We start from the raw sequence: 72,089 nt of genomic DNA on the forward strand, positions 1-72,089 counted from the left end.
CTCTATAAAATGTGCCTGGAATTAACCTTAATCAGCGTTTTAAGAATGTAAAATGTATGCCAGATATACTATGTAAACAAAATCAGAATAATATTCCTAAATGGATAGCATTATGACATCATGGATAAGACATTTCCCGCCTTTTTCTCAAAATAAGTCTGAAAACTGTCAAAAGTCATACAGATTATTCGCATTTGTCGAGCAAAATGAAAATGATGTATATTGAGTATTATTTTAAGATGAAAAACATGCTTGAATATGAATTTGCTCGACGCATGCGCTTTATGTTTTCTGAAAGGAAAACCGCCTGAATTTGTTATATTTTCATTGAAAATGGCATTTCTGAATTGTTATGCCAACTTCAAGCTCTCGTCATATGACACAAATCATTTTGCTAATCAAACTGAGCGAATTTTTGGTTTGCTAATCTATTCCTTATTTGAATGCCAGGGTTTGAGCACCAAGTGAAATCATCGATATTTTGGGCCAGATGACTTTAGAAACTGTACCTACTTCTTTAATATCAAAAATGCAGAATTCATATGTTTCTTTTGAAAAGATTTTATTCTGTTTTGAAATATTTAAGTTCAAACACAATGAATCGATTTGATCTCGAGTCGGACAGTAAAATTTCGCTATTTGATACAAAGTCGGACACTGTCTAACTTTAAATCAACATTAAAAATAACATTGAAATGTTTGGAGAATAGATAAGGTCCATATGTAATGTGCAAATAAATCTTACTTTGCATGTAAAAATAAATGCTATCTTTACATGTAAAAATAACAGGAAATGAACGTGTCAGGTTGGTACAACTCGATTCATTACACCTGATTTTAAACAATTCATGACTGGATATCTTTTTTACAATCAAATACTGTACCTTCCTGTGTTACGATTTTAATGAGTTCACAAAAATTATATACAAAATATTTGTCGTAAAATACCGGTGTGATCCGAGCAACAAATAGTAAATAATTTCGAGCTCTTTCGGCAATCTAATTAAAATCAGATCCTAAAATAAGCTCACAATCGCTGCAATTATCTTAAGCAGAGTATACGGCGCGGATCCAAGAAGTTTGGTTTTAATTAGATTGGTTCTTTCGGGCAACACCATATACCAGAGGAGAAACAGTCGGAATAAATCTGCATACGAAAAGGAAAGAGATGGGCGTCTGACTCACGGTCACTTTTCCCTATAAATGATTTGATGATCTTAAAAATCAATTGAATTCGAAGATATCTTTATTCTATTTATTACAACGACAATTGACTATATAAGAAGTCAATGGCACATTTTACAGAGAGCAGCGGTTCAATTAATTAAAGAGATCATTAATTCAATTGTGGATACATTTGTATATATTGAAATGAACATTTCTCTAATTAGATAGTTGCTCTCTCTAATTCTAAAAGAATTATTGCACGCATCAAACGAAGTAATTACATCATTAATCCAACGGAAGAGAGCAATTAATTAAAATATTACACGCATTTATTGAATTGATGTGCGCGTTGATTTATTGCTCTCTTCAAGTGAATTGTAGCACGTATCAATTGAATTGTTGACATCATCTTGTTCATTTGAAGCGAGCAACAATTCAATACGCAATTTCTGAGTTGGCCCCATAGTTCTTTCCCTTTGTGGAACTCTTACGCACAGTGAGACGCAAAACATACTATCGTTCACATGCGGTGGATACAAATGTTAATTGTCGCTGCTTTCATATATTGCCTAAAGGTCGATTATCAGACGTCATGCAACGACCCAAACTGCAGGGACACACAATATTAGAGGACGGAGCTCTCCCTATAGGTAACACGTACATACATGTTTAAAAGGAAAATATAGAATTAACTAATGAAAAATTAAACCATACCTATGGAACTTGGTCCCAATGGCGTCGATTCGAATACGTACTAGCGCGTGGACATTTCTCCATTTTGAATCTCGTGTACCCTACCCCGGTAGTTCACGTCGTTCTGTCTTCTGAGATGTTACATAAAATCCGTAAAGCATGTAAATCTTCTTTTTTTTTTCTAAATCATATAAAATCACTCCTCGGTTAACGCAAATTGTGCCATGTCTCCTATGTTTGTGTATTTGCTAAACACTGACGCTGAATATGACGTCACAATGCACTGTTTACATAAGTTGCATAGAGTTTCCTGCGTTCAATGAATAGGCGGATCAAACATGTCTAAAGTTAGAATACTTTGACTGAGCTCTGTCCTCACACGTTAGGTGCTAATATTTCGGGATATTTTCAGTCCTATTGTGGATCTAGATACTAATTCCAATATTGTTTGCTTCGCCCTCAAACACAGTCACGCCGTAAGACATATTATTCTTGATATTGTCAGTTTGATGTATACCAACGACTGATATAAACAAAATTTACACTTTCATTACTTTTATCCGTATTTACATAGCTAGTCTATAGTATATGTATACATCTTGCATCTTGTACCCACCCAAGCGTTCAACAAAACACTGAACGTACCTCTATCACAGAAGAGTTGATATCTCGGAAGTTGCGTATTATAGCGCGCATCAATTCAGTAGAATAATTATTTGCTACATGTATCACCAAGTCAAATAATGAACACAATACTTCAAAAATGGAGATATCATTAATTACATGAGTGAAAAAATCTCGAGAGGGACGTTAAAACAAGATACATTCAATCTATATATGCTGATACATTTTCATCATAATCATTACGAAAGCCCAGAAGGCTCATTCGACATTCAAAATACGAATTTCGAAATTCAGTATCGGCTTTCGTATAATTATTCATTCAAAATATTAAATTCAAGCGACAATACATTATAAATAACATTGGTTAGAAAAGAGTTTACTGTTTAATGTGAAGTTTTGATTAATAATAAATATGCACAATAATGCTTTGTCACTTAAACCGTATCGTGACAATGATAAACCTTTGGAGAGTACACAACTAGACATTGTTCTATTTCTCACATCTGATGGTTTCTATATCCTTGATGCTTTCTATTGATCTACATGAAAGATGAAGATAACGAACAGTGATCAATCTCGAAACTCCTATAAGCTTTACAAAATATAGAGTTGAGCAAACGCGGATCCCTGCATACACCAGAGGTGGGATCAGGAGCCTAGGAGGAGTAAGCATCCCCTGTCGACCGGTCACACCCGCCGTGAGCACTATAATATCTTGATTAGGTAAACAGAGTTACCCGTAGTCAAAATCAGTGTGCCAAGAACTGCCTAATAATCGGTATGAAACAAGTCAGACAGCATTTGACCCAATGATAGGTTGTATTGGCAAACTACATGTAGATTGTTATAACGACCATAGAATTTGCGAAATGCTGACTTTAAACAAGACTGTTGGAAACCCCTCCACGATCAACTTGTTTGTCAGTAGCCTGCCTCGATTTAAAAACTGATCATACGTAGAACAATCTCTTGCGTATTGAATCAGTTGAGAGATATAAACACCATATACAGGCGATGATGTATAGAAAGTTGAGTAGTCTACGTTTCTGAGAAACATTTGTACTGATTGGGATAATTTATTCTAAAGTCGTATTGTGTTCGGAGAAATTATATTTATATAATTATATTAAAAGAGTATAATTGTATTCTTGTCTGCATTTCTGACTTTTCACAAATTGGTTAGCTGAGTATTGTAAGTGGTTAGCTGAGTATTGTAAGTGGTTAGTTGAGTATTGTAAGTGGTTAGCTGAGTATTGTAAGTGGTTAGTTGAGTATTGTAAGTGACTAGCTGATTATTGTAAGTGGTTAGCTGATTATTGTAAGTGACTAGCTGATTATTGTAAGTGGTTAGCTGAGTATTGTAAGTGATTAGCTGAGTATTGTAAGTGGTTAGCTGAGTATTGTAAGTGGTTAGTTGAGTATTGTAAGTGGTTAGCTGAGTATTGTAAGTGGTTAGTTGAGTATTGTAAGTGGTTAGCTGAGTATTGTAAGTGGTTAGTTGAGTATTGTAAGTGGTTAGCTGAATATTGTAAGTGGTTAGCTGATTATTGTAAGTGGTTAGCTGAGTATTGTAAGCTGAGTATTGTAAGTGACTAGCTGAGTATTGTAAGTGTAAGCTTTTATGGATACATTTTGTGAGATAACTAGGAGGCCTATTGTGATAAATTTGGTGTAATTGTATTAGTTGGTGTTTATTTTTGACGCTTAGTAATTGTTTCCCCTCGTGTTGGCACGTTGGCAGACCCTCACTGCTACGCTCCTGAGCGATAAGCATATAGGTCTAACCTGTACTTCACCTACAGCTGGTAACGTCTCAATATGAGTGAAAAACTCTCGACGGAAATTAAAACAACCAACCAACCGAACAAACAACCCATCAAGTATCATAATGAAAGGTGAAGATGAACAGTGATCAATCTCATAACTCCTATAAGCAATACAAAATAGATAGTTGGGCAAACAAGGACCCCTGGACACACCAGAGGTGGGATCAGGTGCCTAGGAGGAGTAAGCATCCCCTGTATATTATTATAATATAATGAAAATCAGCTTGGGACCATTTTGTTGCCACCACGCCGTATATCTATCCTTGCTGCTTCCAAATTTGTGCTTTCATATTTTCTCAGACATGTTATTAGACATATTGTAGAGTTTCCCATAGCAATTACAATTTGTGGTCGAGCAAATGAAAATTGAATGTATGCAAACACTTTAACCACAAACAAAGCTACCGCGACAAATATGTATTCTAGTCAAATCATACTGTCAAATCACTTTGATTTGACACAGAGTTCCCTTTCTTCATGTAATTTATGACAAAAAGTAAAAGACGGATTGATAGAGTTTACATCAGACTCTGCTGGGTATCAAAGTTCACGTGAAATTCACGATCAGAGTTTAAAAGTTCACGATTATACATGTATCGTGAAAAAAAAAAACTAACAAGAAATAAAGTTTCATGTAAAAATCCCGTGTGTGACGCCCATTTCACGTGAAATTCATGTTAAAGATCTTTCTTGACATTCACGTGAGACAAATTTGCCTTTAATTGTCATAATGATCTACTTTGTCAATACAACCTGTCATTGGGTCAAATGCTGTCTAACGTGTTTTATATCAATTGTTAGGCCAGATTAGCACACTGATTTTGACTACGGATTAATCCGTTTACCTGATCAAGATAGAGGGCTCACGGCGGGTGTGACTGGTCGACGTGGGATGCTTACTCCTCCTAGGCACCTGATCCCACCTCTGGTGTGTCCAGGGGTCCGTGTTTGCCCAACTTTCTATTTTGTATTGCTTATAGGAGTTTTGAGAATAATCAGATTGATCACTGTTCGTTATCTTCACTTTTCACACGTATGTAGATGTTCTTCCAGGTGTCAGTTAATTAGGGTACGTATTTTGAATAACAGGTTTGTTGGAAGAAGGCTGACATTTATCAGTTGGAAAGGGTGTATTCCGCTAATTATCGCCCATATTGTCGAAAACATGAGATACAATTCAGTGGCGGATCTGTCATACTGTAATTATTGTATTTACTGTCACCCGGTGATTTAAAAAATGACCCTGAACGTAACTATTTCACTCCTTCCTCCTGTGGACGGAAAAGCTACATACTTGGGTCGCAGCACCCACCCCTTCAATTTTCTGAATCCGCCCCTCCAATAAGACTTTACTATTCAGAATCTAGTATGTAAACCTCCTTGAATAAAATTCAAACAATCATTAACTTTAGTGCTGAATGGTAAGCTAGCGTATAGAGTTGTAAGATACAGTTTATCCACAAAAATATGTTAAAATTCAAAGTGAAAGTGTATGTTGTTAATTTTTTTTTTTTTTTGGTGAAGCTAAAGTCATATATTCTAACTTGTCCGAATTATTACAAACATCCATCCTTTAATTAGTAATCATTAATTAGAATTGATCTAAGATAATCAAAATCATTATAGAATATCTATGTCTAAAACAAGCCATTTCTCTAAATCCGTTGAAACCTGTAAATTGTAGAATGTACACGTTGCAAGTACATTAAATGTATGTAACAGATGTATATATTGCATACAGGTGTGTATTTACTCTGTCCACATCCCGCGCCAAAATACACACAGCAATTAATTATCGGTATCGATTTTTGTTGTAATACAAATTGTTTTATCAAAAGCATTTCAAGTAATAGGAAATTGAACTTTGTCTTTAATTCTCTCAACGCGAAACAAGGGTTGTTTGGTTGTATGCAGTTTGAATGGAATTTACAGACGTTCACCAGTAAGGATTGGATGATTGATTGAATATTATTTAACGTCCCTTTTGAGAATCTTTCACTCATATGGAGACGTCAACATTACCGGTGAAAGGCTGCGAAATTTGGGCCTTTGCTCGGCACTTACGGCCTTTGAGCAGGGAGGGATCTTTATCGTGCCATACCTGCTGTGACACAGCACCTTGGTTTTTGCAGTCTCATCCAAAGGACCGACCCATTTAGTCGCCTCTTACAACAAGCAAGGGGTACTGAAGACCTAATCGAATCTGGATCCCCATGAGACTTGAAAGAAGGGCTTTATTCATTATTTTAAGATGATTCTCTTCACACTGACATGAGTTTCATGGAGCGCTCCATTGAATATGCCTGTGTGAAAAATTGAGTAAGGTTCTCACGAGGGAATACCACGTGCTATTCACTAGGACCCGGAACTATAAAAAAACAAAACAACAACCAGATCTCCAACACAACATGAGAATACACGAGTATACTGGTTGACTGATCCATGGTCGAAATCAGTCAACCAAATAACCCACTGGTGCACGATTACATGTATCATGTGTTGGTAATCTGTTTAATATGTATCCCCTCCCAAGAAGGGGGGGGGGGGGGGGGCATATTGTTTTAGTGTGAACTCTTCATATTAACATTTTTGGGCTTGGTCTTTGATATTTGGTATGTTGGTATACCATGATAAGACAGAGTGTTGCGTGTCATTTTTATGACCTCTGAACTTGTCCTTTTATGTAAAGGTAAAATAATAGAATTTCGGAGCATTTTTTTATTGTCCGGATCATAACTTATAGGCCTTTAATATTTGATTTGTGAGTATACCATGATAAGAAAACTTGTGTCATGCGTCATTTTTGCTGACATTTAACCTTGAACTTTTATGTAAGGGTCAAATAATAGAATGGGAGGGGGGGGGGGCTTTTTGGGCCTTTGATATTTTGTATGTTGTTATACTGTGATAAGACAGTGTGCAGCGTGCCGATTTTGATGACTTTTGACCTTTTAAATAAAGTTCAAATAATAAGAATTTTTGTGTGTATTTTTGTTGTTCGGACCATAACGTTTTTGTCCTTTGACATAGGCCTTTAACAATTGTTATGTTGATAAGTTTAATTTACTATCATATGTTCACAACACTATTCCTTGTTTGAAGTTCATATACATTAATTATTCTTTATTGCTGAAGACATACGTCTTATGGCATACATGTTTACAAAAATAATAAACAAGTTAACAATTGTATAGTATGGCATGGCATGACATTATATGGTATGTTACACAATACTGATGTGAATTTATAGACAGAGAATGCTACATAAGTAAATCATTACGTAAATTAAAGGCACAGTAAAGATATTTCCCCAAATTACACAACTCTTTGAAATTTTTTACACTTAATAATTGTATAAGTTTATACATATTTAGGCGAATGTTATGTACCGTAAGTCTTGATTTTCCACTTTAAAGGTGATCTCTAAAAAAAAATTAAAACCTATGGAAAGGGAAACATCAGTTTTACATGTAGTGTGCTAATTCAATTCTTCCTAGTTTCTTTTAGTTCCAGTTTTATTTATCCTTAAAAACTAAGACATATTTTTAGAGTACTGGTATTATCAACGATGTACAACATGTTCAGTTCTTTTTATATTTGTTAATACCCATAACAATCACACTACAATTATTTATAGGTACTGTATAGTATTTAGTTATATATAGGTACTATAATATTTAGTTATATATAGGTACTGTAGTATTTAGTTGTATATAGGTACTATAGTATTTAGTTGTATATAGGTACTATAATATTTAGTTATATATAGGTATTATAGTATTTAGTTATATATATATAGGTACTGTAGTATTTAGTTATATATAGGTACTATAGTATTTAGTTATATATAGGTACTATAATATTTAGTTATATATAGGTACTGTAGTATTTAGTTATATATAGGTACTATAATATTTAGTTGTATATAGGTACTATAGTATTTAGTTATATATATAGGTACTATAGTATTTAGTTATATATAGGTATTATAGTATTTAGTTATATATATATATAGGTACTGTAGTATTTAGTTATATATAGGTACTATAGTATTTAGTTATATATAGGTACTATAATATTTAGTTATATATAGGTACTGTAGTATTTAGTTATATATAGGTACTATAGTATTTAGTTGTATATAGGTACTATAGTATTTAGTTATATATAGGTACTGTAGTATTTAGTTATATATAGGTACTATAGTATTTAGTTGTATATAGGTACTATAGTATTTAGTTATATATAGGTACTATAGTATTTAGTTATATATAGGTACTATAGTATTTAGTTATATATATGTACTGTAGTATTTAGTTATATATAGGTACTGTAGTATTTAGTTGTATATAGGTACTATAGTATTTAGTTATATATAGGTACTGTAGTATTTAGTTGCATATAGGTACTATAGTATTTAGTTGTATATAGGTACTATAGTATTTAGTTATATATAGGTACTATAGTATTTAGTTGTATATAGGTACTGTAGTATTTAGTTATATATAGGTACTATAATATTTAGTTATATATAGGTACTATAGTATTTAGTTATATATAGGTACTATAGTATTTAGTTATATATAGGTACTATAGTATTTAGTTATATATAGGTACTGTAGTATTTAGTTGTATATAGGTACTATAGTATTTAGTGATTGTGTAATTTGCGTAGCTTATGAATCTAGCTTTTCTTGTGATAGATAACTCTAATGTAGTCTAGGTTCGCTTTGTCTAGAAAAAAAAAGAAATACAAATTGTTCAGAATTTTTGAATGATCAAGAAAATAAATGGATTTGAATAAAAGTGTGTGAATAATTAATCGTGATTGATCACGAAGAATAGCAAGTATGTAATGTGTTAATGCTTTTTTAAAAAGAAAATGAATTATGGATGTTTCTGTCTACGTTTTAGTCCCCTGGGACAGAAAGCCATATACATGTACCTGATGGCGACGCTGTTGTCAGTATCTGTAGGCAGCTGATTAAATTTGTTTAGAATATTTATTTCCAATAAAATATTAGCAACTTGTGTGTATATTCAATATACTGTATGTACAGTCATTCGATATTCTTATGTGTTTCACTAGATGTATGATTTAAAGGTTTTGCAACGAAATAGTTTTGTTTTTTTAGGTTTTAAATTTCAAGAAGCTACGAGTATTTACACTACACGAATCAAACTTTCATAAATTATGTAATAAACAAATGTTATGTACAGAAAATCAATAGATGTACACAGACACTAATGATGCAATAATTAATAGATGTACACAGATACTAATGATGAAATAATTAATAGATGTACACAGATACTAATGATGCAAGAATCAATAGATGTGCGATGCAATAATCACTATAGATGTACACAGATACTAATGATGTAATAATCACTGTAGATGTACACAGATACTAATGATGTAATAATCACTGTAGATGTACACAGATACTAATGATGTAATAATTAATAAATGTACACATATACTAATGATGCAAGAATCAATAGATGTACACAGACACTAATGATGCAATAATTAATAGATGTACACAGATACTAATGATGTAATAATTAATAGATGTACACAGACACTAATGATGCAATAATCAATAGATGTGCACAGATAATAATGATGCAATAATCAATAGATGTACACAGATACTAATGATGTAATAATCAATAGATGTACACAGATACTAATATGACGAGACTGAATCTGACCTACATTTTTATAACAGGATTATCACAAGTACATGTGTCTAGTGCGTTTTAGGATTGCGAATTCTCCCTTTTTGATCAATTTTAACAAAAGGAATGTCATTTATTGCATTTTTAGGACTCCTCTCCTTTGGGTGGGTGGATGGGGGATTACAAATTTGGGTTGCAACCCATCCTTGAACATTTTCTGGATCTGCCGTTGAGTACTGACTAACAGTATTTTCTGCATATATTTAAAGCATCTTAAGATGTTCACCTTCATTCATGACTCGGGCCGGATGATACTTCTGATTTGTATAATTGTTTTCTGAATGAGTGCTTCAATAACTGACCATTTTGGCCCCACCCTGAAACCAAAATTCCTACCCTGGGATCATCAAATTTAGACTGAGTTTTGGTAAAGGACTACCTGTTTTTCTAAATATCTACTAGTATTTAGCTTTACTTTAGTATCAATAGCACTAAATAATATGTTATCTAAATGTTTTACACATAGATACTATATATCAAGGGTCAGAATCTTTCCCCGGGGATCACGAGATTTACATTATTGGTAGAAGCCTTCCGGCTCTACATGTATCATTATGCCTTTGTTTTTTGTTGTTGTTTTTTTGTTTTTTTGTTGTTGTTTTTTTTTTTTTTTACACATGTGCGGTTGTAGAGAAGAAGATTTTTGAAACTTTGTCAATTTTTGGCAGTTTATGCCCCATCCCTAAGGCCCATGGGGGTGCAGAAGTCCTGAATTTACAATTTATGTCCTCCTTGTCCCAAAGATGCTTCATACCAAATTTAAAATCATCAATTAACAACACTACCTCAATCTACATTTTCGATAGCTATGTCTTTAGTGTTTTAAATTACGAATGCTACATGTACCACAAAAGATATGATCCAAACCATCAGGGTAAACTTGTGCAATAACAACAGCATGATTACAATGGATCCATTCTATACTGATGTTCAATTTGATGGAGAACGGCTATGCAATTTCAGTTTAGTAACAGAATCTGAAGTTCGCATGATCATCTCATCGGCTTCATCAAAATCATGTGAAATTGATCCAATCCCTACAACACGTCTGAAACCCATTTTAGAATCGGTGCTACCTATTTTTGCAGAAATAGTGAATAAATCTTTGAGTGAATGTATATTTCCATCTTCCTTCAAAGAAGCCATTGTACGTCCGTTATTAAAGAAAGCAGGATTGGAGCCAGACTCGTTACGGAACTACAGACCTGTCTCAAACCTCTCATTTCTTTCCAAAATTTTGAAAAGAGTGGTATCAGCTCGCATAGGGTACCATATAGATTCAAACAACCTAAATGACGTGGCTCAGTCTGCATATCGTCCTTGTCACTCAACAGGAACAGCTCTTCTAAGGGTACACCACGATATTGTGACAGCATTGGATAAAGGTTCTTGTGTTGCCTTGGTGATGCTAGATCTTTCAGCAGCTTTTAATGTTATAGACCATCAAATTCTCATTAAGCGACTGGAGGTATCATTTGGTATTACTGGTGCAGCACTTACATGGATCAAATCTTACTTAACTGGTCGTAGTCAGAAAGTGGTTGTAGGAACTGCAAAGTTTAAGGACTTTCTGCTTCCATATGGAGTGCCCCAAGGGTCAGTTCTGGGACCAAGACTTTATGCAATGTTTGCAAAACCGATTGGTGAAATCTGTCGCAGACATCACATCATGTATCATTACTATGCTGACGATACCCAGGCATACTTAGTTTTTAGACCTACAGATACATGGAATGCTATCTCATCGCGGCTACAGGAATGCTTAGCAGATATAAAATCTTGGATGAACGTCAACCTGCTGAAATTAAACGAAGAAAAAACTGAATTTATAGTGTTTACTTCGAAACATTCAAACGTTTCACCATCTTTTCAACTGTCTTTTGGAAATACCATTATTTCCAACTCGGACTGTGTTCGAAACCTTGGTGTTTTCTTCGACATTGTACTTTCTTTTAAAAATCATATTAGTTCCATCTCTCGTTCTTGTTATTATCATCTACGGAATATTGCACGGATTCGTTCTTTCATCAATGATGACCGCCTGCAAGACACTTGTATGTTCTCTTGTGTTATCACGCTTAGACTATGGAATGCACTATTTAAAGGGCTACCCCCAAACAGATCTGAGTAGGCTACAGACAATCCAAAACTCAGCAGCTCGACTTGTTGCCCGGGTCAGGAAGCATGACCATATATCACCGGTGCTTGTGTCCTTGCACTGGCTTCCAGTTGATTCCCGTGTTGAATACAAGAGTTTACTACACACATACAAGGCACTAAACGGATTGGCACCGGCCTATATCAGCGACCTCATCACCGTGTACGAACCAAAACGATCTCTGCGTTCATGCAATTCACGATTGCTAGAAAAACCCCGCGTTCGTACAAAGACCTATGGAGATCGAAGGTTTGATGTAACAGCTGCCACACTATGGAGCAGTTCGTTCGTGTGGCACTGTCAAAAGTTTTAAGACAAACCTCAAAACATATCTTTTTAGGAAATCTTATAACCATATTTTGTAATATATTCCTTTTTAAAGTAAAGGCTGGTTTGTCGCATGAACTCGTAATGTTTAAATTGTTTTATTTTATTTGGATATTATGTTTTATGCTCTGATTAATCTTATCGTGTTTTACATTGTTAAAGCGCTTAGAGTAATTACAAATTATATAATGCGCTATATAAATGCCGCACATTATTATTATTATTATTAAAAGACCGGACACTAAAAAGGTCCATCTACAAAATTTTACATGTGCTAGGAGTTCGTAAAACTACAAATATAAGTTAGCTGTATTTTGAGACAAGGCAAGGAGTTCATAAAACTACAAATATAAGTTTGCTGTATTTTGAGACAAGGCTAGGAGTTCGTAAAACTACAAATATAAGTTAGCTCCAGCTGTATTTTGTGACAAGGCTGTAGGAGTTCGTAAAAATACAAGTGTAAGTTAGCTGTAGTTTGAGACAGGGCGACCATCGTTGTATTTTGTTCGCATTTTTCAAATGTTTAAATTCAAATTTTGGTTTAGATTTTTTTTATGTAGTTCGGAAATTACATATCAAGAGCAGTGTATGATTGTTTGTATTGTACAGTATTTGTGAAACCACTATGTAAAACTAGGTAAAGGCTTGGACATATATGGAACGAGCAAATATAAATGCTTATATCGTATGACAAAGACTAACTATATTTTTTAAGCAAACTCCAAAGTCAAGAGAACTGTTACATTTACAAACACTTAGCTGGTCATATTTACAGTAACCTTTGAAAGAATTGATACCAAAACTATAAAAAGTGCATTTCTAAAACAAGGTTGTCTTCTCATACATATAATTTGTTCATTGAAATAGATACATATAATGTAGACACAAAATATATCCCGTGAGACCGGACCCCCCCCCCCCCCCCCCCCCCCCCCCGAGAGAGAGAGAGAGAGAGAGAGAGAGAGAGAGAGAGAGTTGTGTTTGTGTAGGCCAGAGGTCAATTTCAAGGTCAACAAAACTGGTATCGTTGGAAAGGTTTTCTTAAAACACGCACACGCTTACTATATATATATATATATATATATATATATAAACAATACCTCTTACGATTTGAAAGATATTGCTTATATTGAAATTTTCTAAAAGTAGGTGAAAGGTTAATGTTAATGTCAAAGATTTTGGTACCAATGACAAGGTCTTGCCACAAGGAATACGCATGCCAAATATGAAAACTGTCGATCTTATTTTGTAAAAGATATAACCAAGGTTAAAGTGTTTTTTGAAAATTTCCAAAAACTAGGTCAATGATCAATGTCAAGGTCAGAAGGTAAAAAAAATTGGCATCATTGGGAAGGTCTTCTCACAAAATTACACATACTTGATATAAAAAACCCAGTACCTCTTATGGTTTGAAAGATATGGCTTATATTCCAATTTTCTAAAAGTAGGTCAAAGATCAGTGTTAAGGTCAAACTTTAAGGTTTTGGTGTGTACCTCTTATGATGTAAAAGGTATGACAAAGGTTACCAGAGAGAGAGAGAGAGAGAGAGAAGAGAGAGAGAGAGAGAGAGAGAGAGAGAGAGAGAGAGAGAGAGACAGACAGACAGACAGACAGACAGACTATCACTGAACTACTGTAATAATGAAACTGAAGATAAAGATCATTTTTATGCTTGTATTTTGAAATTCGATCAAAACCACTGAAAGGTATTATTGGTGTAAACCTTTCTATACAAGCATATCAACAATTTACTTGTATTGTCCTTCTCCGAAAATGCATATTATAATGATATAGGGTTATTGAATAATGTATAATATGTTCCAGAACGAACTATGTAGTGAAAGAAGCCGAAGAAGTTTAAAGTAGCCTAAATGTTTGAAAGACATGGAAATTTTCAGCATGAGGTTTTGTATGTGCTTTCACGGGTTTTTATTCAAGTTTCGTGTCTTGTTGGGGCGCTTATACGGTTTTCTCTTTACAGAAGTGAACAGGCTTCTGCTAGCTACATCCACATGGATGTAATGATAAGACAATTCAGAGAATATTTATTTTAAGAAGCTAAATTGATTTATAAAATGTTGAGGTGACATGGTAATGCAAATTAAGAAAATACGTATAAATATTGATTATTACACAGAATACACTGGGTGATGAGGCTCACTTTCTGTTGTTACAATGATGTCATTACAATTAAACTGACAGGAAAGTAAAACAATTTCTTTGAATAAAATGAGGAGAATGTAGCGATATAACCCCAAGTCTTTTCTATGTTTACTGGATATATATGTATCTTAATGGACAGCGGAAATTCTATTCGGGGGTGTGGTTCTTTTCTTTCAAGCAGAGAAAAGTGTTTTACATTATACCATGACTATTAGACGATGAATAGGAATTTTAACATCTTATCTGCTCCCTCAAACCTCCAAAACATTGAAATAAAATTATGTTATGCTCGACATCGGGGATGTTTGACAAAAACTGGAGTCAGAAAATGACGAAGTTATGCCAGGAATCAAAGGCCTGATAAAACTTTAAGAAGTTGTTCAAACAACCTCTGTATCCCTTTGTCCACATAAAAGCGTGTGAAAAGTGTGTTCAATCTATTTGCAGGTAGCAGAGTGAAAAAACGACGAATGTTAGTCTAATGTTGCTATAAACATAACGAATGTAGATGAAATTCACTCGCTAATTGTCGCCCGGTTAGGCATCCATTTTCTTGTTCAAGAAGGATTGGTGTTCTCCTTTATGACACTGGAAGTTTTACGACATCTGTTGTTGAACGAAATTGTACACCTCATTAATGTCTGTATAAAGGCGGGAAATGTACATCTCACTAATGCCTGAGTAAACGCGGGAAATTTGCACCTCACTAATGCCTGTAGAGACGCGGGAATTGTATACCTCACTAATGCCTGTGTAAACGCGGGAAATGTACACCTCACTAATGCCTGTATAAAGGCGGGAAATGTACATCTCACTAATGCCTGTATAAACGCGGGAAATGTGCACCTCACTAATGCCTGTATAAACGCGTGAAATTAATGTACACCTCACTAATGCCTGTATAAAGGCGGGAAATGTACACCTCATTAATGTCTGTATTAACGCGGGAATTGTACACCTCACTAATGCCTGTAGAAACGCAGGGAATGTGCACCTCACTAATGCCTGTAAAGGCGGGAAATGTACACCTCATTAATGTCTGTATAAACGCGGGAAATGTGCACCTCACTAATGCCTGTATAAAGGCGGGAATTGTACACCTCATTAATGTCTGTATAAAGGCGGGAAATGTGCACCTCACTAATGCCTGTTTAAACGCGGGAAATGTGCACCTCACTAATGCCGGTATAAAGGCGGGAAATGTGCACCTCACTAATGCCTGTATAAATGCGGGAAATGTGCACCTCACTAATGCCTGTAGAAACGCAGGGAATGTGCACTTCACTAATGCCTGTTTAAACGCGTGAAATTAATGTACACCTCACGCCTGTATAAACGCGGGAATTATACACCTCACTAATGCCTGTATAAACGCGTGAATTGTACACCTCACTAATGTCTGTATAAACGCGTGAGTTGTACACCTCATTAATGCTTGTATAAACGCGGGAAATGTGCACCTCACTGATGCTTGTATTATAAGTCTGCATGCACATCAGTACCTCGTGGAAAACAAACATTAACAACTCTATTACTTTGCGAATCCTTTAATTCCGACTCATTGTTTGTATAGATATATACTTATTGACAAAATAAACCGATTGTCCCTAGACCTAGCTTGAAGAGATGATAGTGTTATAGAATTAGGTGGTTCACTTTTCCTGATTTAATGAGTACACGCGAGATTTCCTGTGCTCAGTATTGTCTGATGAGAAAACAATAAATCCGCTGACAGTAATCTACTTGACATTGCAGTGATTACTAGTTATTAATTCCCCTGGGAGGTGTAGATATTATGGAGGATCACAAGCTTGACATTGCAGTGATTACTAGTTATTAATTCCCCTGGGAGGTGTAGATATTATGGAGGATCACAAGCTTGACATTGCAGTAATTACTAGTTATTAATTCCCCTGGGAGGTGTAGATATTATGGAGGATCACAAGCTTGACATTGCAGTAATTACTAGTTATTAATTCCCCTGGGAGGTATAGATATGGAGGATCACAAGCTTGCCTTTCTCTTAGCCAAATTATCACCTAGGCATGTAATGTACACGTGTGTAGAAACATCATTGACAATGTACAAAATCTAAAAAAACAACCCCCCCCCCCCCAAAAAAAACCCACCACATTGATGCAGCATTGCAGACCTTTTAACTCCATTCTGGATTTCATGAACAATGTATGACATTCAACAACAGTCCAATGGGTTACATCGCTTACCTGAGCTCTGCTGTTGTTGGGCTGTTGTGATCTTTACAAAGAATGCTGTTGTTGAGATGAAATTCAAAGATGTTTCCCTATATTCCGGACAGTATGTCAACGCCTTTGCAAAGAATAGTAATGAGAAGCTGAATTAGGTACTCATGCAAACCTTTGATCCCCTACTGCGGCCCTACCTTACTTCAGAGAGCCACAATTGTAGCAAACTTGAATATATACTACCTCGGGATGCTTGTATACATCAATATGACAAATCATGGCTCTCTTGTTCTTGAGAAGATTCTATTATATTTTTCTTTACAGTGTATATCTACATGTAAAACTTGTCACCCTATTGCGGCCCACCCTACCTCTGCCAGCATGATTTGAACAAACCTGCTTCTACTCTGTCTGAAAGCTTTCAACGTTTCTGCCCTGTGGTTCTTGAGAGTATTTTTAATGACCCTATCCTATGTTTCCATTTTCTTGATGATATCCCCCTTGGAGGGGTATAGACTTTCATTTGAGCAAACGTAAATCCCTTTCATTTTTGGGTGAGACCGGAAAAACCGAGGCCCCGTGTCACAGTAGGTGTGGCACGATAAAGATCCCTCCCTGCGTAAAGGCCGTAAGCGCCGAGCACAGCCCTAATCATAATATACAAACAACCAACCAACCTTCACTTAAGCACTCAAAAATTCCAAAAATCCGGAAGGCAAACTAGCGCGTTGGTTTGAAACTCTAAGCAATTTTCAATTTGCAACACCTTTTGATATTGTTTATGAAATGCCTACTGATTTCAAAAGAATACCCCCAGAACACATGGGTATGGGAATTACAGGAAAAGTTAGAAGAGGTACACACTACTGTCAGAAAAATGTCCAAATATAATATCCAAAGACAGAAGTGGTATCATGATAGGAAATTAAACTGGCAGTCATTTAGATCTGGTGATCGGGTTTAAGTTTATTTTCCAAAACGTTGAATTGGTACGTCTCCCAAGTTTTCTTCGTACTGGCAAGGCCCTTTTGAAATCATTGAGAAGTGTTCCAGTGTTACATATAAAGTAAATAGCGGACCTAGAGGAGCAAATCATATCATTCATACTGACCGTATACGACCTTTATTTCGACAAATACTGACTTTTGAACCCGTGGATTTTCCTACCGTCAATGATGTTCCTGACAATAGTGCTGATTCTGAAGTTGAGAGTGACAATGAATGTCTGACGGATATTAAACGACATAAAAAGCAACCAGCCTATTTAGCTGATTATGTTTTAGATTAATCAATTTTATTTTGTAGATCATGCCAAAAACAAAGGTCACTCCACAAAAGTCATTTTTAAAGTGCCCTATGTGTCCTTACCAAGGAGAAACATCATGACATTGTAGAAAGACAATCTATCAAAGATTTTCTGGCAGGAGATACCTGTCCATTTGATTATAATAAAAATACTTTTAACCATTGAATTTTGGTTTGCCTTTGCGAGGACGCAATTTTTTTTCGAAGTCGTGAGTAATGTGATGAAACTATTGTAGAGTAGATTGAAACATAATTTATGATAGACCAATCAGATGGTGTAATTCTTATCCAATCAGCATTGTATAGCCATCCAATCATAAACTTAGTATGAGTGGCCAATCACTGTTGATCAACCTAAGGCCAAAGGGTATAAATAGAACCGTCCTGTCATCTTCAGTTAGTCTGTTGGTACTCGAATTCGATTGAGGTTTTTTGACTGGTAATATTGAGTTGGTATCCAGGACAAGCTTGGGGTTGTGTCGGAAAGCAACAGAATTGTTAGCTAGGCCACTCAGCTCCTACGCTTGGTCCTTTGTGACTTTAGAATTGTGTCTTGGTGACTTGTATCAGGGATAGTGTCTCGGTGACTTTCCCAGGTGATAGGACAGTAGAGAGCTTAGATTAGGTGGCTGCAGACTGTGTCGGGAAACAACAGAATTGTTTGTTATACCACTCAGTCCGTAGCTACTTAAGTTATATTTGTGAGTTCTCGTATTAATTAGTCTGATTATTTTTTTTACTATTAGCTCATGGTTTGTTTAATGATCATCCAAGTAGGACCAAGGAAAATATTATTCCGGGTTTTAGTCAATTAGCCTATCCTGGTTTATTTATTAACGTTAATGTTATTGTTCCTATTCATCTGCAACGAAGATAGGTACGTGACAGTAAGTGTATTATGATTGAACTTAATTTCTTAGGAAGGAAACCTAAGCGAACTCACAAGACATTGCCAGGGCCCGCCTGATATCAACGGGAACCGTACATAAGGTTTTAACGAAAGAACTCAATCTGAGGAAAGTTTCAGCCAGGTGGGTACCTCATTTGCTAGCTGAAGAACAAAAGAAAACAAGAATAAAAATGGCAAAAAAAAAACAACAACCAACTCCTTAAATCGTTTAAGAGCGCATTCGGCAATTCCACATTTGCTAATTCCGCATTTGGTAATTCCGCATTTGGTAATTTCGCATATCAACCAGCGGTTCCCTTTCGTCGGTTGATTCATAGAACCAATACTTGGATGCCATTAAAAAGCTAACATGATGATCGAGAACAAAATGAAGCAAGACACACTATATGTATATATAAAGAGATTATCGCCTGATTATACCTTTATGACATGTCTTTCACAAAAAAGCGCGAATATCGGTAGCAGTTAGTAATCGATACATCTTGTAAAAACATGTCAAAACGTATTATGTTTTTATTTGATTAAATCATATTCAAGATCGAATCACGCCGCGATTAGCATATAAAAGTGATTTGATTACTACATTTGTAGGTACATATAAAATAATCGTTTGCTTGATAGTGTAGTGGCGAATCCAGAGGGAGTTCCGGGATTGAAAACCACCCCCACCCTGTTCGTCAGAAAATTTTGCTAAAAAGGTAAAAATAACGCATTTTGAGAGTGGACCTCACCCCCTTTGAAATCCAAAATTAATGGTTGAACCCCTCCCTTTTGAACATTCATGGATCTGCCCCCGTAGTGTTCCTCATGAAATATGATGTGCTCTATATCTTGTTTTACAAATTCGACACCAAGGCAAATTACATTGTTTACATAAAATTTATGAGATTGATGTACAACCCACAGAATAAGAGAAATTCAGCGCTAACCAATCAGTTTATTGTTGTGCAATATTCGTAGTGCTCTTCGATTTCTCATCAATTGCATTGCTTACGCGGAATAGTGATAACAGTGGAGTGCAGATTTATTTTATTTAATCTCAAAATGAACAATGCCAGAATGATGGTCTCCGATGTTTTATGATGTATATAGTGTATGAAATACATCAAATTCACTCCCTCACCCAAGTCACATGACACATTATATACATTCATAACGATACTAAAAAGAAACCGTTTTTTAAAGGAAAACCACGTAATATTAACTAAGAAACGATGTGTGCTTAATTACCAGTAAATTAATAAAACCATCACAATGACTGTAGAAACGACCGTAAGCACTGTAACGGTACAAAACAAACCACGGTCCAGTTTCTCGGCGAATTCTCGTCCAAGGGGTTGGCGTTTTCGGCGCCTTCTCCAGTCTTCCAGCTTGTATCGAAGTTTGCGACAACAATCATTAACCTCCGAGTCGGACTGACCCGCCGAGTCCTCCACCTCCATGTAATCCTGTAAAAGCTTTTCTGAAGAGGGTCTGGTGTTATCCTTTATGATACCGGAAGTTTTACGACACCTGTTGTTGTTGATACTTTTTGACCGCTGAACGTTATAAACGCGGGAGTTGTGCACCTCGCTGATCAGTTTGGGTATTGCCTGTATGTCAGCGTGGTGGTGAAAGTGCAGGACTAAGACTGTTGATGCTACGGATAGTCCACTCATAGACAACAAGATGGTCAGGTACACAGCTACAATGAAAAAGAAAACAACTAATTTTAATTCCTAGTTGGTAATTATCGTAATATGCATTATGCTGCAAACACACTAATTTATCGAAAGTTGATGAACACGCATGGTTACCCAGAATGGACACGCTGTTGGAGGTCTTTGGCATCACCTCGTTGACCACACTCATAAAGACGGTAAACGACAGCAACACTGTCACCGCCAAGGTCATCTTCTCTCCCGTGTTTGTCGGGAGCATAAAAACTAAAACATTCAGCAAAGACAGCATAGAGATGGGAAGCATTGTGGAGATTATGTAATACACGGGGCGCCGCCTCAGTTCAATGATGGCCTCAGCCCCAGGGAGGATTTCCCCTACATTGTAGCTTCCGTCCTCCGGAGAAAACGCTTTAACTAAAGTCCCGACTAAGTCCCATTCACCATTGGGGTAGTAATTGGTCGTGTCGATGGAGTCGCTGGCTACGGATACTTGCAGAGACCGATTGGTGTGCATCCACGACATGAGACGTATCGAACAATGTTGACTGTCGAATGGATATTTCGCGATGTTGACTTCACAGATTGTCTGAGTTATTAGCCCCGGCTCCCATATCAGATAACCATTATGGTCTAGATTTAACAACATCTTGTCAATGCCAAGTTCTCTGTAACCAAACGCCCTGAAAATATCAAAATAAATCATTCAAACGTTCACTGAAAATAACGTGTTAAGTGATGACCTAGCGTCATGGAATCAAACAGAAAGTAACGTGTCTAGTGGTGACTTAGCGTCATGGAATCAAACAGAAAGTAAACGTGTCTAGTGGTGACCTAGCGTCATGGAATCAAACAGAAAATAGCGTGTCTAGTGGTGACTTAGCGTCATGGAATCAAACAGAAAGTAACGTGTCTAGTGGTGACTTAGCGTCATGGAATCAAACAGAAAATAACGTGTCTAGTGGTGACTTAGCGTCATGGAATCAAACAGAAAATAACGTGTCTAGTGGTGACCTAGCGTCATGGAATCAAACAGAAAGTAAACGTGTCTAGTGATGACTTAGCGTCATGGAATCAAACAGAAAGTAAACGTGTCTAGTGGTGACCTAGCGTCATGGAATCAAACAGAAAATAACGTGTCTAGTGATGACTTAGCGTCATGGAATCAAACAGAAAATAACGTGAATAGTGGTGACCTAGCATCATGGAATCAAACAGAAAGTAAACGTGTCTAGTGGTGACTTAACATCATGGAATCAAACAGAAAGTAAACGTGTCTAGTGATGACTTAGTGTCATGGAATCAAACAGAAAGTAACGTGTCTAGTGATGACTTAGTGTCATGGAATCAAACAGAAAGTAAACGTGTCTAGTGATGACTTAGTGTCATGGAATCAAACAGAAAGTAAACGTGTCTAGTGATGACTTGGCGTCATGGAATCAAACAGAAAGTAAACGTGTCTAGTGATGACTTAACATCATGGAATCAAACAGAAAGTAAACGTGTCTAGTGATGACTTGGCGTCATGGAATCAAACAGAAAGTAAACGTGTCTAGTGATGACTTAGTGTCATGGAATCAAACAGAAAGTAAACGTGTCTAGTGGTGACTTAACATCATGGAATCAAACAGAAAGTAACGTGACTAGTGGTGACCTAGCATCATGGAATCAAACAGAAAGTAAACGTGTCTAGTGATGACTTAGTGTCATGGAATCAAACAGAAAGTAAACGTGTCTAGTGATGAATTAGTGTCATGGAATCAAACAGAAAGTAAACGTGTCTAGTGATGACTTAGTGTCATGGAATCAAACAGAAAGTAAACGTGTCTAGTGATGACTTGGCGTCATGGAATCAAACAGAAAGTAACGTGTCTAGTGATGACTTAGTGTCATGGAATCAAACAGAAAATAACGTGTCTAGTGGTGACTTAGTGTCATGGAATCAAACAGAAAGTAAACGTGTCTAGTGGTGACTTAGTGTCATGGAATCAAACAGAAAGTAAACGTGTCTAGTGGTGACTTAGCGTCATGGAATCAAACAGAAAGTAACGTGACTAGTGGTGACTTGTGTAGGAAGAATCTAGCGAGCACTGAGTCGTCCCCGGGGGCATATGTTATCACCTACGTACTCAGTCCTATGTACTCAAAGTGGGATTGTAATTTGGAATATGGACTTTAGGGACACTTTTCAGTGGGTTTTTTTAAATGTATATGTGTATATTCAGGGCTCAACATTAACTTCTTTTCCTACTTGTCCATTCGGACAAGGGACAAAGATATTTACTTGTCCGAACTTCAACTTCACTTGTCCGAAAAAAATAATAAAAAAATGATCTAATATTGTCAACTTGAAAACTGTATTTAATTTACTTAAGATATTAGTCCATTGTTATACCTGCTTGATTGATTTTTGATCTTATTCTCTTGATAAAAACAACAAACACATAAAACAAAACTTTATCTAGACTTCCTATCTTGAATCAATGACTTCGTAAGATCCATGGATGATTGAAAATAGTACGCATACTGAATGTTATATTTGTAAGCTACTATAAAAAGAAAATATTGACAGCGAGATAGCTACACTGTCAACAATCAAATGAATATTGAAATGTTTTAAAACATCGACAACGTCATCGGCAATATTTTGACACAATCCATGTAAACAGATCAGCATTGTTAAGCAGTACTAGGTTTGGACAGGTTTTAATATCTTGTTAAAAATTCTCCTCTAGGATTACAGTAAAGTGGACATTCGAGTAGAAAATGTAATTCATCCTCTGTTGAACTTGAAATACAGTGTTGACAGTCTCTTTCACATTTAGGAAGAATTTCATATTTACCATGGTTATTGATTTTTCTTTCATATCTGCCTGTTTCTATCCGTAGACAATGATTTGAATTTAGTGAGAATTACCCGATTGTCTCGAGTTTTTGAATTCAGATATTTTCCAAAATTGAACAACCTTTTGTACTGGAAGTATATACTTAATTTTCCAAATCCTTGTATATATTTTCCCAAAAGTTTGAGAAATTGTTACGCAGTTGCTTTTTTATGAACAATTAAAATTTTTATTTTCACATAATTTTTTGCAGTGGGGCAAATTGATATTTAGTATTTCACTGTAGAATAATATACTAGAATACCAGTCACTGTTAATGGTGTTAGACCTGCACTCATTGAAAGCAGCCTGTGATAGGTTTGAAGTTGAGTGTTCTAGTCTATACCAGTACATAAATGTTTGCTTTAGCATATCAATATATAATGGATACCTGCCCAGTTTAGAATAGATCCCTATATTTGTACAAGTTTTTAGACACCCCCATGGTATATTTACAGAATTTCATCTTCGGCTTTTTCACTTCCCACTCCAAAAAGTGGGGAGGTTTCTTCTTTTGGGAGCTCCAGTTTTCACGACCATACAACACTATGGGTTTGATACAATCATCAAATATATGTTTTTAAAAAGTTGTTATAGAAGGATAAGCAGTTTTTACATCCTTGTAAAATTTGAAGCACGCCTTAAGCTTTTTTTAATATAACTGTTTCTTTGCTTCAATAAACTTTCCATTGTTTTCAAGAGTTAAACCCAGATATTTGCCTTAAGCTTTTTTTAATATAACTGTTTCTTTGCTTCTATAAACTTTCCATTGTTTTCAAGAGTTAAACCCAGATATTTGTATTGTTTTACACATTCTATAGTATCATTACCAAAACAATTTTTTTCCTTCAGTAGTCTATCCGAGTTGTTGAAAATTAATACTTTTTTAAATGTTTACTTCTAGACACCATTCACTACAGTAATCATGAAGGATATTTAGTTTATGTTGGAGATCTGATTTGGTATTGGATAATAGTACAAAGTCAGCGGCATACAGAAGACATGTGATCTTTTCATTATCTAGAGTAACAGGAACAGAACTGTCATCTAGAATACTTCGGAGGTCATTTATAAATCATTACGTAATTTAGCGTGACCTGTACTTAATGAATTCAGAATCATGTAAACTTACATCTGCCTCCAGTTTTAATATTTGCCAATTAATAATGCAAACTTGTATCCGCCTTCAGTTTTAATATTATACAATTACGTAAATTTATATACACCTCGAGTTTTGATTTTATACAATTATGTAAACTTATATCCGCCTCCAGTTTTAATATTATACAATTATGTAAACTTGTATCCGCCTCCAGTTTTAATATTATACAATTACGTAAACTTATATCCGCCTCCAGTTTTAATATTATACAATTATGTAAACTTATATCCGCCTCCAGTTTTAATATCATACAATTATGTAAACTTATATCCGCCTCCAGTTTTAATATTATACAATTATGTAAACTTATATCCGCCTCCAGTTTTAATATCATACAATTATGTAAACTTATATCCACCTCCAGTTTTAATATCATACAATTATGTAAACTTATATCCGCCTCCAGTTTTAATATTATACAATTATGTAAACTTATATCCGCCTCCAGTTTTAATATCATACAATTATGTAAACTTATATCCGCCTCCAGTTTTAATATCATACAATTATGTAAACTTATATCCGCCTCCAGTTTTAATATTATACAATTATGTAAACTTGTATCCGCCTCCAGTTTTAATATTATACAATTATGTAAACTTATATCCACCTCCAGTTTCAATCTTATACAATTATGTAAACTTGTATCCGCCTCCAGTTTTAATATTATACAATTATGTAAACTTGTATCCGCCTCCAGTTTTAATATCATACAATTATGTAAACTTGTATCCGCCTCCAGTTTTAATATTATACAATTATGTAAACTTATATCCACCTCCAGTTTTAATATTATACAATTATGTAAACTTATATCCGCCTCGAGTTTCAATATTATACAATTATGGACTTGTTTGAGGTCAATACGATACTTAATCTACCTTAGAAGTATGATGTTCATCGAGGACTCTCCGGGTCAATATTGCACTTCTCAGGTAGCTAAAATATCGTATTGACTAAAAAAATCAATGATTATTTTATAGATAATTTAAAACATCAAAACTGGAGAGATCCCTCGAAATGATTTCTGGTCGGCCATTTATGTAAACAGCTACATTGTAAGTCTTCGCCTAAAGTGATGAGAGACGCGAGTTTTTGGTTCGATATTACTTTAATTCAACAACTCGAGTTGGTACTTATAGAAACTAATTATAGTGCAGGACAAAGTTGAAAGTGAGTAGAGGGATAAATTTTCATTGAGTGACCAAAACAATACTCAATCGTATCAATTTTGAAATTCTCAATTTATTTTTGGTCTGATGTTGGAGATTCACCTCGAAGGCACCTGCAGATGAGCATAGCGTTTTATTTTCCCAAGGTTGCTACAAATTAAACTATATATCATTCCTTCCCATTTTATTTTATTCATTCTAGTACCTCCGACTGTTTTGTTTCGGAGAATATGCATTACAGAGAAAAGATCCATTCCAATAACTTCCAAAGAAACACGGAAGACTTCCTCAGTGTTTTTACTTTTGTGGTTGATATTAAAGCCTTAATTTTATAAGACTTAAATACATTTAGACTTTGACTAACAAAACATAATACATCTGAAGATTGCTGTTTCTTTATATTACATAATGAGTTACATTGATTCTAATATGTATCAATATTTATAGGACAATTTGTGCGTTATTACAGAGACCACAGATTATTTCGTACAGTGGGTTACAAGAACATTTCCAGTCTTTACTGACTGGCGATGTTTTACAATGCAAAATTTCATCAATATTTTATGAATAAAATTTTTTGATACGTGAAATCCACAACAGTTAATCATTTGTCCCATGAAAAAGTAATTTACCGAGAAATCGGCCCGTAGTGATAGGCAGACTCAACTGATTTGATCTATGACAGCAACCGCAACTGAAAAGACTTCTAAGGACTAATACAGTGCTGCTTCAAAGTATCTTAATCATCACAAATTTTACAAAGTCCCTAAATTCAAACTGAATACATATCTCGAGTTTTGATACAATACTGTTATTCGATTTGGAAACGATCTAATTAATGAGTGATTTGGACCTGGTCTATTTAATGTAATTTTTTGTACAAACGGAGAAGCTCACGCCTACCCAAGCAAACGACGAGGACATTAGATTGTCTACCGTGTATCTCTCAGTCTGACGAGGACATTAAATTGTCTACTGTGTATATCTCTCAGTCTGTCTCAAAACTCTCTGCTTCATTACTTTGCAAATACATTTCTTTGCAATTCAAACTATCTGATCGAACAGTTTGTAGCGCAACACCGTAAGCATATTCAACTAATAGTATGGTAATAAATACTCCATTTAGCATTGAAAGTTAAAAATGTATACTTTTTACAAATGAAAATGAAAAGTAAACGAAATGGCTATTGGAGTAGATTCGACATTTTTATCTATTTATCTAGGAACGCTTGATCGTTCATTTGCCCTTGATATTGGCAATATGTTGGAGTTTCAGTTATCACTGGGATCCTGTATATTAGAGGAGATGTAACGAGTTGTGAGAAAGAAACTCCAGAATCTGAACTCGGGCATGAGAAGAAACCGTATAACCCCGCGCCTGAATACCGCCATTATCACGCACTGCCGAATCACGATTAACTATTGGGCATGTAAACAATATAGTCCTATGTGAGGAACATTTAAGAAATAATTGTTTTGATCTTTCTTCGTCTCACGGGACCTGAATAAGAACATTTCCTGCTTTTTCTTCTTTTACTCGCAAACCTAAAATTCATATCATTTTAGATCAAGAAACGTCTGCAAATCAATATCAGACGATGATGACCAGTGTTAGATGGCAATATATATATATATATATATATATATATTTCATTATAACATATAATATAATGATACTGAACGACGAAGCTCCTTTAATGCTACGGATTTTCCATAAAACGGAAAGATACGGGTTTACGAACCACGAGAAAATTGCATCGTACGTCACAGAACAGTATTGTCAAAAATCTTAAGATTTATAAATTGATATTGTATAGATACACAGGCTATAACAACTCAATCCCGATCCAGCCCATCAATCTGGTGATTCTGGGAGGGATTTGGCCCAGTTTCTGGGGAATGACGGGGGAATTTAAGAGCCAACAGATGTATAATGTCATGTTTATTTATTGAAACTTTAACTGAAGATCGATACACTATTCATACTCCGAAATAATTACAAATCTTGGCAATATTCCAAAACTTATCTATATGTATTGATGATACGATGTAAATCAGATATGATAACAAGAATTGGAATATATTTTTATATCTCAAATATCAGTAGAAATATCGAGTCTTTCCTTGATTAGCTTCGTCATGATTCATACATACCATCATTCACAAGTTGATTAGTTCATCCTGGGTATCTTAGAATTCACATTTAGAGGGCTATTTCAATTTTACAATTTATTAAGATACTTAGAACAGTTATTTATAGATGAATTCGACAGGAACAGGCAAATGCGACACTAACCAGCCGCGGGACGTACACAATGACGACACGGTGACCCAGGAGAGAAACGAGGTTTTTGTTTTCTTTCGAATGATTTTGTGTCCTTAGCAGTTTATGGATAGAGGGTGAATGACGTCTGAAACAGAGTGTTGATATCTAAATGTGCACCTGGGATGGCCGGTAGAAATGAAGTTAGTAAAAGGGGGAATCAATCAAAGTTTTAAACGTTGAGGGATGAGCTTTAGGGTTCGTATTTCACAACAAGGTCTAGCTGTTCCTGTAGGTTTTTTATTATTGTAAAATTGATGATACAGCCTTCCCTTTGAAGCTACTGATAGTTTCTTGTCACATCCTGGTCGTATTTATTCCTATTTATCAATGTCCCTGCTTCGAACCGTCATCTAACGTTTTGATCTTTGCATTTCCGAAACCCTCATTGGAAATGGAAGCTTTTTCACATAATTTCCACAAATACATACATGGGACATTGACAATAAGTGATCCATAGAATTTCCTTTATATTTACAATACGTGCAATCCCGTGGGGATCAGGGTTAAAATAGGCCCTCAGAACCCCTTGCTTGTCGTACGAGCGATAAGACCGCAAAAACCGAGGCCTCGTGTCACAGCGCCGAGCATATGTCTAAAGTTTGCAGCCCTTTGCCGGCAATGGTGACGTCTCCATGTGAAAAATTCCCGAGAGGGACGTTAAACAATATACAACCAACAAACAAACAATATATACATCAACATAGTATGAAAGTATCAACGACCATTGATTTCTGGGCTGGGATGTAGCGGCTACGTAGGGATCGGTAGCGCTACAATATTGAATGGTGTGTTAGGCTAGCCCTACGTAGGGATAAAATGCGTTAATTCATACCGTGCATTCAATATACCTAGATATCTAGCCTAGCAGCTACATGTAGGCTAGACGCCACGATCTTGAACGCAGCCCTGGGTAACTGTGGTACTATTATTGTCGTAGTAACACCCCCATTATTAACCTTTAACCTTGTCTAAGTGGAGTAGAACTTTATAATTTTCATCATCATGATTTCATAGATGAACGACATAACCTTAACATAGTGTGGAGACTACATGAAGATAAATCTAACAGAGTAAGAACTCCATTTCTATATGGTGGACAGTACATGAATAAATCAGCATTGTCTACATCTCTCTCTCTCTCTCTCGTATTCTTTATAGTTAGGGCAAATCATTTCTTCGAGGACGATTAATTATAGTTCTTATGCATAATTTGCCCGTGTTGGGTTTGATGGAATTTATATATTCACACAACTAACCCTAATCCTAACCCTAGCCATAGCATGTTTGTCATAAACTCCAGGCTAGCGCGGAGAGCTTAGTTCCGACTCTCTCATCGCATCCAAAGTTTGATGACCTTCAAATGACATGGGTTCAAACTGATTGGGTGTACTTCGTTCATAATCATTGTCATAGTGACTATAATTATCAATATTCGGTGTAGATAAGTACCACAAATTTAGAGCTATGCTTAGCGTTCCGCGACGCAGCAGTGAGGGTCCTTTAACGTGCCAACGCTTGTCACAACATGGAACCTCTGTTTTAAGGTCATATCCGAAAGACCCGTGATTCTCACTTTTTAATGCCGAGCGTTTGGCGAAGGAGCAATCACTATCTATCTTAACGTCTCAGGTTAACGCGGCCATGGGACGAGCAGGGCTCGAACTCACGACCTCCCGGTTACGAGGCGAACGTTCTACCACTGAGCTAAGACAGCCGTATATCAAATGTAAAGACGTGTGCAAAATAAAAGTTCATGAACAAACGATAGGACTGTACATGTGTACAACAATGTAAGACCGTGTGCAAAAGATGGGATGACGTATTACAATTCTTTTAAAAGATTGGCTGTTTTTGTCATTATTTCAGCCATTTTACGACCATTAACTAAATGAAATATGATTGGTTTTGAATAGTTTTTGAGTTCCCTTGATGCTCAATACGTCTACTCTCTTTCGAAAACCAGAGAAACGATCCTTGACAGGCTAAGAAGTAGTGATCCTTGACAGGCTAAGAAGTAGTGATCCTTGACAGGCTAAGAAGTAGTGATCCTTGGCACTCTTTAACATCCCATCTCTAGTGTGTCCAGGGGCCCGTGTTTGTTCAACTCTTAATTTTGTATTACTGATAGGAATTGTGAGATTGGTCAGTGTTCGTTATCTTCACCTTTTCCCAACGGAGATAAAATACAATATTGCGTATAACATATTTTTACACGACTGCATAATTCCGAGTTTTTTGATGGACTGCTGATTGACTGAGATCCGACAAAATAGACAAGATAAAACGTTATGTTCATCTAAACATGCTTTCGAGGTGAATATATCATTTTAATTTTTCCAAAATCAGACCAAAACTACAGTGTGAATTGGGAAATCCAAAATGGATACGATTGGTTATTGTTTTAGGCGTCTAATGACAACTTGTGTCTCTAATCACATTGGGCTAGGCCTTACAAATGTCAATAAATGCAAACGGTCGCGTACAAATGAGAGTGTCGCGTGCAAAATATACATGTAGGACCTTTTATCACGCCTCAGACAAAATTGTTGAAATCTATTTGGTCAGATATTGGTCACATGACGCCGTGAAAAAAACTGTATCATGGGAGTAAAATCTGTATTGGGCGAGTAATTTTATTTATTGTCGGGTTCGACTTGCAGCCGTGACCAAATGGCGAAGCGATTTGGGCAGACGACTATAACACAAATAGACGAGAAAAGGTTAAAGGTTAATTCAGCGAATACACTTCGGTGTAATGCAAAAGCGGCTAAGATCTTTAGGGACTGTCTGAAGGAACGGGGCCAAAATGAAGAATTTGAGGCCTATGATGCAGTAAGTTGTATGATATAGACCCCCACATATACAGTTAGAGGTCTTCAATGTGATAAATTCGTTACACAGTTAGTTAGTGACCTGATACGGAAAAATACATGGTGTGAAAAGAAAACCCGTATCAGGCACGGTTTCGCCTCGCCCGATACGGGTTTTCTTTTCACACCATGTATTTTTCCATATCAGGTCACTAACTGTGTAACTAATAGTACAAGAGGTGGTGTCATGTTCAAAAGATGGTGTTGTGTACAAAAGATAATGCTGAGTGCAAAAGTTCATGTGGTGTACAATGCAGGGTTGTGTACAAAATATTGGGCCACGACTGAAAGATTGGATAACTTACAATGTACCATGAATTTGGTTTAACTGGTCTGGAATGAGGATGTTGTGGAAAATTCCGGCTGTGTAGTGAACTTACGTGTTCTCCACGAGAAGATCTGGAGTCCACACCTCTCCTCTCGACACCAGTATCTCGGTGACATTGTTAAAATCACTGGCATTCCAGGTCAGAAATTCGTCCCTCCACGCCTAGAAATAAAGAAAGGAAATAAAGAATCCATGGTCAGACAGCAGGTAGAATATACTGGTGAGTGACGAAAGGATTTCATACTTTTGGATTGGTAACGCTGTTGGATGTTTGAGAAATCATCAGCTTTAGGCGAAATGCCACATATTTTGATTGAAAGAATCCCTCGTACGATATGTAATGTGTATTGTACTATATCTCAAAAGTGAAATGAACATTACATCCCTTCAAAGTATTCTCCGCGGTTTGAAATACATAATTTCAATATCTGAATCCTTTTCTGCAATGCGTCACGGTACGCTAATTTAGGTAGACCTCTGAGGCACTGACTGGTGGCTGAGCCAGGGGCTTGTCGGAACTTGTAACGACGACCAGATAAGAACTGTTCAAGGTTTGGAATGAGAAAAAACCCGCATGGGGCTCGGTAACCTTCTCTAACTTCAAAAATTGCTTCACTAGCTCAGATGTATGTGATGGAGCATTATCATGAAGTAGCCTAAATCCTGACACAGGGCGTCGTTTATAATAATTTTTCTTGAGCTTTTTTAGTATAACACATCTCGGTAATACCGACCTGTAACACTTACCCCTCGGTACCGGAATTTGTACGACCATACCATCACATGAGAAGAATATGCAATAAAATAATTCCGTAAAAAAAAAATCTGCATTACCGAATGACCGAGTTTTGTGCGAAATTTCATATAAGCTCTAATTTCTTCAATATTCTAAACCTGTTTCCCAACCATTGTTACAACAGTGGTCAACGACTGGCTATATTGAAATGACTATAAGTTTAAAACTATGTAGAGCTGAAGGCTCGCGTATATACCGTTGGAGAGGTATTGAATAGAGCTATTCAAGAGTATCATCATCCACGAAATCGTGCAAAGTGTTATCGCGCTGTGGTATAATACACATTACATATCGAACAGCCCTCGTATATATATATATATATATATATATATATATATAAAGCACTAAATAATCACAACTAGGTACTGAAAATTTTCGCCCCAGCCCGGGGTCGAACCAGCGACGTACGGCACCCACCGCCTAGCAAGATTGTCAGGAAGTCGTTGTGGCCGAGTGGACTTACGCACTGGTTTGACAATCTTGCTAGGCGGTGGGTGCCGTACGTCGCTGGTTCGACCCCGGGCTGGGGCGAAAATTTTCAGTACCTAGTTGTGATTATTTAGTGCTTTATATATTAATTAATTGATTTTCACATGTATCGTTTAGATCCTAGGGGTAAACGTAAGGTTGGGTGTTATAATTGTTTGTTTGTGCTTTATATATATATATATATATATATATATATATATAAAGGTTAAAGTATTCCACGCACATTGAATATACTGAGGTGCCCCGTGTGTACTTGAAGATAATTCTGGGATCTCACGCATTGTTTTAGAGGATATTACTATAGAAAAGGATTCTACCAATATATTGCTCAATGAATTTAAAGTTGAAACAAGTGAGAGTAATTAGATTTGTATTTAAAATAGATTAAAAAGAACGAAATTTGATAACCGTTATATGAAAACTGGTATAGATGTTGATATCATCTATGGAATTCCGATGAAGAAAAATGTAGGTCACCATACATAATCTTGTTTGAGTTTGCTTTGTTTTCAATTAGAGCCTCACGCTTGTGAAAATTTCCAAAAACAATAAAATTCAAATTCCTTATTCTTACCATTTTTACTTCAATAGATTAGATATTTTTTTTAAAAAGAAACTTTACTATGAAAATGTGCAATTTTTTCTCAAAATGTTTATTCATCATGAAAATTTTGCATAGAAATCCTAGTCTGTCAAAAACTTAATGATGACAAACACTGTATTTTGGATATGACTGCAAAAATAGGAAAGCAAAAAGTCATGAACAAAATCCAATTTCTAGATATACATAAATTCAGCTTTGATGCAACAGAAAATGATACTTGATGCTTAAACAACAAAATTACTGAACATTGTGATGAACCTACAATGCGAATCCACGTGTTGGTGGTCAGTACTTGGTTCTTGAGGTCCTGAAAATAGAAGATTAAATCCACAGAATGCATTTTTTCCTGATCCAATATTTCACGTCATACAATCTGAACCTGACAGAGGCTGAGACTGGGGTCCATTTTTTTTCTATGAATGGAAGTGCCAAAGTTAATGTAATTACACGCTTAATCACGAGAGCTGGGCCATAAAGAAGTATATTCCTCGCTGTCAAGCAAAGAAAAGAAAATAGATAAGGTCCGCTAATATTGGCCCAAAAAGACGCTACATTTATAGAAAAACAGTTCTACATAATGCAAGTGAGATTATTACTTTATGCGCCTCTTCAATTGATCTGTGAAAATGTCAGAAAAAGGTTGAAATCAGGTTTAGGACATTACGTGAGAGAAGACATTTTGTTTGAGCAGATGTTTATGATATACAGTGCTTGATATGCATGTTTGACTTTTGATGGGTTTTTTTTTTAGGGGGGTGGGGGTGCGCCAATAACTGAAAAACATGAAAATCAAGTAGGCCTATTGATGTAATTGTGAAATTGTTTTCATTGAGGTAAGCTTTCTGTATGTAGATCATGTAGTAGGCAGAGCTCGGAATGAGAGGAAATCTGCTAAAAATATCAAAAGATCTGGACTTGTGTGTTAAATATGCCTCAACTGTGCAATTTACTGTGTGTATTATGGACTCAAAGGACAAAATTCTTCGATATATTACATAGAATAAATTACTTAGATCTATTACATAGAATAAAATCACTTATAAATATATCACATAGAATGAAATTACCTATAGATCTATTACATAGAATAAAATCACTTAGATATATTAAATAGAATACGATTACTTAGATCTATTACATAGAATAAAATCACTTAGATCACACGTTGAATATTCTAATCACTTAGATCTAATTAAAATAACACAATCAAAACACTCAAATCCGTATAAGCTTATGTAGGATATTTTCTTAAAGCCATGAATAGTATAGCACTTTACTGAAGGTAGTATCAGCCACCGTTAGTCCGCTACATACATGTACATGTGCTATCTTTTGCATCGTTTAAATAAATGTCCTAGCCTGAAAACTGTGCAATCTAATTAAAATTAGATGTTTGATCCGCTCGCGTACTCGCATACATATGTATGCGAGTACGCGAGCGGATCAAACATCTAATTTTAATTAGATTGGAAAACTGTGACACCCTCTATGATAGAATTTTACATTGCCTGTCCTCTATAATAAAACTAATAAGGAGAAATCGGATTTTTAAAATCTAAATCTGAGATTCCCAGTGTGCCGCATTATACACTAGACATGTTTTATATAGACTGCTACATAAGTAGACACAGATGTGATACCAACGGAAACATCCACCTTGTAAGAAACAAATTATCTGGAATGCTGTCTGACGTGTTTTATACCATAGCCCGTTCTTTACATACTAATTTTGAGTACGGATTGCTCCGTTTACCTAATCAAGACATAAAACTCAAGGCGGGTGTGACCGGTTAACAGGGGATGCTTACTCCTCCTAGGTACCTGATCCCACCTTTGGTGTGTCCAGGGGTCCGTGTTTTACCTTCTCTTTTAATTCTGTACTCTTTATAGGAGTTATGAGATTGATCGTAATGATCGTTATCTTAATTCTCTTGTTTATTGATAACATTTTCTTAGTAATATAGGTATACATTTTAAGTAATTTACCAAGATGCCGAATGAAGTGGAAATATGCATCACAAATGAAATGGAATATCATTCAATACAAATAGAAAATACTAGACGAAACGCGGGAAATCACAATTAAATGATAGTTGAATCAAATGAATTTAAGAACAATCTTTAAAGAATTGTGTGCATTAGTTATATTATATTTATTGACATCATTTACAGTAAATAAAATTTGATTATTAGGAAGTCACTTGGAGCTCTGAATTAAATTCTTTCTGTAACATAAATGATTTCTCTCCGTATTGAAAGTTAGATAATGATTTTACGAATGCACTACGAATCTACGAATCCGTCAAGTAAGATTCTATAATAGCTTACTGACTTCACCTCACATATGGAACAATATCAAAGGTGCAAGCAGTAACTTTGGAGCAAGCGTTTCAGAGTTCACTGGCAAAATTTGTTTATTCATACATATAGATGCAATACAAATGGAAATATAAAAAATATTTAATAGGTCAAACATTGCGACGTTGACGTGGCGCAACACTTCTTTCTTTATATGCATTCTTTCACAAGCTCAGGCTCCCTGACCATAGATTAGTTTTAATCTGTCTTACTTCTTTACTACGTACGAGCTCATCTGAATTTTATGGCTTTGGAGTCGGATATCCGATCTCCCGATGTATCCCATGTGCCTTGAAATCGAAAATCTCCCATAATGGCTATAGTCCAAAGCCCTATAATCAATTCTTCGTTATTGATAAGCAAGTGTAACTTCAGAGACCTAGATGCCAATTACAATGAGTACTGCATTTAAAACACGAACTTGTACTTTAAGACTTTTTAAACCGCATTTTCCGGTAATATTCTCTTATGTTAGGGAAGATCAAAATATTTTGTCTTTAATTTCTATTTTACGTCGTATAACATGAAAGAAAACGGGTTGTTTATTAATAATAATTGGGAAATAGGTGGATGCTAACCATGTCAAAGTCAATTATTGCTTATAGTAAATCGCTGTAATAATTTATATTACGGTTTTTTTGGTGCTATTACTAGCTTATTATCGAAATATATATGATGACGTTAAAAAACACGTCCATTGTTTGAAAGGGATTTCAACAAACTTAGACGCCATTGCCCATTATCTCGTAGCAAGATTTTTGAAAAAATGGCTATTTACGTCCGTTCATGTCAGTATTTATACCCAAATAATGATATTTAGGCACCCCTTAGAACCTTACCATGTCAGAGCATGCACGCAATGGACATAAAGTGAGGGTTTTTATTAACAACAGTATAATATTAACAACAACAAAAAGTGGGGAAACACAACAAAATTATCACGTGAAGCCACCGATTTACTAAGCTGACCTAGTTAGCTGAGGGGATCTCTCTCTCTCTCTCTCTCTCTCTCTCTCTCTCTCTCTCTCTCTCTGTCTCTCTCTATCTCCCCCCCTCTCTCTCTAGCGCTTAAGGCAAATAAGTAATCGGATTCAGTAAAAGCTTCCAATTGGTTCTATTATCTGTTGATGTCGTATTCAAGCAGTTTAACGAATTCAGAGTATTCCGTGTTCTTAGGAAGGGGTAATTGGTTGCAGAGAGCACAGCTGAACATGATGAATGCCGATCAAGAAAAGAGGATGTCACCAAAATCCAACGACTCGTAGGAACATAAACTCTACAAATAATTGGATACAACTGTTGCCCTCACGTTATCTGTTTTTGGAATTCGATTCCGCGGCGCTCAAAGAGAATTTTTTTGCAAGCTTATTGCTAACCATAAGAAGCGATTATTTGTGCTCTGTGCTGTATTGTCGTCTTAACTGAAATAAACTCATAGATAATATCATACCCAAGTACAACGAGCTAAAAACAAATGTAGATCGTCTAGCTCTCGCTTGGATTCAATTTCCAAAATATTCTCTCCCGAGAAAAAAAAATCCCTGACATATAAATACAATTTTGCCAATCTCATTGTGGACTACGAATTATGATACGATGATCTGAATGATTTTTATCCTCTCTACGTTATTGGTGGTGAATTAGGTTTACATCATGGATTTGCAAAATTGAGACCCACTTTATAATAAGAAAAATTGGATACTGTTTCAAATGAAATACGTGAGGGGGTTTAATCTTAAGACTTTGGTACCCCGGTATTTCACGAACTGTAAATGAGATGACACACAAAGAAATATTATCAAATCTAATAACGATCTCAATATTATTTATTACTTTGTCCAATTTTTAATGGTTTTGTCTGAAACATTTTCATCTGACCAAACGTACATTTGTAGATCTGGTCCCTTTCTGAAATGATTGAATAGATACACTAGAACAACAGCTCACCGGTCACTTTCCGTGTTAACCATAGCAACAGGACTGAAACTGACTTTTGATTTCAGTCTCATTTTCTCATTTCATGTTCATGTTCCTTTAATAAAAGAGAAACTAATATCAAACAGAGGCTTAGATGAAACCATCTCTGTTTTATGTGCTCAGGACCACGGCTTGGTGGCTCAGGAACTTGGTTCTACTATTGTACAGGGAACCAACATGTTCCCCGTCTGCTAATAATGAACGGACAATAACCCACTAATGATGACATTACATGTCAACGGCCGCTACCGAAAAGATCCATATTGCCAGAAAAAGAACCTATTGTCGTAAAAAGATTACAACAGATAACGAACAGGACACGTGCAACATCAGAAGAGGTGATCATTCTGATATTGATATTTAGAAAAACCCAGTTGCATGTTACATGATTATTGAATTAAGGTCGGTGCTTCGGCTTTGATAATGATTTTATATCGAATGATTACATGATATAAAACATATACTGTTTGTAGTAAACAGTATACAGTGATTTTCATAAGATTCGTGTTTTCATGTTGTATACCTACATACTCATATACAATCACTACGGTGTACAAATGTTTACCTTTCATGAGTGTTTTCTGTTTGTTGTGTTTTGTTTGTTGTATTGTTTTGTTTGTTGTACTTTGTTGTCTTGTTTGTTGTACTTTGTTGTTTTGTTTGTTGTGTTTTGTTGGTTTGTTTTGTTTGTTGTGTTTTGTTTGTTGTTTCACGTCCTATTAAGAAGTTTTCACTCGTGTATAGACGACACTAGCTATATCTGAAGTGCCACCGAATTTAGACCAACGGATGACCCTTATGGCCACAACAGTGAGGGTTCTTTATCGTGCTAACACCCACCATTAACACTTGTTTTCACATCGTACGTGTAGATATACAATTCAATATAACCAATGTAGATTTAATTTGACTTCTCTTTTCATTTTGTACGCCTACCTTGCACCTCTTTGATTTACAGATAACATTTAATCCTGTGAAACTGTAATTGAGAGCTTACTTAAAGCAACAAAAATGGTATTGAGACTGAATAAAGGTATGAAATACATCGAATCAACGAATCGTCAGGAACTATCTTTTAACACTTTTGATTTGCACATTATAGAAATGGGTGTGCGGATCAAGGGGAGCGTGGGTCCAAACTGTTATAGTTTACAGATGGCGTCTGTTTTCTGTGTAACCACTATTTGCAGGTATTCGCAAACTGGCAGTAAAGACGTATACATGTAAGTATTAGAGACATTGAATCGATTTCCTACGTTGTACATTTCATCAAGATTTTTTTTAAAAAAAATATCGTTTGAGTACACGTTTGACCCATTAATCTCAAAGTTCTCTTTATACCGTAGTCTTATTTTCTATAGTTTAATTTTCGCTGCTTCTGCTGCAGACAAAAACTGTGAATATATCAAACTACAGTGAATATAACTTATTCATAACGGTAATGTAGAAAGGAAAACCGCTGTGAATATAAAACCGTAAAAATATACAGAAATCTTCTGATAGATCTGAACGTAGTACGCTTACAAAGCACAATTCAATGACAGTTAAAACATATAATGCATGTGAATCGCAGTTGGACAAAATTCATATGAAATACACAACAATGTGACATGCTAGATCGTCACAGGTATCTCAACGTTATCAGATTTATAACTTTGATATTACGTTTGATATGGGAATGGGGATGTTTATTGAGGATGTTCAAACAGTGAACCTGCTCGAACTGTCGGAAAGCAATATCAATCTCCTCCTATCCCTCAGGAGAAACAAACATGGAGGATGCCTGTAGTAAAATCCCATGGATGACAATTAGGGAACTGGGCAATACATCATACAAATAAAGGCGGCGTGAAGATTTCTAAGTACAAGGTTGTTGGGTTTTTTCATCAAAACGTTCTAAGTGAATGGCCTTGACTTATCTCCATATTTGGTATTGATTTCCATATTTGAACGGTGGTAAAGGGAAATAGTCCTAGAAGAACAAACTCAAAACCTATCAAATAAATCATAATATAAAACAAGTACGCGTTATTTATCAAAAGGTAAAAAATAAACTAGGAAAATATTTAAAATAATGCCGCAAAGTAGGATGCGGAGTTCGTACGGTGTATATATCGATATTCATACGCAGCTTGACGGCACTAAAATCTAGCTTAAAACAATAAGTGTCTTTATAGTTGGAAAATGCCAAACAATGGATTTTAATAGGAACGAAGCGAAACACACACAGTGAATGTAAATATTTGCACATAAAGAAACCCAATAAGTCATATCTACTGCACGAAACTGAACATATGGAAATAAAACCGAAGACACAAGAAAAATAATTTCCGAAAACTAGCATTATCAAGTAGTTTTTCAGGAAGAAATAGTATCTCATCGAGTACTTTAGTGTTGGTGGGTTTGGATAATAAAAGGTGAATATAACGAATAGTGATCAATCTCAAGCTCCTATAAGCAATCCAAAACAGACAGTTGGGCAAACACGGACCCCTGGATATACCAGAGGTGGGATCAGGTGCCTAAGAGGAGTAAGCATCCCCTGCCGACTGGTCACATCTGCCGTGAATCCTATATCTTGATCAGGTAAACGGAGTGATTTGTAGTCAAAATCAGTGTGTCAAGAACGGCCTAACAATCGGTATGAAACACGTCAGACAGCATTTAATCCAATGATGGGTTGTATTGGCAAACTAGATCGTTATAACGACCATAGAATTTGCAAAATGCTGACTTTAAACGAGACTGTTGGAACCCCTGCACCATCAATTTGTTTGTCAGTAGCCTGCCTCGATTTAAAAACTGACCATACGCAGAACAGGCTCTTACGTATCGAATCAGTCGAGCGATATAAACACCATATGAATATTGCTACATAAATATGGGAAGCTGACGATGGAGAACCTGAAATCATCCCGTTCGTCATAATGGTGAGTTGTTAGTGGGCCGTTAATATCTACTTTCGATAAAATATCTAATTATGAAACAGAAGTGGGTGACTCTGTGGTGTCTTTTATTTCGAGTTCACTGGGATGCAAGGTGAAGATAACGAACAGTGATCAATCTCATAACTCCTACAAGCAATACAAAATAGATAGTTGGGCAAACACGGACCCCTGGACACACCGGAGGTGGAATCAGGTGCCTAGGAGGAGTAAGCATCCCCCGTTGACCGGTCACACCCGCCGTGAGCCCCATATCCTGATCATATCGAATCGACATATGAATGAAAACTATTATTGTTAATCGATGATACGTCGTCGATATTTCTAAATGTCAAAATGAAGGCCATAGCAAGACATTTTTTCTTCTCACGTAGACTTTTTTAAAAATAAATTCTGCCTCATGTGAATATAAAAACAGGTCAGCTAGCAAAGAATTCGTGCCCATTGGGATTCTAACAGACTGTTGAAAGAACTGATCACCAAACACCACAAAGATTTGTCAATGAGGAACTCCAGCATATTTTTTTATTTCAACTTCAGAGTACTTATGCGTGGAATCAGAGTGGGGGTTAACAAAGTAATTTTTCGGGTGACTGATCACTAGATAGGAATGTTTGTGATTTCCATTTTTGTTGAAGAAGCAACTGTCTATGATGTCAAAAAGTCTAGTCTTTAATTTATCGTGAGGAATAGTAGTGAAAAGTGTTGAAAAGTTATACATTTTTATGTTGCTGATTTGAGAAAATTTCTCCGATTTCAAGTTTACTAAGAGTTCTTTGGAATTTTCTAGCGTCCACATTTGATTTACACCACTCCCGGCATATGTAGTTGCACGTTTGAAGATTCTCCTTCACAGCTGTTAAGATTTTCGTAAGGAGCAAAGAAAGGGGCTTGGTAGAACATTTACTGCATCCAGCATTGTATCTTTGTTTGTAAGGGTTTTTATGATAATATTGTCTCAGATGATTTCACAGAGCAGTTTTACTCTGCGTTATTCTGATCACCATTCAGTGTTTTTCAATCACTTTTTATTTTATTTACAACTTTGGAGACATTTCTTAAGTTATAAGGTCGTCAACTTCTCAGCCTTTGAGAACAACATACTATAACAGTGTAGGTACAAGATATATCAGAAATAGTTATTTAACCATATTCAGTTGAATATCTTAATTTCAATTCAACTATTCAGTGAGCTCGTAAGCACTACATGTACAAATGTTTTGTTGCAAAGCGATTTTTTATTCTAATAAATCGGTATGATTTCACCGGTTTTATTTCTTCCTGAATTTTGAAACAATCTAGCTGTTCAAACTGAGAACCAACTCAAAATGCAGTCGATAGATATATTTTTCTAAATGGAACACCAAATTCTCTAAAATGCCTGGATTAATTAAACCAAACTTTTGCATAAAAAATTTGGGGTGTTTTGGGTTTTTTTGCCAATCACTCAAATAATTGATCTACTAGTATTACTCCCACTTTTATTTTATCTTTTTTACATTGCAGCTTATGAACAATGCTTCTAGACTGTTCATCTAAATCCCAAATCTGTATGATGAATTGATGCATATTAAGTTCAAAAAGGTCATTATCTATTCTCAATTCATTAGCATTATACTTGTTCATATCTATCTTGTTAGAAGACATGCCTGTATATTAGTTCAATGCTTATGTCACTTTGTCACCAACTGAAAACACTACCGACAGTTTACACTAGTAAATAAAAATATATATTTAGTGCAAAAGGGTCACGTTAAACAAACTCAATACTAGTAACAAGCATTATGAATGACAAGGGAGATAACGGTCAGTGATCAATCCATAACTCCTATAACAAAATAGAGAGTTGGGCAAACACAGACCCCTGGACACACCCGAGGTGGGATCAGGTGCCTAGGAGGAGTAAGCATCCCATGTCGACCGGTCACGCCCTATATCTTGATCTAGCAAAGAACGATCTAACAATCGGTATGAAACACGTCATACAGCATTTAATTGAATGGTACGTTGTACTGGCAAACTAGATCGTTATAACGAATTGCGAAATGCTGACGTAAAACGAGGCTGATGAAATCCCTGTAATATCAACTTGTTTGTCAGTAGCCTGTCTCGATTTAAAAACTGATCATACGCAGAACAAGCTCTTGTGTATCGAATCAATTGAGATATATACTAGTAAACACCATAGGCAAGTGATAATGGAATATTGCTACATAGATTTGGAAAGCTGACGATGGAGAAACTGAAATCATCCCGTTTGTCAGAAAGATGAGTTGTTAGTTTGCCGTTAATATCTATGAATCCATTTTCCCCCGTATAATTTACCATCAAAATAGAAATCGAAAATAGGTAATATTTCATAAGTATTGACAATATTACAAGAATGCCTCTAGACAAGAACTGTTTTCAGTACAATTTGCATGTCCTTTAAGTTTTTAAATTGTATAAATTGACCATTTCCCAGTTTACAAACCCCACGATTGGTGAGTTTTCGATTTCCACAATGAATTGTGACCTGTTGTTTGTGGCAACAATTTGACCTTGACCTGCACTTACCAAATCGTGAATCATAATGATGTTGAAGGAGATGTTGACATGCACAGCGTCGTGTTGGTTTCTGACAGGTCTAACGTTGTTTTTGTAGTTCTTGAACAGAGAATCATGCAAATTCACAATGTCGTCAGAGGAAGAGCAGGAACAATGATGAGCTGTAACGCGGATAAAACATTTTATACGAGCAATATAAAACTTCATGTCTACGCATTTGTAACCTCTTCATGATAATGAATAGGCGATAGTGATTAGCTTTCAGTCCTGAGGCCAGAATGTGAAACACGCAGAGGCGGAAAAAATATGGTAAAGACACATTAGGAATAGATTTTCATTTCTAAAGACAAGGGTCGGTGTCGAGGTGATGAAAATAGATCTGATATTTCAAGAAAGAGTGAGAATACAAATTGTTTTAAAGGTTTCCTTTTGCAAGCCTGTCTTTGTCATTTACTTACAAATATGTATCAATTTGAACAACGAAGAAGGATTTTTTCCTTAAGAGGCATCAGAGGACCACTATCAGGACAATCTTAAACCATGAAATGCTTTACAATTAAACATCTTAATCGATCGAGTCTCAGGACGAGTAGTTATTGTACGTTTTGGTATATACGTAAATTACATGACCGAACTTTCACTTCTACTTGCATGAAATGCATTATCATGATTTATAAAGAATGCTTATTCTCTCTCCCCCCCCCCCCCCCTCTTTGATTGTTTTACTTGTTTTATGTTTTCATTTTAAAAACAATTTAATTGTTCGTGTAAATGCGTTAACTTCATAGCTTTTCCATTCAGCTGAACGTATTGAAAATTTTACCGAACTTCATGGGAAACTAAAAAAAATCTGGAAAAAAAAAGTTCATATCAATAACCCCTTTACCTTCATATTTCAGTATGCTCTATCACTTAGCTTTGAAGCAGGCAGATCATCTAGGGTTTCTAATGATAAACGGCTGGATTTAAGGATCAGGTGTATCGCATTTTGAATCTCGCGCCAGGTAAGGGACCATCGTGATCCTTTATAGGTTTCCTTTACAGAAAAAAAACTTTTCTATTTCGAAGCAAATATACATGCTCTATGAGAAACAATATGATAGAAAAAAAAGAAGGTCCATTGAACTATACATGTCCCATTGATAAAGGCCTAGTTTAACAGCTACTGATACTGCAATAAAATCCTGTATTAATTCTTACAAACCTTAGCAAGTCGCTCTAGTGAATTCCTAATATATATGATTATATTGTACAGACGTCAAAGATTTTTTTCTTATCCATAATGTACAATAGGTAATGAAATGTTCCAGTCGTTTTCGTTTCGTTTCGTTTCGAAAGTGAACGTTACTTTCGTTAGTACGCGATTGTGCCGAATAAGCATTTGTATGTTGTCGAGGTTTTTATTTCATGGAAGAAGTTTTATGATATTGATGTAGATGAAAATTAATCATATTCCTTAACAAACACGAATTTTATAATTGATTCTGATGTACATATAATAATTTCAATTCCAGGAGATATAGTTATCCATTTACATTCCCAGTGGGTTGTTGTTTTTTTTTGTTTTTTTTACGAATTGTAACGATAGGCATTTCATAGTGAACAGTTTGTATGAACACAGATGAATATAGTATATCAATTCTAACAGTTAGGAATTTCGCAGTTCATACCTTCATGTATTTTCAATAATGAAATTTATTTATTAGAGATAGATTCCGAATATTTTGATGTTCTACTAGTATTTAAATCCCGTACGTTTTATGTTATAATGGTATATATGCACTCCAGTGATTCATTAACTTCATTAAAACTTTCTACGTCACGGACCAACTTATGTTAAATTCTCCGTATCTGAAAAAAGGGCAAATAAGGGGTCATCCATAATTGTCAACCATTTTCCAAAGTGTGCAAAAAGCACACTTTTTGAGAGACCCCCCCCCCCCTAAAAAAGTATACATCAACCATTTTCAAATTCTCAACAAGAAGATCGACAATCGAGTTTATGAGCAATTTAGTTCAAACAATGAGTTCTTTAATATTGGTACCCCTATTTCTTGCTATATATGAATGATATAATGTTTTATAAATGTGCAAATCTTGTGTACATAATAGATTTTTGCTTTTATAGAAAAAAAAAGATGTCTCTGTATTATCTGATCGTCTTTTTTATAGGCATTACACTTTTGTAACATGACCAATACTTTTATGAAATAAATTCAGAAGAGAAAAAAGAGCGTACGGTAAATTTGTCGATTTTTTTTACACCCTCCCCCCGAGCGTGCTTTTTGCACACTTTGGAAAATGGTTGACAATTATGGATGACCCCTAATATGTTGATATGTATTTTTCATACAGGGGGTATTACATTGTATCTAATATGATATATATATTCTTATACACTTGTAATATAAAATGTATTCTAAGACATAAAATGATAGTTATTAAGGTAGACAACTTACCACAAAAGAAAATCGAAATTACGAGGACTACATTCCGAACACCGTCATTCCGTTTTGTCGAGACCGGCATCTTTAATCACAGCACGTACATAGCAGAAGGAGTTCGGCAACATTGAAGGGATGGTAACCCGCCTCGATCAATACCACGTAGAGATCTTCCCACAAAGGCAAGCAAAGACACCAATTATTGAGACTTTTAAATAAAAAAATATCCCAAACAAATGAAACATATTCCGTGAAGCACACTCATATAATGAATTGTAGTGGCGGGCAACAATGCTCTGTTTTCCATTAAAATCCAGATAATACCACGACAGCGAGACAGAAAACTCACAAAGCTGAAAACTCGGGGAAACACCAAGGTTTTATGGACAACATGATTAGATTTATGAAATATTGCACTTTTTCTTTTCGAAGCTGTCATTCACAAAATATGCCATGTTGTGATGTGGCTGTCAGAAAATGAATTATTTTGTAAAATTCCGTACTTTTAAGATTGATTGTTTAACGTCCCTCCCGAGAATTTTTCACTCACATGGAGACGTCACCATTGCTGGTTAAGAGCTACAAAATCTAGGGCTATGCTCGGCGCTTACGGTCTTTGAGCAGGAGGGGGTCTTTATCGTGCCACACCTGCTGTGACACGGAACCTCAGTATTTACGCTCTTATCATCGTAATAGTCGTCTCTTATGACAAGAACCTGAGGACCTATTATAACCCGGACCCCCACGGGAACCGTACTTTTGATAGGTTTGCATGATAACATGCATTTTGTGAGTATTATCTAGCAGTGCATGTTTCCTGGCGGTCCCAAGTCTTCTTATTGCGGGGGCCTTGTACAATCATGAAATCGCGATTGTATCACTTCGATTTTGTATTTTATTTCGTTCTAATATCAAAACATGTAAACAAGTTTCTTCAATAGAAACATCTGATTTCTTTATCGTCGCATCAAACAACGACACCCCCAGCTTCAAGTTATATTGCTGTATTAGGGACAACCTCCCCTGTAGGATTCTGAACAATTGAACATAAAAGTTTGACGTTTTTGCTTCTACATAGCGTTTGCAACATTCACAACTTTCTACCCGCATTTTGTGTCGCCACGCGATGTCTAGATCTCTCGTGTGTTGGATTAAAAAGTGAAAAAATTTATAATCGGATATTTTTTGACGAGTGGGCGAACATTTTTTTTAATGCCAAGAAATATGATTTTGGTCTCATGTAAATAGATGTGGCAAATCAGGCGAACTCTATTAGAATAATTAAACTGCCCCAATCGCAACTTTTCGGGTATTTCCGGCAAGATCGGGAAAGGCGTCTTGAATGTTTAATTATGTTCACCAGAGGGGCGTTTGTACAAGATGAACGCTTGATCCTACCATTGTGTAAGTTACCAAATAGTGGTTATTAACACGGTTTAAGACATAATATGGGGAGGTCTCATCGTTTCTACCAAATATCTATTTTAGAAGAAGGCAATAAATAATTCTTATTGTCGTATTTTGATTTTGTTATAGAAATAGAGGTAACAGGATTATATTTGAGATTGTTTTTCTAATTACTGAAAAAAGCCCAGGAATGTACAGTTGTAACTGCCCGCGTTTCTGTCGCCATCTCTTGAGTGTTTGAATAATAAGTCAAAAAAATATTATTTGATATTTTTTATGAGTAGAGGATATCATTTTTCAATACCAGGAAATATTACAATTTCAACGTCTTGTACATAGACATATCAGACGAACTCTATTCTGTAAGGGATACAAGACGAAGATGGTCTATTATGTCAGATACGGGACTGACACGAGCCGCGTAGCGGCGAGTGATCAGTCCCGTATCTGACACAATAGACCATCGAGTCTTGTATCTTACTTAAAACATTGTTCTATCTAAAAACAAATGCATTTAAACGCATACAAAAAACCCACGTACAAATAACCATTGGTATAAACAAATATATTTACACCTTTCGTTTCTGATTTATTTTTAATAATTTTGATATATTAGGAATTCATAAACTTTAATGGCACACAAGGTCAAATCTTGTCTTTAATTCACAAAAAACTGTTAGCTCATCATTTCAATTGTCATAATACGGTACTCCTCAAAACAGGGTTTTGTTCTTCATGGAAAGCGATTCGAACGCTTCTATTGTCTGAAGACTGTACTCAACAAAACAGGTTTTCTATTTTGGGTGAATGAGGGGACGTAAAGGGTGTTCGGAAAGAATGTTTTAGATAAAACAAAACATTGATTTCCTACGTTCCTTTCTGGGAACCCCAATAATATGATACTGACACGTAGGCTTATAACTGGTATAAAAACAGAAGCCGCATCCCTCTTTTAGCATTTAGTCCGGGTGCCTTGAAGAAATGGACTCAGATGATGACTACCCTCTTACTCAAAATAAATTTCGCGATACTACTATGGATTTAGCAGACGAGAATTCTGATGCTATTTTGAATGATATTCTGGATTTAGAGGAAGAAAGAATGAAGAAACCAAATTTTAAATTGAACTTTGACCTTAAAAGTGACTGTTTTTCTGATATATCAGATGCAGACAATGACCACACAGGAAATAGAGAAAGTGGACAATTTCGAGCGATTTGCATTGCCTTTACAGGAACACGATGTACAAGACTTTGTTTTGAACTCCAAACCTGTCAATACCATTAACAAGACACGTTGGGCAGTGAGCGTCTTTAATTCTTGGAAAAACGCGCGGAAATGGCACGACGAACTTCTGACTATGTCAAATGAACATTTGAATTCGGCATTGAAATTCTTTATTCTTGAAGTACGAAATAAGGCAGGAAAAGAGTACTATCCGAATACAGTGTATGAAATAATCATATCACTGCAGCATCATTTGAGAGCAAATAAAAGATTCGTCAGGTCATCTGCAATTCGCAACTACAAACGCACCTCCGATGAACAATTACAGAGTGTTAGTGATTTATTTCAGAAACCGTCCACAGTGTCCCCGCCGGAGCCGAAAAAAGTGAAGCTCAATGAAAGTGTTTCCTTTGGATCGAGAAAAGAAATAAACATCACTGCCGGGGATGTAACAGTGAATTTGCGACTTTAATGTGCATGTGTTTAAATGAATGATTGTGACATGGATTTATAACTGTGGTGCCTTAACGATTTCATATCCGGATTATATCGGATTATTCATGAAACACTCATTTCGTATAATTTACTGGAATATTTCATGCCTTGAATATTGTATTTGATAAATAATAAATATGTTTTCTCGAACAACAAAGAGTGGTCTTTGTTCCTGGTTTTTACTGTCAGTCCAGTATTTCTCATAATATTGGCCTGCTCTTAATAATACTGGACTGCTCTTAATAATACTGGACTATGTTCAGTACAGTATGAAAAATAAAGTACTGTCAAAACAATGAACTGACGTCACAACAATGTTTTAAAAACGGGTACGAGTTAAATCATGATAGATACCACACCAAAACAGATACCTAGGCAGAGTTCAGTCAACCATGAGATTAAGAGAATTTTTGTTCGAATTATTCAACCATAACTAAAGTTAAATGTAATATGTATCTACTCATTCGATAACCACATATCAAATTTCAGATTCCTAAGTTAAGGCATTGTAGAGAAAAGTGATAACGTGAAGATAACGAACAGTGATCAATCTCATAACTCCTATAAAGGTGAAGATAACAAACAGTGATCAATCTCATCACTCCTATAAAGGTGAAGATAACAAACAGTGATCAATCTCATCACTCCTATAAAGGTGAAGATAACAAACAGTGATCAATCTCATCACTCCTATAAAGGTGAAGATAACAAACAGTGATCAATCTCATCACTCCTATAAAGGTGAAGATAACAAACAGTGATCAATCTCATCACTCCTATAAAGGTGAAGATAACAAACAGTGATCAATCTCATCACTCCTATAAAGGTGAAGATAACAAACAGTGATCAATCTCATCACTCCTATAAAGGTGAAGATAACAAACAGTGATCAATCTCATCACTCCTATAAAGGTGAAGATAACGAACAGTGATCAATCTCATAACTCCTATAAAGGTGAAGATAACGAACAGTGATCAATCTCATAACTCCTACAAAGGTGAAGATAACGAACAGTGATCAATCTCATAACTCCTATAAAGGTGAAGATAACGAACAGTGATCAATCTCATAACTCCTATAAAGGTGAAGATAACGAACAGTGATCAATCTCATAACTCCTATAAAGGTGAAGATAACGAACAGTGATCAATCTCATAACTCCTACAAAGGTGAAGATAACGAACAGTGATCAATCTCATAACTCCTATAAAGGTGAAGATAACGAACAGTGATCAATCTCATAACTCCTACAAAGGTGAAGATAACGAACAGTGATCAATCTCATAACTCCTATAAAGGTGAAGATAACGAACAGTGATCAATCTCATAACTCCTACAAAGGTGAAGATAACGAACAGTGATCAATCTCATAACTCCTATAAAGGTGAAGATAACGAACAGTGATCAATCTCATAACTCCTATAAAGGTGAAGATAACGAACAGTGATCAATCTCACAACTCCTATAAAGGTGAAGATAACGAACAGTGATCAATCTCACAACTCCTATAAAGGTGAAGATAACGAACAGTGATCAATCTCATAACTCCTATAAAGGTGAAGACAACGAACAGTGATCAATCTCACAACTCCTATAAGTAATACAAAATAGAGCGTCAGGCAAACACGGACCTCTGGACTTACCAGAGGTAGGATAAGGTGCCAAGGAGGAGTAAGCATCCCCTGCCGACCTGTCACATCCGCCGTGATCCTAATATCCTGATCAGGTTAACGGATTCAAAATCATCGTATAAAGAACGTTCTAACAATTGACTTGAAACGCTAGACAGCATTTGACCCAAGGTTGTATTGGTAAACTAGATGATTAAAACGACCACATAATTTGCGAAATGCTGACTTTAAACGAGCCTTTTGAAACCCCTGTAGCATTAACTTGTTTGTCAGTAGCCTGCCTCAATTTAAAAACTGATCATACGCAGAACAAGCTCTTGCGTATCGAATCAGTGCAGAGACATAAGCACAATACATGTACATTGTATGCATATGTAAAACTCTAATGGGCCCAAAATCCCATAAATCTCGTATAAAATCAGTTGACTGTGACAAAACTTAAAGTTGATTTGTACGAAATTTCAGCTTCCAAAATTAAGGCATAATAAAAAAAAAAGTCCGGAAAACAAAAATTGACGACGTTAGTTCAACCATGAAAACAAATCTTACAATTTTAGGTAGAATAGGTCAACCGTTTCAAAAGTGAAATTTAATCTGCATCTCTGATGATTAGGTAACCACATATTAAATTAGATTCTTAAGTTAAGCACATATACAGTGGAAAAAATCTCGAAAAAATATGATTGGCACAAATTACCATAAACCTCATATAAATCACTCAAGTGTGACAAAGCTTAAACCTTATACATACATGTACAATAGCAAATTATACTTGTTAAATTTCAACTTGTTAAATCAAAGAATGATGAAAAAGTTTGGAAAACCAAGACTGGCTCACAAACAGAGGGACAGACAGACAGGGACAAACAGACGACGAGGAAATCTAAAGTCTCCATCGGCTTCACCTGCAGGGAACTGATAATCACATACACCTCAATCGATGTTTGGTATGGTAATATATCGAATGTATAAAATGACAGGATCAGGATAAAGGGTTCACGGCGGGTGTGACCGATCGACAGGGGATGCTTACTCCTACTAGGCACCTTATCCCACCTCTGGTGTGTCCAGGGGTCCGTGTTTGCCCAACTATATATTTTATATTGCTTATAGGAGTTATGAGATTGATCACTGTTCGTTATCTTCACCTTTTATAGGAGTTATGAGATTGATCACTGTTCGTTATCTTCACCTTTTATAGGAGTTATGAGATGGATCACTGTTCGTTATTTTCACCTTTTATAGGTGTTATGAGATGGATCACTGTTCGTTATTTTCACCTTTTATAGGTGTTATGAGATGGATCACTGTTCGTTATTTTCACCTTTTATAGGAGTTATGAGATGGATCACTGTTCGTTATCTTCACCTTTTATAGGAGTTATGAGATGGATCACTGTTCGTTATTTTCACCTTTTATAGGTGTTATGAGATGGATCACTGTTCGTTATTTTCACCTTTTATAGGAGTTATGAGATGGATCACTGTTCGTTATTTTCACCTTTTATAGGAGTTATGAGATGGATCACTGTTCGTTATTTTCACCTTTTATAGGTGTTATGAGATGGATCACTGTTCGTTATCTTCACAGATAAGCTGTAAGTTTCATTATCAAATAATGTGCTCCATAATCTCGTCTTCGTTTTCGATCACCAGAGAAAATCGCCTTTTGAAATTAGATGAAAACAATACGCTGTAAATAGGTAAGGATTTCCCCCTGAAGTTAGATGAGCATGTTACTCGCTTGACATAGCCCTGTTTCCCCACTGAATGCCATTCAAGACCGATTACTGAATTAGACGGACGAGCTGTAAATTTTGTCACTCAGATACTCTCAAAAAACGTCCGAGAATTCAGATTCTAGGACTTCATAAAGAACAAAGCAAAATTCTCCCAGATTACAATTCCTCTACATCCAATCAATTATTGTGAAACCATACTGCTTCCAGATTGCGTCCTTGGTTTTTCAACTCTGTAAAACGGAAGAAAAGTTACGCAAGCCTCTTGCGCGGGTTTACTTACAAGACTCACAGCTGTCTTCAATCTGCCTTGTATTTTATCAGTTATTTTATGTCTAAAGTTTTATACCCACAAAAACTCAATAGTGACAACTCAAGGTTCGTACTGAACATAACTTTAATGCTATGAGCAAACAGCGTCAATATTGACAATTTCACAAATTATTTTTCTCATCATCGAAGGTAAACTAACTAAACAAATCTAAACTCTAACAATTTCACAATCGTATTTATACTTTGTGACGATTTTGACCAGTTCGGATGACACGTCTTGCAGGTGTACTGGTAACTGTGTTCAGCAGTCAGACTATCAACACCGTCAATCGTGCGGGCGATGCAGGTACTGTACTATCGGCCTTTGTACTGAGGCGATGCGAGTTTTGTCTATAAAAGGTCGTGTAGAACATGATGACTTTTATATAACTGATTGCAAATTATGCTGAATTTACATATTTTAGCAGCACTTTGGTTTCAAGCAAGTTATTATCGATTAGAGCTAGTATGTTCAACAACACTGCATCACTCACGCCATGAGTACATATTTTAGAACAATAATCAAAATGCATACAGATACTTGATATAATAGTAAGATACAAAAAAACCACACAAAAAAACCCAACTTTGGGGTCATCTGGTTACACTCGTCCCCCTGATAGACGAAATATTCCAGGGGAGTTTTCTTCCACTAAGCACACAGCAGGGGAAGGAATTCTTGTTCATCCTATGACTTGAGGCGACGCCTACCGGTGACACACAGATCGACACGTCTACCTTAAGGACAATGACATTCCTTAAAAACAATTTCGTTGTGTATTCAAAACAATACATACGCATGAATTGTATCATATCTTTAAATGGGATGGTAAACGCAAATGTTTTGTTGCATCAGCTTTATTTAATTCTAAGCCTGTTTTAGAATATGTTTGTTGTTAGAATAAATTTGTTTCATTTAAATAATACATGTTATTTCTCCAACCTGTGCGTAAGGGACTAGCAATGTGGTTCAAAGCAGCGTGACAGCACACACTGTAAATATTCATACTCATCCGATAACTGTGTTACACTAAATAATGATTATTATTTATCTTAAATCGAATTAATTGAGCAATATTTTGTTGTAATACATTATTCACTTTCAGATCTAGTTCAGGTTTCGCTGCTATTCACCTACCCCCAACGGATTTTGAAAATTTCGTATTGTAGTTTTTCGGACTTTTTCCCTCGCTGTGATTGTAGAGTTTACGGCGATAAGTGGTGGTTAGTTTTATTACGAGTTTTAAAAGTGCAACTGAATATAATAAACACCAGACTTGTGGTATGGTGGTTAGACTTTGAGAAATTCAATATGGAGTTTACAATATTCCGTTTATCCTGCCATGTTTGCAGATATTGAGCTGATATTTTATATGACGTGATACAATGATGCAGATATCGAGTTGATATTATATGATGTGATGAAATGATGCAGATATCGAGTTGATATTATATGATGTGATATAATGATGCAGATATCGAGTTGATATCATATGATGTGATATAATGATGCAGATATCGAGCTGATATCATATGATGTGATATAATGATGCAGATATCGAGCTGATATTTTATATGGAGTTTACGATATTCCGTTTCCCCTGCCATGTTTTCAGATATAGAGCTGACATTTTAAACGATGTGATATAATGATGCAGATATCGAGCTGATATCTTATATGGTGTGACATATTAATGTGTAACTTATATCGAGCTGATATTTTATATGATATGATATATTGATGCAGTTATCGAGCTGATATTATATGATATGATATAGAGATGATATATGATATGATATAATGATGCAGATTTTGAGCTGATATTTTGATATGTACTATATTGTGATATATTGATGTGTAGTAGACCACGTTCACTAGAGGTACGGCTATTAGATTGTTAGTATTTCAAGTTCTTTGTTCATTACAGATGAATAGCTAATTTCGATATATCTACATGTATCTTCTAGATATAGCTACATGAATTCACATGTACGTACAGAAATATACAGACAGTCAGATGAGAAATATACAGACAGTCAGATGAGAAATATACAGACAGTCAGATGAGAAATATACAGACAGTCAGATGAGAAATATACAGACAGTCAGATGAGAAATATACAGACAGTCAGATGAGAAATATACAGTCAGTCAGATGAGAAATATACAGACAGTCAGATGAGAAATATACAGACAGTCAGATGAGAAATATACAGACAGTCAGATGAGAAATATACAGTCAGTCAGATGAGAAATATACAGTCAGTCAGATGAGAAATATACAGACAGTCAGATGAGAAATATACAGACAGTCAGATGAGAAATATACAGACAGTCAGATGAGAAATATACAGACAGTCAGATGAGAAATATACAGTCAGTCAGATGAGAAATATACAGACAGTCAGATGAGAAATATACAGACAGTCAGATGAGAAATATACAGACAGTCAGATGAGAAATATACAGTCAGTCAGATGAGAAATATACAGTCAGTCAGATGAGAAATATACAGACAGTCAGATGAGAAATATACAGACAGTCAGATGAGAAATATACAGACAGTCAGATGAGAAATATACAGACAGTCAGATGAGAAATATACAGACAGTCAGATGAGAAATATACAGACAGTCAGATGAGAAATATACAGACAGTCAGATGAGAAATATACAGACAGTCAGATGAGAAATATACAGACAGTCAGATGAGAAATATACAGACAGTCAGATGAGAAATATACAGACAGTCAGATGAGAAATATACAGTCAGTCAGATGAGAAATATACAGTCAGTCAGATGAGAAATATACAGACAGTCAGATGAGAAATATACAGACAGTCAGATGAGAAATATACAGACAGTCAGATGAGAAATATACAGACAGTCAGATGAGAAATATACAGTCAGTCAGATGAGAAATATACAGACAGTCAGATGAGAAATATACAGACAGTCAGATGAGAAATATACAGACAGTCAGATGAGAAATATACAGTCAGTCAGATGAGAAATATACAGTCAGTCAGATGAGAAATATACAGACAGTCAGATGAGAAATATACAGACAGTCAGATGAGAAATATACAGACAGTCAGATGAGAAATATACAGACAGTCAGATGAGAAATATACAGACAGTCAGATGAGAAATATACAGACAGTCAGATGAGAAATATACAGACAGTCAGATGAGAAATATACAGACAGTCAGATGAGAAATATACAGACAGTCAGATGAGAAATATACAGGCAGTCAGATGAGAAATATACAGACAGTCAGATGAGAAATATACAGACAGTCAGATGAGAAATATACAGACAGTCAGATGAGAAATATACAGACAGTCAGATGAGAAATATACAGACAGTCAGATGAGAAATATACAGACAGTCAGATGAGAAATATACAGACAGTCAGATGAGAAATATACAGACAGTCAGATGAGAAATATACAGACAGTCAGATGAGAAATATACAGACAGTCAGATGAGAAATATACAGATAATCAGATGAGAAATATACAGGTAGTCAGATGAGAAATATACAGTCAGATGAGAAATATACAGGTAATCAGATGAGAAATATACAGGTAATCAGATGAGAAATATACGGGTAATCAGATGAGAAATATACAGGTAGTTGGATATCTGTAAATATACAGGGGTCTGCAAATATACAGGTGTCTGCAAGTTCAGTTTACTCTTTTCAAATCCAAATTCACTTTTGAAAATACCGTATATCTGACCCTTCGATGACTCACGGATATCACTTTGCCATTTCTGTACATCATACTGATCTCTAAAACGTTGTCCAACAGTAGTTTTAACCTATTGATATTCACAAAGGCTTGTTCATTCCGTGAGTTGGAGCACCCAAAAAGATAGAAAAATATCTTTAATACACGATAGCCAAGAGTTCATAAAACTTCTTTTGCAAAATTGATCCTATAAATACTTATAAAAAATACAAACCATCTTACACTCTAGACTTAAAAGTAGCTTTGCCCAGTGAGATTACATTCTTGTATACATATACATATACTGTTACATATAAAGGAAAACGACCAGTTTTTCCATGGACCATATAACTTGGGGCACTACTTTTTGAATTAAAAATGTATTTTAAATTGACTATTGGTACAAGTAAGATATACAGATAAAAAATATACATGCAGTCACGTGTCTACAGAATTGGCTGTTAGTAAATACAGATAACAAATATACATGTAGTCACGTGTCTACAGAATTGGCTGTTATTACAGATAAGAAATATACATGTAGTCACGTGTCTACAGAATTGGCTATTAGTAAATACAGATTAGAAATATACATGTAGTTACGTGTCTACAGAATTGGCTGTTAGTAAATACAGATTAGAAGTATACATGTAGTCACGTGTCTACAGAATTGGCTGTTAGTAAATACAGATTAGAAGTATACATGTAGTCACGTGTCTACAGAATTGGCTGTTAGTAAATACAGATAAGAAATATACATGTAGTCACGTGTCTACAGAATTGGCTATTACTAAATACAGATAAGAAATATACATGTAGTCACGTGTCTACAGAATTGGCTGTTATTACAGATAAGAAATATACATGTAGTCACGTGTCTATAGAATTGGTTATTAGTACAATTAAGAAATATACATGTAGTCACGTGTCTACAGAATTGGCTATTAGTACAATTAAGAAATATACATGTAGTCACGTGTCTACAGAATTGGCTATTAGTAAGGATAAAAATATACATGTAGTCACGTGTCTGCATTCTAGCTGTATTTTACTATGAGCGGTAGGTAACATGTCAGGTTTCTACTGCTGTATATAAAGCTTTTCGAAAGATTTAACGGATTTTCTCAACATACATGTAGTGAATTGAATTGAATTGAATTAAATTTGACATGTCGGAGTTCCATTTTTGTTTCTGAAAATTATACAAGGTAAAGATTTTCTGCCTGCATCATAGGGGCATTTTCCTCATATAAATGCCAAAAATAAAGAGAAATTCCCAGCGCTCCAGAATTTATAGGATGTAATTTTTCCTTAAATCACTTAAAAATGTCACGTTTTAGATACAATAAGAATCAGGAGCGCGGACCAGATACTCCTTATCATTATGTAACAAATTATAAGTAGTTTCGGAATTCATATTGAGAAATTCTTCATTAATTTATGAACTTTATACTCCAAATTGATTTGATAAAAAGCAACTGGATCAAATATTATATCCGTTTATCAACTAATAAATCTATAGATTACATAATTATACATTTGTATTGGTGGTTTGCCAGGAGTTGATAGTGCGATATGCGCTCCTATTATACACTCCAATCTGAATTGAAAACCGAACTACGAAAATATGGAGCAAGAACAGTTTTCATGAAAAATTCGTATCATGGCAAATTTTTGCAAATTATCAAAATATAAATTATTGATTTTGTGTCATAGAAAATGCTCATTACCATGTAGCGAATATGAACGTCATACGTAAGACGTCATCCCGTTAATAGTCAATTATTTTTTTAATTTTAATTTTTTTAAAATTTATAATGAAAAAAACATCCTATATTGCCGATAGTTGGTATTACGTACGTGAACTAAACTTGCAAAACTCTCCAGAGTAGCGTAATTATTTATAATTAGAAATCTGTACTATTCATGTTGTGATTTCCCTGACCAAGGTGTTCGTAATAGGTACGTGCACAATCTGAATGAAAGACAAAAGACGCCTTTTCGTCAATCTGTGTGATAGTGTTCAATGCAAAGATACAAATATCTGCAAAATAACCAGACACAATCTTCCGCAGTCAATTAGATTATGAGAGGTTCGTTTTCAACATCTTAACATGGCGCAAATACATTTACGATCCCTCTCACGCGATGAGAATCGAAACAAAAATTGCATAAATACACATATCTGTATATACTTACCGGTATTCAATGAAAGGTGAAGATAACGAACAGTGATCAATCTCATAACCCCTATAAGGAATGCAAAATACAGAATTGGGCAAACACAGACCCCTGACTATACCAGAAGTGGGATCAGGTGCCTAGGAGTAGTAAGCATCCCCTGCCGACCGACCAAACCCGCCTTAATTACAATGTCTTGATCAAATAAACGGGGTAATGCTAAGTCAAAATCAGTCTGCCAAAACGGTCTAACAATTGGTATGAAACATGTCAGACAGTTTTTGACTCAATGATAGGTTGCATTGGCAAACTAGATCGTTAAAACTACCATAGAATATGCGAAATGCTGACTTTAAATGAAACTGTTGAAACCCCTTTAACATCAACTTGTTTGTCAGTAGTTTGCCTTGATTTAAAAACTGATCATATGTATAGATATTTCAGGATCCCAGTTGGTTTATTTACAAATACGATCCCAAGCTACAACCTTATATAAGGTACATACTAGAGATGTAAAAATCCTACTGTGTTATTCCACCTGTATATAGGGTACGGAGTTGTTTATATTCCACCTGTAGCTAGGGTACGGACTTGTTTATATTCCACCTGTAGCTAGGGTACGGACTTGGGATATAAAATAACCTTAGGACGATTAGCCCCCACCTGTTCAGGGTTACGGATTAGGATATAAAAGCCTACTCGGGTGATTAGCCCCCACCTGTTTAGGGGTTACAGATTAGGATATAAAAGCCTACTCGGGTGATTAGCCCCCACCTGTTCAGTGTTACAGATTAGGATATAAAATCCTACTCGGATGATTAGCCCCCACCTGTTTAGGGGTTACAGATTAGGATATAAAAGCCTACTCGGGTGATTAGCCCCCACCTGTTCAGTGTTACAAATTAGGATATAAAATCCTACTCGGGTGATTAGCCCCCACCTGTTGTGGGATTTTATAGCTTTTTAAGAAGGTTTGTCGTCTTTTAAGAACAACCTCATACAGTAAACTGATATAAATGTATCATATCCTTTAAGTATTTATATCTTTTAAGTATTTATATCCTTTAAGTATTTATATCTTTTAAGAATGTATATCCTTTAAGTATTTATATCTTTTAAGAATTTATATCCTTTAAGTATTTATATCCTTTAAGTATTTATATCTTTTAAGAATTTATATCCTTAAAGTATTTATATCCTTTAAGTATTTATATCCTTTAAGTATTTATATCTTTTAAGAACTTATATCTTTTAAGAATTTATATCCTTTACGAATTTATATCTTTTAAGAATTTATATCCTTTAAGAATTTATATCTTTTTGTCAAATGATTAAATTTTGAACTATAATGGTAAATCTAATATAAGATACTATTTTTTAAAACACCTGCTAGAAACTACTGTATACTACTTTTTGTTGTATGACCTTGAAGTAGACATGGGCACGAATTGTGCTCCTTTGTTCACTGACCTGTATTTGTATTCTTATCTAGCGGGATTTATTCAAAAACTTCTACGTGACAAGAACAAATATCTTGCTATGACCTTCAATGCGACATTTAAATATATCAACGACATTTATATATCAATACTGTAATAATAATAATAACTAGAGCAAAGCTCGTTGCAAAGCAACGAGAGGTCTTCCGTCGGAGCTGTGTGACAGGGTGGGAACTGGAACTTCCTGTCCTTCCACCAATCATTTGAAAAATCCGATTTTATTAAAAACATAATTTTCTGTAAATCGTTGTGTTTGCAAATTACATTAAAACGGTAATGTTTTTGTGTGTACATGTATTGCCGCTGATCGCTGGTACACATGCGATGGCTCCGAACTCGGGCAATCGAGCCATGGGTTATGTAATTGTAAACAAGAACAAACCCCGGTGTGTATGTAAAATGCTTGCAGTTAATGACTGAATGAAATGAGACTGATTCGATGTGGATTTCTGATGATTTTCTATACATGTTTAGAGTTGGTATAATCATGATAAGAACCCGTGATTTAAAAAATAAAGTTTATAAATTATTTGTTATGCTTACAAAAAGGATCCATTTTTTTCACTTTGTAGAGAATGCAGAAAGCTTGTGTATCAACTGGCTAAAGTAGAGTTAAATCACAGATTGCTTGTCCACATGTGATGAATCTCCAAAATTAAACACAATAAGACGCTTGAGATGTATATATATATTTGGGGCGCTCTTGCCTTTTTCATTTCACTTATAAAAACCGCATATACTTGCACGCATGATTGTATTTAGACGAAATGAAATGAACCGACAAATAAATCCTTCTGTATGCAGACAATTATAAGTTAATAAAACTTAAAACTACTTCATTTTATTTAGTACGATTTTTCTGACAATTAGAAACGTCACATACCCTTACCGTAAACTTATTGTGAGGAAAATGACAACCCGATAAATAATCAGGAAAATTGTGTAGGTTTTTTTTAAATGTATGTATAACTTGACACAAATATTATGAGGTCCATTGATCACTAACTCGAAATGTTTGCGGTAGCATCTTTACAATTACTTTATAATTGAAATAAAACATAATATAATTGTTAATTAAGTATGATATAATGTAAAAGGATTCAAAATGATTTCAAACATAATTTTCCAGTAATTGATGTGTTTATTTATGCGATGGACGAAAGCCGAGTTAGCTTCGATGTTTTTGTTTTGATTATGCAAGCTTGTCACTCTGGCCACCTGCGAGCGAGGCGAGAGTTGGGTTACATAACTGTATAAACAACGCTGACCGTGAAGAATGTAAACAGCTTGCAGTTATTGACCATGATTTATTGTACGTTTGAACGTTTTATTTTTATGTATATTACTTATTTTAATTCTAATATGAAACAAATAAAAGATAATTTATCTCTCTCCTTTTGTTGTTGTTGAAGGTTTGTTTATGTTAAAAAGAAAGAAAAAGAGAAATGTATCACTAAATAATTTGTATTTGAACCACAGAGCATGTTAAAAACCTTATTTAAAATGAATATTAGTATCTATTTAGTCAGGTATGTTATTTTTAGCAAGTTTATTTCAGTTATACGCATGAAGAGTTCTCGCTCACTTGCCAAATGAAAATGGCTACTTGTTTACGGGTATAGCTTTTTACTCTAATATAACACAAGATTCGAACAAAATAACAATTTCATGAGATAAATAAGATGTTAAAGAACAACTTTTCCATCGGAAGCCATATCGAATTCTTTGCCGTTTTTTGAGCTATAAAGCGAAAACTTTTAGGGGCCGTAGATACCTAATTTAAGGGGCCAGCCCCTTTTTACTGGTGTCAAATAAAAGCTCTTGAAATTCTACACAACTTTTATTCTACATGTCTTAACAAAATATTTTTAGTTTAAAAGATACAAAGGAAATTATGTGCAAATTTTCGCTCTTTCAGGCGTCCTGATTTTTGACCCCTCTCTATCGCCATTTTAAATGGCGAAATCAAAAAACAAAATATGATGTGCACAACTACAATGCTTCTACTTTAACAATTCAGTGTTTTCTCTGCTTCAATTATTATAGTCTCGGAGCCTTTATCTGGAAACCAAAGCCCCTAAAATTTCACTAAAAGGGAAATAACTCGCAAGCGGAAGAGAATATCCAAAATGTTTAAAAGTATTTTGAAAGTCTTTAGTAAAATGTATTAAAGCTGAAAATTTGAGCAAAATCGGTTGAGGAATGAGCGAGATATGAAGCTTCAAAGTTAGCGTCTAGGAAAAAAAAAAAAAGAATAATAAGAACTAGATGCGATCTCGTTGCGAGCAACGAGTGGGTCTTCCGCCCAATTTTAGATGTGATGAGATAAGAATTTGACTGAGATTTTCGTTCATAAATAATGATACAAATATATTATCTAGACGTACAATTTAGCTTCAGTAATGTTTTACAAATATTGATCATTTAAGTGTTATAAATTAAAGACTCTCTGCCCCTCTCGGCCACTAATTAAAGGGGTCAGCCTTTTTTCGAGAAAAAAGTTAATAATGTTATTTGCTGCGATACAAATTCGACTGATCAGGCGAGTCATGTCGCCCGGAGGCCTATTTTTTGATATCATTCTAAATATATCTCGCAAAACTGAACAAATTTTGATTTACATGTCTTATCAAAATTTTCTTGAGAAAAAAATTATTGATTGCGACATTTATCAGACTGTAAAGGCGAGTCATAAGGCCCGAGGGCCTTTTTCTTGATATCGTTTGAAAGATCTTGCAAAACTGAACAACTTTTGTTTTACATGTCTTATCAAAAGTTTCTCGAGAAAAAAGCTATCGATTGTGACACTAATCAAACTCTTCAGGCGAGCCATGAGGCCCTTTCGCCTTTTTCATGATGTTTTTCGAAAGATCTTGCAAAACTGAACAACTTTTGTTCTAGATGTCTTATTAAAAGTTTCTTGACAAAAATGTTATAGATTGCAACAATAACCCAACTGTTCAGGTGAGCCATGAGATCCGTAGGCCTATTTCTTCAGATCGTTAGTTAACGCTTGCGAAACTGAACAACTTTTGTTCTACATGTCTTATGAAAAGTTTCTCGAGAAAAAAGTTATTGATTGTGAAACTAATCAAACTCTCCAGGCGAGCCATGAAGCCCGTTCGGCTTTTTCATGATGTTGTTCGAAAAATCTTGCAAAACTGAACAACTTTTGTTCTAGATGTCTTATTAAATGTTTTTTGACAAAAATGTTATAGACTGCAACAATAACCCAACTGTTCAGGTGAGCCACGAGACCCGCAGGCCTATTTCTTCAGATCGTTAGTTAACGCTTGCGAAACTGAACAACTTTTGTTCTACATGTCTTGTCAAAAGTTTCTCGCGAAAAAAGTTATTAATGTTATTAATTGTGATACAAATTTGACTGTTCAGGCGAGCCATGATGCCTGGGGGCCTATTTTTTGATATCCTTAGATAGATCTTGCAAAATTGAACAACTTTTATTCTACATGTTTTATCAAAAGTTTCGTGAGAAAAAAGTTAATCATTGTAACAGAAATTCAATGGTTCAGGCGAGCCATGAGGCCCATGGGCCCATTTCTTGATATGGCACGAAAGATCTCAATAAACTGTACAACTTTTGTTATATATGTCTAAACAAAATATTTACGAGTAAAAAGTTATGATTTAAAACGTGGAAAAAAATTGGCCACTTTTCTAAACTCCATTTTCGACCCCTACCGAGCTTCCATACTAGGCATTTCCGGAAATTTTGAAAACCCAGGTGCACAACTACAACATGTCGTCTAACATCACTGAAAATTTCAGCACTCTAGCTTTTATCGTTTTTGAGTTTTTGTCTGGACAAAATGGTCATCTGAAAATCGTTAAAAGGGGGATAACTTCCAACCGGAAGTGATTTTTCAAAAATTGAAACGGCGGTACAAACTTCAAATGGCAACGCATCAATCCTGAAAATTTGAAGCAAATTGATCCAGCCATCTCCGAGAAATCTTCTGCACAAAAATCGGTAAGGAGAAAAAAAAAAGAATAATAATAATAACTAGATTCGATCTCGTTGCGAGCAACGAGTGGGTCTTCCGTCCAAATTTAGATGTGATTAGATAAGAATTTGACTGACATTTTCGTTCATAAATAATGATACAAATATATTGTCTAGACGTACAATTTAGCTTTGGTAATGTTTTACAAATATTGATCATTTAAATGTTATAAATTAAAGACTCTCTCTACCTCTCGGCAACTAATTAAAGTGGTCAGCTTTTTTTCGAGAAAAAAATTAATAATGTTATTTACTGCGATACAGATTCGACTGATCAGGCGAGTCATGCCGCCCGGAGGCCTATTTTTTTTATATCATTCTAGATATATCTCTCAAAACTGAACAAATTTTGTTCTACATGTCCTATGGAAATTTTCTTTAAAAAAAAGTTATTGATTGCGACATTTATCAGACTGTTAAGGCGAGTCATAAGGCCCGTGGGCCTTTTTCTTGATATCGTTTGAAAGATCTTGCAAACCTGAACAACTTTTGGTCTACATGTTTTATCAAAAGTTTCTCCAGAAAAAAGTTAGTAATTGTGACACTGATCAAACTGTTCAGGCGAGCCATGAGGCCCGTTGGCCTTCTTCATGATGTTGTTCGAAAGATCTTGCAAAACTGAACAACTTTTGTTCAAGATGTCTCATTAAAAGTTTCTTGACTAAAATGTTATAGATTACAACAATAACCCAACTGTTCAGGTGAGCCATGAGACCCGCAGGCCTTATTCTTAGTATCGTTAGTAACGCTTGCGAATCTGAACAACTTTTGTTCTACATGTCTTATCAAAAGTTTCTCGAGAAAAAAGTTATTAATGTTATTAATTGTGATACAAATTCGACTGTTCAGGCGAGCCATGACGCCCGCAGGCCTATTTTTTGATATCATTAGATAGATCTTGCAAAACTGAACAACTTTTATTCTACATGTTTTATCAAAGTTTCGTGAGGAAAAAGTTAATCATTGTAACAGAAATTCAATGGTTCAGGCGAGCCATGAGGCCCATGGGCCCATTTCTTGATACGTCACGAAAGATCTCAATAAACTGTACAACTTTTGTTATATATGTCTAAACAAAATATTTACGAGTATAACGTTATGCGACATTTATCACTGTTAAGGCGAGTCATAAGGCCCGTGGGCCTTTTTCTTGATATTGTTTGAAAGATCTTGCAAAACTGAACAACTTTTGTTCTACATGTCTTATCAAAAGATTCTCGAGAAAAAAGTTAGTAATTGTGACACTGATCAAACTGTTCAGGCGAGCCATGAGGCCCGTTGGCCTTCTTCATGATGTTGTTCGAAAGATCTTGCAAAACTGAACAACTTTTGTTCAAGATGTCTTATTAAAAGTTTCTTGACAAAAATGTTATAGATTGCAACAATAACCCAACTGTTCAGGTGAGCCATGAGACCCGCAGGCCTATTTATTAACATCGTTAGTTAACCCTTGCGAAACTGAACAACTTTTGCTCTACATGTCTTGTCAAAAGTTTCTCGAGAAAAAAGTTATTAATGTTATTAATTGTGATACAAATTCGACTGTTCAGGCGAGCCATGACGCCCTGAGGCCTAGTTTTTGATATCATTAGATAGATCTTGCAAACCTGAACAACTTTTATTCTACATGTCTTATCAAAAGTTTCGTGAGAAAAAAGTTAATCATTGTAACAGAAATTCAATGGTTCAGGCGAGCCATGAGGCCTATGGGCCCATTTCTTGATATGACACGAAAGATCTCAATAAACTGTACAAGTTTTGTTATATATGTCTAAGCAAAATATTTACGAGTAAATAGTTATGATTCAAAACGTGGAGAAAAATGAGACACTTTTTTAAACCCCATTTTCGACCCCTACCGAGCTTCCATACTAGGCACTTCCGGAAATTTTGAAAACCCAGGTGCACAACTACAACATGTCGTCTAACATCACTGAAAATTTCAGCACTCTAGCTTTTATCGTTTTTGAGTTTTTGTCTGGACAAAATGGTCATCTGAAAATCGATAAAAGGGGGATAACTTCCAACCGGAAGTGATTTTTCAAAAATTGAAACGGCGGTACAAACTTCAAATGGCAACGCATCAATCCTGAAAATTTGAAGCAAATTGATCCAGCCATCTCCGAGAAATCTTCTGCACAAAAATCGGTAAGGAGAAAAAAAAAGAATAATAATAATAAGAAGAAAAGTGAAAAATCAACAATAGAATAATAGAAGGGTCTTCCGCTGAAGACGGAAGACCCTAATAACTAGATTCGATCTCGTTGCGAGCAACGAGTGGGTCTTCCGTCCAAATTTAGATGTGATTAGATAAGAATTTGACTGACATTTTCGTTCATAAATAATGATACAAATATATTGTCTAGACGTACAATTTAGCTTTGGTAATGTTTTACAAATATTGATCATTTAAATGTTATAAATTAAAGACTCTCTCTACCTCTCGGCAACTAATTAAAGGGGTCAGCTTTTTTTCGAGAAAAAAGTTAATAATGCTATTTACTGCGATACAGATTCGACTGATCAGGCGAGTCATGCCGCCCGGAGGCCTATTTTTTTTATATCATTCTAGATATATCTCTCAAAACTGAACAAATTTTGTTCTACATGTCCTATGGAAATTTTCTTAAGAAAAAAGTTATTGATTGCGACATTTATCAGACTGTTAAGGCGAGTCATAAGGCCCGTGGGCCTTTTTCTTGATATCGTTTGAAAGATCTTGCAAACCTGAACAACTTTTGGTCTACATGTTTTATCAAAAGTTTCTCCAGAAAAAAGCTATTGATTGTGACACTAATCAAACTCTTCAGGCGACCCATGAGGCCCGTTCGCCTTTTTCATGATGTTGTTTGAAACATCTTGCAAAACTGAACAACTTTTGCTCTAGATGTCTCATTAAAAGTTACTCGACTAAAATGTTATATATTACAACAATAACCCAACTGTTCAGGTGAGCCATGAGACCCGCAGGCCTTATTCTTAACATCGTTAGTAACGCCTGCGAATCTGAACAACTTTCGTTCTACATGTCTTATCAAAAGTTTCTCGAGAAAAAAGTTATTAATGTTATTAATTGTGATACAAATTCGACTGTTCAGGCGAGCCATGACGCCCGTAGGTCTATTTTTTTATATCATTAGATAGATCTTGCAAAACTGAACAACTTTTATTCTACATGTTTTATCAAAGTTTCGTGAGGAAAAAGTTAATCATTGTAACAAAAATTCAATGGTTCAGGCGAGCCATGAGGCCCATGAGCCCATTTCTTGATACGGCACGAAAGATCTCAATAAACTGTACAACTTTTGTTATATATGTCTAAAAAAATATTTACAAGTATAACGTTATGCGACATTTATCACTGTTAAGGCGAGTCATAAGGCCCGTGGGCCTTTTTCTTGATATCGTTTGAAAGATCTTGCAAAACTGAACAACTTTTGTTCTACATGTCGTATCAAAAGATTCTCGAGAAAATTTTGTAATTGTGACACTGATCAAACTGTTCAGGCGAGCCATGAGGCCCGTTGGCCTTTTTCATGATGTTGTTCGAAAGATCTTGCAAAACTGAACAACTTTTGTTCAAGATGTCTTATTAAAAGTTTCTTGACAAAAATGTTATAGATTGCAACAATAACCCAACTGTTCAGGTGAGCCATGAGACCCGCAGGCCTATTTATTAACATCGTTAGTTAACCCTTGCGAAACTGAACAACTTTTGTTCTACATGTCTTGTCAAAAGTTTCTCGAGAAAAAAGTTATTAATGTTATTAATTGTGATACAAATTCGACTGTTCAGGCGAGCCATGACGCCCTGAGGCCTAGTTTTTGATATCATTAGATAGATCTTGCAAACCTGAACAACTTTTATTCTACATGTCTTATCAAAAGTTTCGTGAGAAAAAAGTTAATCATTGTAACAGAAATTCAATGGTTCAGGCGAGCCATGAGGCCTATGGGCCCATTTCTTGATATGACACGAAAGATCTCAATAAACTGTACAAGTTTTGTTATATATGTCTAAGCAAAATATTTACGAGTAAATAGTTATGATTCAAAACGTGGAGAAAAATGAGACACTTTTTTAAACCCCATTTTCGACCCCTACGGAGCTTCCATACTAGGCACTTCCGGAAATTTTGAAAACCCAGGTGCACAACTACAACATGTCGTCTAACATCACTGAAAATTTCAGCACTCTAGCTTTTATCGTTTTTGAGTTTTTGTCTGGACAAAATGGTCATCTGAAAATCGATAAAAGGGGGATAACTTCCAACCGGAAGTGATTTTTCAAAAATTGAAACGGCGGTACAAACTTCAAATGGCAACGCATCAATCCTGAAAATTTGAAGCAAATTGATCCAGCCATCTCCGAGAAATCTTCTGCACAAAAATCGGTAAGGAGAAAAAAAAAGAATAATAATAATAATAACTAGACACAATCTCGTTGCGAGCAACGAGTAGGTCTTCCGTCCGATTTGTTGAGGCACTCGGAGTTAAAAAAGAAAAAAAAAGAAGACAAATGAGTTCCAATTTAGTTTCCGACTTTAAGACACTTTAGATATAATCAATTTTTCATATCATAAGCTTCTGAAGCAAAGTTGCGGTGAAATTCGTTTGAAATTCGACTCTCCAGGCGAGCCATAAGGCCCGCGGGCCTATTTCTTGATGTCATTTGTTAGCCCTCTATAGACTCAACAACTTTAGTTCTATATGTCTTTACAAAATATTTACCTGTAAAAAGTTATTGAGATCGACCGATATCGACAAAAAATCGACTCTACAGGCGAGCCATCAGGACCATAGGCCTATTTCTTGATATCAATCGATAGATCTCGATAAACTGAACAACTTTTGTTCAATATGTCCTTACAAAATATTTACCAGTTACAAGTTTTTGAAATCGACTGATATCGACAAAAATCGACTCTACAGGCGAGCCATGAGGCCCACAGACCCATTTTTTGATATTGATCGATAGGTTATGACACATTGAACAACTTTTGTTCAATAATGCTTTTCAAAAAATATGTCGTTTTAAAGATATGAGGCGTCAAATATTTACGATTTTGGCCCTTAAAATCTCTAATTACGTAACATATGACCTACTTTTTGATTTGATAAGATCAAGCTCGTTGAGATGAACATTTCCGCTTCTACAACTTATTATAAAATATTAATAGTTTCTGAGATATTCTCAAAAACATTTGGACCCTTCTGAACCCCTAATTTAAAGGGCCAGCCCGTTTTGCTTGATATCGTAAGAAAGGCCTTGTCATTTTAAACATTTTTTGCTCAACAAGTATTTAGAAATTCTTTACCGTTCTCGAGTAATCTCTACAAGAAATATTTAGGGGCCAAACTGTAGCTCCCTAACGGGGCCACATAGGGAAAAAACGAAATGTACATATTGTTTAGATTATCATTCTGAACAACTTTTGTTCAATAATGCTTTTCAAAATATTTGTCGTTTTCAAGATATGAGGCGTCAATTATTTATGATTTTGGCCCTTAAAATCCCTTATTACGTAACATATGACCTACTTTTTGATTTGATAAGAACAAGCTCGTTTAGATGAACATTTCCGCTTCAATGACTTATTACAAAATATTAATAGTTTCTGAGATATTCTCATAAACCTTTGGACCCTCTGGGCCCCTAATTTAAAGGGTCAGCCCCTTTTGCTTGATATCGTAAGAAAGGTCATGACATTTCAAACATTTTTTGTTCAACAAGTATTTAGAAATTCTTTACCGTTCTCGAGTTATTTCTAGAAGTAATTTTTAGGGGCCAAACTGTAGCTCCCTAACGGGACCACATAGGGTAAAAACGAAATATGCATATTGTTCAGATCATCATTCTGAACAACTTTTGTTCTTTATTGCTTTTCAAAATATTTGTCGTTTTCGAGATACAAGGGGTAAAAATTTTATGGTTTTGGCCCTTAAAATCCCTTATTACGTAACATATGACCTAAATTTTTATATGAATAGATTTGGATTGTTGAGATGAACATTTTTTGTTCTTTGACTTATACCAAAATATTAACGATTTTTGAGATATTTGATCTAGACTTTGAGCCCTTCTAGATCCCTAATTTAAGGGGCTAGCCCCTAAATCTTGATATTTTCGAAAAGATCTCGTAAATGTGCACAACTTTTGTTCTACATGTCTTAACAAAATATTTGCAAGAAAAAAGATATTGGAGATCAAAGGTCAAAAATCGCCGAAATCGGCGAAAAATTTTGGCATCCATTTTTTCAGGTCCAGGCGAGCGTTTAGGCAAATCGCCTCCGGTAAAATCGAATCCCCCACAAATCTTCTAAAATGTTTACTCTATCTTGTGTAGAAATTTCAAGACTCTAGCTTCAAAACTAACGGAGGAGATGTGTGGACAACAAGGCCCTTCAAAAAGTCACTGAAAGAGAGATAACTCCTGACCGGAAGTGACGTCAAGCACCAAATTTTGCAAGGAAAGTCTCGTCACCAAAAGACATCTTTCCTGAAAATTTCGTGAAAATCGATCGAGAAATGGCTGAGAAAAACGCGTGTACTACCAAGGAAAATAATAATAATAATAATAATAATGAAGAAGAAGAACGCGAACAATAATAGTAAGGTCTTCCGCAGGAGACGGAAGACCTTAATAAGAAAAGTGAAAAATCAACAATAGAATAATAGAAGGGTCTTCCGCTGAAGACGGAAGACCCTAATAATCTTAACCAGCACAATAAGTAGAAGGTCTTCCGTTGTTACGGAAGACCTTAATAATATAATTTTCGTTCATATGTCGATTCGATATATCCTTGTGAACTCGAAATAAAGGATACCACAGACTCGTTCACTTCTGCTTCATACTTAGATATTTTATTGAAAATAAATATTAACGACAAACTCATCTTCGCTAGCCAAGGGTTTTACAATCCGCTCTGCTTCTCTGCAAACCCTTGGCAGATTTAGTGCGATTTTTCGTAGCTTACAGGGGGGCCCTCTAGCGGATTGAGAAAACAACCCTGTTTGGATTACATCATGCTTATCCAATGAAAATGCGTGTTTCAGCTACTGTTTAAATGTTATTTAGAAATGGCTGTGCTCGTTGTTTAGAAATGGCTGCGCTCAGAGAGTAACCCAATGTGGTATGCAAATCATTCAAAATATTAATAATAAATTTACCTATCTCTTAATTGCATACTTGAAAAAGAAATCAGTGAGAATATCATTTAGAAAATAAACATGTGTGAACCCATGAAATATATGTAGTCGTTGAGTCTACGTCTAAAAATAACCCCACGTGTGTAAGGTGAATTCCAAATTGAGAAAAATAGCTCTGACGCAACTGCTTAAATCCGGGATAGATTTAACATAAAACAACGAATTATAAGAGATGTTTGATATTAAACTTATGGTACGGTACTGTAGTAAATAAATGCACTTCTTTACGCAGATACGAGTCTGAACTGCGCACGTGGCATCATTGGTGATACACGGCCGAGTGACAGTTGTAGGTATTTTTAAAAATTCCTTTGTTTTGCACGTGATCTAACGTAACACGTTCTCTGATTGAGCAGTGGACTTTCCCTGCGTCCAATCATATGCTGAAAGTTAAGGTTACAAAAATCGCACTAAATCTGCCAAGGGTTTGTAGAGAAGCGGAGCGGATCGTAAACACTTGGTTCGAGAAGATGCGACAAACGAACAACCTGTGGTGTGTCCAGGGGTCCGTGTTTGTCTGATCCCACCTCTGGTGTGTCCAGGGGTCCGTGTTTGTCTGATCCCACCTCTGGTGTGTCCAGGGGTCCGTGTTTGTCTGATCCCACCTCTGGTGTGTCCAGGGGTCCCGTGTTTGTCTGATCCCACCTCTGGTGTGTCCAGGGGTCCCGTGTTTGTCTGATCCCACCTCTGGTGTGTCCAGGGGTCCCGTGTTTGTCTGATCCCACCTCTGGTGTGTCCAGGGGTCCGTGTTTGTCTGATCCCACCTCTGGTGTGTCCAGGGGTCCCGTGTTTGTCTGATCCCACCTCTGGTGTGTCCAGGGGTCCCGTGTTTGTCTGATCCCACCTCTGGTGTGTCCAGGGGTCCCGTGTTTGTCTGATCCCACCTCTGGTGTGTCCAGGGGTCCGTGTTTGTCTGATCCCACCTCTGGTGTGTCCAGGGGT

The 72,089-nt window shown here is 35.6% G+C and overlaps 1 protein-coding gene across 1 annotated transcript; it reads right to left on the reverse strand.

Annotated features, from left to right (window-relative positions):
• Nucleotides 1–20,183: 20,183 nt before the first annotated feature.
• On the reverse strand, nucleotides 20,184–45,922 carry LOC125664198 (neuronal acetylcholine receptor subunit alpha-7-like). The gene is made up of 6 exons (XM_048896802.2): nucleotides 45,697–45,922; nucleotides 43,247–43,398; nucleotides 33,673–33,717; nucleotides 31,574–31,683; nucleotides 20,920–21,464; nucleotides 20,184–20,807 (listed from the first exon to the last, which is right to left on the reverse strand). Exons 1-6 carry the CDS (start codon nucleotides 45,764–45,766, stop codon nucleotides 20,350–20,352), a joined length of 1,380 nt encoding a protein of 459 aa, XP_048752759.2. The 5' UTR covers nucleotides 45,767–45,922; the 3' UTR covers nucleotides 20,184–20,349.
• Between the last annotated feature and the right edge of the window lie 26,167 nt (nucleotides 45,923–72,089).

Source organism: Ostrea edulis, chromosome 1 (assembly GCF_947568905.1).
Source record: "Ostrea edulis chromosome 1, xbOstEdul1.1, whole genome shotgun sequence".
NCBI lineage: Eukaryota > Metazoa > Mollusca > Bivalvia > Ostreida > Ostreidae > Ostrea > Ostrea edulis.

Coding starts and splice junctions, on each gene's coding strand:
- LOC125664198 (XM_048896802.2), bottom strand. CDS start 45,766: ATGCCGGTCTCGACAAAACGGAATGACGGTGTTCGGAATGTAGTCCTC. Junction 43,399..45,696: donor AATTTCGATTTTCTTTTGTG/GTAAGTTGTCTA, acceptor TCCGCGTTACAG/CTCATCATTGTTCCTGCTCT. Junction 20,808..20,919: donor CAACAGCGTGTCCATTCTGG/GTAACCATGCGT, acceptor TTTTCATTGTAG/CTGTGTACCTGACCATCTTG.